Source organism: Cryptomeria japonica, chromosome 1 (genome assembly GCF_030272615.1).
Source record: "Cryptomeria japonica chromosome 1, Sugi_1.0, whole genome shotgun sequence".
Taxonomy (NCBI): domain Eukaryota; kingdom Viridiplantae; phylum Streptophyta; class Pinopsida; order Cupressales; family Cupressaceae; genus Cryptomeria; species Cryptomeria japonica.
In genome coordinates this window covers 369,476,864-369,548,952 of record NC_081405.1, presented here as the reverse complement: position 1 = coordinate 369,548,952, position 72,089 = coordinate 369,476,864, and positions in this window count along the sequence as shown.

The following is a 72,089-nucleotide window of genomic DNA, read 5'->3' as shown; positions in this document are numbered from 1 at the left end:
TGTTTGCCCGAAACTCAGGCACGTACAATACGTGTCTCAAACCCATCTCCTCGATGGCAGCTCTATCCTGAAAAGACAACTCAGGTCGCAACCTCTGTGTGGATGGGAATCTCTCCCGTGACTCTAGCATAGACAAATACTCCTGTAGTCAAACAAATCAATCATGTCAATCATGGTGGCATTCCCTGTTCATCAGAAAATGCTACTCGCTATCTAAATGCATATGGTTATCTATTCTAGTGACACTCACTGTTCATCACAAAGTGTTGCTATCTATCCTAGTAGTGCTCCCTGTTCATCACAAAGTACTACGTGTGTGACATTCCCTGTTCATCACAAAGTGTTACTCAAATTTTGCACTCCCTGTTCATCACAAAGTGCTGCTCATACTTTGGGTACTCCCTGTTCATCACAAAGTACTCTATCTTGGTGCTCCCTGTTCATCACAAAGTGCCTTGATCTATCCTAGTCTTCCTAGAGGACCTGCTTGAGTGTATCCTCTCAGCGGCTTATCCAATTGACAGCGTATGTTCATCACAGAACTGCTGATTTGACCTAGAAGACCAAAACCTTGCATTTTCAGACACAAACGCGTTTCTAACTCACAAACGCGCCTATAGACTGCACAAGCGTGCTTGAACAACACAGACGCACCTATTTGACATAAATGTGCCTACATTTGTCACAAACGCGACTTTGGCACACAAACGCCCCTTCAGGACGTAGACGCGCCCGCATTAGACACAAACGCGGTTCCAGACGCAGACGCGCCTGGCACCGACACAGACGCGCCTGGCGGACACAGACGCGCCTGGCACCGACGCAGATGCGGTTGCACGTTTTTGCACTTTTTTTGTGCCCTATTCCTAAGTGCATTTATTGCTAACTAGCATGCATTAATGACAAAATTAAATGCGTCAAAGTACGAGGAGGTTTGGTGGTACTTACCGGCTCTCCTGCCTCTGCTGGTCTCTGAAATCGGCGAACGCGGTCGAATCTGTGTACGAAAGCCATCGCTGCTGACTGCTGCTGCTTTTTTTCTCGCTCTACACTATGATCTCATGAAGGTGTAGATGACAATGAGGATATCTTTTGCCCGTGGTCTATCTTATAGCCTACCCTAGCCCTCGCCTTCATTTTCCAAGTCAGTCTTCATTATCCCGTGACTTTGTCACTTTATCCGGTCAGTCCATTCTAGCCTTTCTTTCTTATCAAGAGATTGTCTGCAATCTTTTTAGACTTTTTCATCCAATCTCTCGAGGGGGCATATCATTCCCATGTTGGGGGCAACTCTGTATCAGTTCATCTTATCTTCTTTGAAACAACGCGACAAGCCGCATTGTCTCAAAGAGGGGCAAAATGTAGACACCTAAAATTGTCATGTCTAATTAAATAAATATTATTTATTTAATTATCTAAGCCCAATTCTTCTATTAATTAAATAAATCTTTATTTATTTAATTAATTCATTTATCCTCTTCTAGCCTTATTTCTCATTTAAATAAATACATTTATTTATTTAAATTATCATTTTCCTAAATTAAATAAATATCTTATTTATTTAATTGATCCCACTTCTTCTATTAATTAAATAAATCTTTATTTATTTAATTAAGTCATTATCTTTTTCTACACATGACACATGTCATTCATCTCTTAACTCATACACTACCTACCCCTTTCATTATTTTACTATTTCTTCTACCTACCCTCTAATCCTAGCCGACCTCCTTTTTACACCTCTCAATCTTATCCCTCAATTTCATATTGTGTCTTCTATTTAAGGAGATGCTTCCTTCATTATCAAACGCTAATCACTCATGCTAATGAAGCATTCTAATGATCATTTTGACTACACTACGATCCTACTTGCAACCACATTCCGTTCTTTGTTGAGCTCTTGTGCATATAAAATCTGAGAGCAAATATATCAAGCAAGATCAATGGAGATAGGAAGAATGGAGATCAAAACCCTATTGGACATGTGATGGTATAATCTTTGTGATTTCATGTGATTTGCATTGTCTTGGGTAATCTTCATATGTTATGGTGGATCTTTGTTGATTGTTAGGCTAGGGTTTTGTGGTTGGATTCATTTAGCCTTTCAATATTGTTGTTATTGTTATCCATTTTCACCATACACAGATATCTATCTAGGTTATGGACCGGTATCATGCTAACGTGTACTCTACACGTTACTGATATGTTTTGGAATATTCTATGGATTTGTTATTATTGTTTTGGTCTTAAGCCGACATGGCATATCATTGTAATGTTGATTTATATTGTAATATCTTATAGGTGGCCGACCTAATTGGTTTTGGCCTTAGGGTTTGTATAAATAAGAGGTAGAAACTCTTTGTAGAGTATCATGGTTGTGGAAAAGGTCATGGTCAAGGATTGTAATGTGCGAATATTGTAATATCACTCAGGCAGAGGAGTTGGTCGATCATTGGTGATCGAATTAGATTTAGAAGAGGATTTAGTCCTCCGACATTGGGCTTAACCGAGACTGTAACCAATCATGGTAGATGCTATCTCTTGTAGTTCACTTTATTGGATTGTTGTCCATTCTTCTTGAGGTGGTTTTAACCTCTGTAGTCAGTGAGACTCTTTTGTAAAGAGCAATATGCTCTAGGTAGTGTGCCTTCCTGCAAGTGCAGGCCCCTCATTGTAACACATACTTTTTGCAGAAGTATCATTTGACTGTGGGTAGGCTTCCCACCATAGTTTATCCCTTTTTGGATTTTCCACGTACAAATCATGGTGTTATGCGGTATGGTTGTTTTGCATTGATTATTTGGTTAAGTGTTAAGTTGTCTTGTTTACCGGTATCTATTTCTACTAGCATCTCTATTTCTACTAGCATCTATATGTGCTTTACCGATACTTGATTTGTTTAAGGTTGTATTGTGGATTAAATGTTATAATCTATTAACAACTGATTCACCCCCCCCTCTCAGTTGTTCACCGGTTATCCTAACAATCTTGTTACTTGCAGGGAAAATAAATAATGAGTTTATTTAAAAAAGAATTAAATACCGATATTAGATGGGGGAAAAATATATATTCTTGAATTATTTTAATAATTTTTTTTTTTTAATTTTAAAAAAAATACTATGAAAACATCTTTGGTGGAACTTATATTTAAATCTTTTAAATAAAAGATTTAAATACATTGCAAAAGGAAATCAAAGTTTCTTTTTTTTTTTGGTCGAAGAAAGACCTTTTGCGGAATGTATTTTTAAATTATTTTTAATAAATGATTTAAAACTTTATAAGAAGGAAGTGAACAAGATTTCACAAAGGAAAAGGATATCATTTCTAGTGAAAGCAAGGATGAAAGAGCTTCAGGGTTTTCCTTTGGAAGTTTACCACATACAAAATCTAATTCAATGGGAAATAACAGTTTGAAAATTCAAAATATGGTGAAGGAAGGTTGGAGGATTATTGGGTGTGAAGATTTGAAATACCCCACAATGATTTTGTCCCCGCGCGTGATAAATTGAGACATTTAAGCATGCATAATATATCTTGATGAACTTGGGATCCAGTTAAGAAAGAGCTAGGTTGAGCTATGAAAGAAATCTTGTGGGAATTAAAATTAGCTCATAAAGATTAGTTGAATATAACAAACAACAACAACAAAAAATTCATTCACGTTTTTGCAATTCGAGCCATCTTTTGGAGCTGGATATGAGTGATTATTGATGTTTTTAGTCTTAAAATGATTGCCTCGACCATATATCTCACCTTGGAGGGCATTTTTATGATATTTTTATTGTTTTCAAAGTGCTGGTGAGCCCATTAATAACCCAGATTTGAAAGTGACGGCCTTAACAGGTGGAAATTCCAGCAATATCACAAAGAATTTTGAAAATAATCAACCTCCTATTTTTTTTCATTCTTGCCGCTATGCTGCCAAAAGGGGCATTAGTGGAAGTCAAATCAGTAAATTGAAAGTGGCATTCACAAAAGCATCAGAACTATATGGATTTTCCAAAGAGCCAACATTGTTAAAAAATGATACTACTTTGGAATCGCCTGTAACAAGTTTCATCCCAGTTTTAGTTGATGGAAGCAATTTATTAAATTACTTTTTCGTCACCCTATCGAGAGATCGACAAGACATAAAATGTGTTACCCCGATGGAGGCATTTGTATTTTAGTTCTTTTTCATTGGGAGATCGGCGCAAAAAAAAGAATGCTTCCCTGATGACATATATCACTCCTATGACAATCCACTATGAAGGTGAGTTTCTCATCGGGTATCGGCATAACTCAAAATGCACTACCTCGATGAGTAGAGTTACCTCGATCAGATTTGCATAAGGGAAAAATGTCATCGGGCATCGACACAACTTAAAATGTACTTCCCCGACAATGCATAGCTACACCGATGAGCTTAAGGATACTATAACAAAGAATTATATTTCTTAAGTTTGCATATATAGGAAGTATCTTTTACCTAAGACGTTTAATAGAATATTATATTTTCATAATGATTTTTATCATTCATGTAAATACCATAGAAAAGGGAAAAGTAATTATTTTTCACATTTAAAGTTATTATGATCCTTTAATTATCTTTTGAAAATGAAATATTTTGTCATAAGGAGGAATTACATTTTTAAATGCCTTTTGACAATAATAAATAACATTTGATTATCAAATGGTTGATATTTTCTTTCGTCAAATATATTTACCCTAAGTAAATAAATTGAACATATGCATTAGGGTAAATCATTTATATCACATGGATAATGGTTTGATTGGTTTTTTGCAAGTATATATTTCATATGATAAAATATTTCCAAAAGAATTGAAGTTGCCTAAAAGGTGAAAATATATTCTTATCGCGTTATTGGAATATTTGTCCATGGATATCATTTTCAAAAGGGAATTCTTTTATGAATCATATTAGATATGATATCTTTTACCTTATGTTATTATTTGAAAATCTATACTAGGGTAAATTAATATATTCCTAAAGGGTTGAAATACTTTGATTACTCTAACCAAGTATTTACATGCAAGAAAAGGTTATTCATTTTTCGAAGGCAAACCCTAATCAAGGGTAGAATATGATTAATTCTTAAATCTAAGAATTTGATTGTCTTATCTTATGTGTAGGAGATCTTGGGGTGATAATGAATATTTAAAGATTTGCATGGTCAAGCCGATGAACTTTATCAAGGTGGAAAATAAAAGAACATTATTAAAGCATTTATTTAGTGTGTATTTTAGGGTTTTCATTTGTAATTATTTCTCAAACCAAAGGGTGTGTCATTTGGGAATGAAACTATCTACAACTATCTCTTATGTTTATAAAAGGGAAGTCACATAGAACAAAGGGAGGAGGACAATTTTTTTCATCTTTCAGAGACCCTGCTTGTTGGGATTGCTAGTGTTATGTAAAGGCAAGTCTGTGGGAATGAGAAGTTATTTTTGTGCAGGCAAGAACATCATGAAGTACCTGTGAGTCTGTAGCTTTTGTATATCTTTTTGTTCCAAAATTAATATATAAGATTAGCTGTCTTTATCTTCAGATCATTTTATGTTACATGGTGTTGATGAATCAAGTTCTTTGGATAAATCTAATTAGGATTTGCTGCAGTGTGCCATCGCATTCTATTGTGTAGGAAACAAAATTGTTTTTGTTATTCTTGCAACACATAATGAAACCATTGCAATGATAGTCTTGCATATTTGTGAGTTTTTCAAATTGTCTCCAAAGTTGATTACAAATATTTGTCCACTAAGTAACATATAAATTGTCAGATAAGGCACTGGTCTATTGTTAGTTTTTTGTGTGTAAATTTGCTGTACATAAGGTCCTCATCAGGGAAACATACTTTTTATTCCTACCAGTATTGTTCTTTCATAATTACTTAAGGTTCCAACAACATTCTTTTATAAGCATTCAATCACTATTAATTACATTCATGTTTTTAGATTAAAGCAAGTTAAAAGCACATAATAAAGCACAGTTGCAGGAAACATTTTGCCATCCTTGCAATTGCTAGTTTACAAAGTTTAAATTCACTATAAATAAGTCTCTTTGTGCTTTGGAGTCTAAGGTATACCTGCCTAGGTCTAGTGGAGCTTGAAGTGTAGAGGAATTTGGTTTTTGACCATTCCTGATCGTTGGCCAAGGCTGATTGGATCAGTTGGGGATTTGGCAAGTTCCTTTGATTTCCAATCCATGGTTTTGGGAACCAACATGATTAACATGTGGAAATCATGTTTGGGTACGAATTTTGCGATCACCTCCTCATGATGGTCTGGAAGGTTGATGAAATATCTGGATGCTGGCCTTGCTGGATTGTTCTTAAGGCTATTCATATGCAAATTCCATGTGCGACTAGTATCATTAATAAAACTAGCTTCGATTACTTGATAATTTCCTACGTGCGTAAGGTCATGTCTTTGTTATGATTAATGAATCTCACAAGTTCCCTATTTCCAAGGTCATTAATGGCAATAATTCTGCTTTTTGATGCCTTGTTAGTCACCTCAGGCTTAATTTATCTGACCCCTGTGTAATTGTTAATTATATTTTCTCTAAAAGCTGCATCCTTAAAATTCTCTGCATGGCTTTTCTTATGTCCTTTGCTAAGTAAGAGCTCTCGGACTTGGGCACAGGGGGTGACAGAGTGCGTTACGAATCTGATAATCCTGATGATTTTAAGAAGGATTCCCTAGTCTGGAATTACTGTGTGGAAGGTGGGATTGCTGATTTCATGGAGTTCCTTGCTAGCCACTATGAGCAACTCTCAGTCTAGTTTGTGACCTCTTGGTCTGGCAGAAGGGTCATGATTGGGGGTGTCTCTTTTGAGGTTTCAGAGGATTATATTGCTCAAGCAATGGGTCTCTCGCCAGAAGGGAGAAAATGGAAGAGGACCAGCCATTTGTCTAATAGTGAAGGTCTGAAACGCTTCTTCAGAAACAAGGAGCCGGTAAAATTGCAGGGTGGTTTTGCCTGTGAAGAGCTGAAGCACCCTTGGAACCAAATCTACCTATTAATCATGAAATACTTTACATTGGAAGATCGTTTGAAGGTATTTTATTACTACCACATCCCTTTTCTCAATCACTTTCACAATAATGACCTACTTTGTTTACCTTTTTTCTTATTGTATTCTCTTGAAGCTTCTATTAAAGAAGCACTGGACCCCAAGAATGGGGACAACCTGCCGATTTCGCTTCAGCAAGGCCTTATTTACAGGCTCTATGATTACCATAGGTCTCTCTGCCCTCCTAGGAACTTAATGTTGGTTCATCCCTCTGCTTCGACTTCAAACCCTTTCACAACCTTCTCTTCTGGCCTAGATTTTCATAGGTTTCTCCAATTTGCACAGAATGCCCTTGCGGCCGCCCAATTTCCCCCCTCTGTTTCTATCAATGAAATTACCCACTCTCTGCCCTCTCCCTCCACTGGCAAGGAGAAGTTTCTTACCCCCCCAAAGGGAAAAGGGAAATCTCTAGTGAAGCACAAAAGAATTGTCATTGATGACGACTCTTCATCGGATGATGCGGAGGAGGAAAACCCTTCTCTAAACATGGAAGGACGGGGGAGATCCCACAAACTTGCATCTAAGGGTATCCTTGGTGAAAAAAGTGAAAAAACAACATGTCTATGATGCTAAAGAGGATTATATTGATGACAAGGAGGGGGTATATCTTAAGGATGTGGACACTTCTAGGCTCCCTATGGATTTTGGATATGATAAGCTAGAAGGGGAACCTGTGGCCCCTATCAACCTGGTGGACCCGAAGGAGGTCATGAAAATGGTGGGCCTGGAGGATACGGGAACCCAGGTAGTTAGTGCCCCTGCTGAGGATTTGCTGAAGATGGTCAAAATTACCAAGGAGGACAAAGTGGACCTGAAAGCAGAGACGAGGCACAATCTGGAGTAGAACAGGGAGGGTAGTGCTACTGATACTGAATTCCCACAAGGGATCCCTACCATGAAGAAAATCCAGAGTATCAACATGGAGGACAAGATGATCTTGAACAAGATTGAAATCCTAACACCACCCCTCGATGTGAAGGCCATCATTGATGAGGTTAAAGAGATGAAACAAAGGATGGACGTCTGTGATACTCAAATTATCAATGTTAACAAATTTTGCCTGCAGGTTCTTCACAACTCAGCTCTGACTCTCTCCCTCCTGAGAGAGTGTATTGTGGATAATGATGCTGATAAGGAGGAGGCTAGGGAACTATATAAGTTCCTCTTCAATGAGTAGAATGGGGTTGTAGATATGTCAGGGGTTCGCAAGTCGACCCCTTAGGTCTTTTTCTGTTGGTTTTGGTTGGGTTTGGTGTTCCTTCTTTTGTTGGTTCGAACTCTTGGTATTTTTTGGTCCTAAAAGACTTTGGCTTTTAACTATTTTTGTGTTGTTATAGTGTTTTAAGGGTGTTGTTGATAGTTCATGCTATGTAAAGGGTCAGTGCCCTAGTCCTCACTGCTATTTTAATAAAAAACAAGCTTCCATTAAATTATTAATCTACAATTAGGAGTAAACATTTACAATAATTACACGCAACACAGGTTGTTGCTTTTCCTCCTTTTTACAAACTTTTTTATCTTTTCCTTCTTTGATGAATTAAGACTTTCACAAACTATCTTATTTGTTTGATAGGATGAGGCCCATAGTGACAAACTTCAATTTCAGCCAACTATGATTTCGAAGAACTTCCATTTTGACAAAAATTATTTTTGGCGATCTCCATCTTCAACAAGCCAAGGAGCTCTCAAACTTAAGAATTAATTGAAACCATATGTATTTTGAAGATTTGGCCTTTTGGTGAACCAAGAAGTTTTTGAACTAAATGGTTCAGTTAAATTAGAGGTTCACTAGCCAATAATATTGTTGAAAGATTTCCTACTTATTTAAATCTATCTTGTTTTTGACGATTTAGTGAGGTGACAATCATGAAGTTTGAAAATAGGATAAAAATAGAGAAGAATTAGCCTTTTATTTAGAATGAGAGGTTTGTGAACCTCTATCTTTTTCCAAAATGTTCTATAGATTTGAACTATAGATTAAATATAGAAATAATTACTATATTAGATGATTAAGATTGGAGGTCAATTATGCTAGTTTTGGGAAAGCATTGTTTACAAGATTTCATTATTTTCAAACGTTGGAGATATTGGATTAATATCAATTAATATAGTTATAAAAGTGAATATTATGAATCCACACCTACAACTTCCTAATATTTTATAATAATCACTTGCCTATCAATTTCAAGTCAATACATGTCTATTTATTTCAAAGTTCACTCGATAAGGGTTTTTTTTTTTTTTTTATAATTAATTTTCAAGAATTGGTTATGAAATAAAGAAAGGTTTTAAATTCAATAATTTCCAATGTAAATAGATATTTTTCTAGTTTCTTCAAAGAGAGCTTTAGAGGAGTGTAATTTCATTTTTTGTAGGTCTATAACAACAATGGGCTACCTCATCAACAAAACCATTGCACGAGGACTTTTGAGAAACTTCATTTTCCCATTTTATCAAATAATTAGAGGAAGATTTTAGAACTTTGTGTCTACTTTATTCCCTTGCTTATTGCAAGTTTTCTTGCGTTAATTTTTTTTTATCTTTGTTTGGGACTTCTCTAGCATATTTGGCTACATCTGAATTCAATATAGAAACTTTGTGTTCTAAGTTGTTTGCACATTTTTCTTATGTTCAATGTGTAACCTATTTATATGTTGTGAAATAATAGCTTTTGTATCTTATTCATTTTTATATTGGGTATGAACTATCAAACTTTATGTCATTGTTTGTTCTCATTCAAATTATCTTTTACACTCATCCTTTAAAATTCTAAGTGAATTGCACATGTCTTTCATCTATGGTTTCTTTCTTTTCCTTCTCTATAGCTTCCTTTTCTACTTTTTGGTCAAATTCATATCCTAAAAATCCTAAATTAAATTGTATGAGGGTGCCACTCCTCTCAAATGTAGAGGAAGATCATTGTTTCATTCATTATCTCTCTAACTGTTGTAGGTAGCTTTTTTCACCCCTCCTCGGGACAGTCATGGTTTTCTTATCTACTTTAAAGTGAAAAATATATCTACTAATAAACATTTGTTTGTTTAAATTTGAAATTATAAGAAGTTACATATAAAATAAATCTAATTGAGGATAATTTAGTGACATGAGAGAATATTTTAACAAAATCAACTCCATCTCTTTAGGATTAACCCTTGGTCACTAGGAAGGCCTTGTAATTTTCCAATGAACCATTAGCTTTGAATTTTCTTCTTATATACCTATTTGCAACCAATGGATTTCCTTCCTTTGAGAAAACAAACAAGATTTTAGGTGCCATAAAAATCTAAGGGATTTATCTACTCTTGCATGACTTGTTGTCAAGATTCATTATCATTTGAAAGATAAGATTCCTTGTAGGATCTAGCTACATGATCAATACTTAACAAATAATATAAATAGTAAAAATATAGTGGGCTATACCTATCAAGTAGATTATATTGTCTTGTGAATGTTTCCAAAGGAGGACTATGGGACACCTGCTCAACCTCTTTAGGGTCTTCTTGCTTAGAACTCCCACTTGAATCATGTTCTTCCTCTCCATCCTCAAATCTATTATGTTGTTCCTTCTCCTGTGATATTCTTTATTTAATATAAAATGCATTGTCTTTTTGTCTTCTTTCTCTTTTTATTAGTAGAAATAAAAATATCTCTATTGTCCCTAAAATTTGCATCTCTGGAATAAACAAATTTCAAGGTTAAATAATTACAAAGTTTCTAACCCTCAACATTCCTACCATATCCAATGAATTTGTATATCTGTAATTTTGAATCCAATTTAGAATTCTTTTATTTAGGAACATGAATAAAATTATCAAATAGAAAACCCTTAAATTTGAAGTATAAGATTTATCGTCCACACTTCATAAGTAGTAAAATCAAGAGTCTGATAAGGATATCTATTTATTATGTAACAAGCAATACTCACTAGCTCTTCCCAGAAGGATTTATCCAACTGTGTACCACTTAACATAATTTTGGATCTTTCCATCAAGGTTTAGTTTACCTTTTCTACCACCTCATTTGGTTGAGCTGTGTATGGAGTAGCCTCTTATTTAATAGTACTTGCATGCTTTCAAAACTCATCAAAAACTCATTTAAAATAATATTCCCCATCATTGTCAGATCTTAGAACCTTAAACTTATTATTTGGCTATTTTTCTAAGGACTTAAATTCTTTAAAGTTAGTAAAAAATCTATATTTATGTCTTATAAGGGAAATCTAGGTGAATCTTGATGCATCATCAATGAAGGTTATAAAATATCGATATTTTTCAATTGAATCAAAATACACAACACTGGATACATCCATATGATTGATTTCTAATTTACCCTTTACTTTAACTTTTTTGAAGAAATGATGATCTATTTTTTTTTATAGAAAATACACAACTCTCAAAAAAATGAAAATACTAATTAGAATAGAAGAAACCATTGTTACGAATATGCTATTTAGATTATCACTGATGTAAAATCTTCAGTTTGAAAGTAGTCTGGTTGGGTACACAATGATCTAGTTGATTATAAATAGTGTATATATGACCCAGATGTTGTGAGGATGGTCAGAGTCTATTTGAAGATGTTTAGGATGGAAAATAACATTAATATGATGCGTTTCTAGAGTATATGTGAATTCTGTTTAGTTTGGTTAGTATAATGTTTTGTTCAGATGGATAAGTGTAGAGTCTATGCAGTTTTGGGATGTTGTGGAGGAATGCATTGCATTCCTTGTCTTGCTAGTAATCTAAGGATGTTATGGATCATTGAATCTATAATGGTGAAAATCTTAGAGTTTCCACCATGAGATGTATGAAAACCACTAATTTTTCTTGGGGACCATTACATTAGGGAAAGATAGGAATTTGATAGATCTAAACCTAATAGATCTAGATGCTAATCAACTTGGATAGGCCTCTTCTTTCCCTTGAGTTGAACTAATTTGTTGAAGATGCTAAAATTAGGGTAAATGTGCTAGAAATTGATGTAAAAATACATAAATAGTGAGCTATAGTCGTTGTATTGATCGACAAAATTGGATATGAGGATTATAGGAGGATTTGGATCTATCCCTAGAAGGGGCTCCTAATTTGTTGGGACTAGTGTGATGGTTGCTCTGGTCCTCCACACTTTTCACACTCCAATGGGGGATTGATTCATCACTGTACATAAATCTTATTCTAAAGATCGCAACTCTATACCTGCTTCCTACACATAGAAAGAAGGGGATATAGGTTGGAAATAGGGTTTGCCTAAGCCAAACCCTGGTTTAGGAATTAACCTTGAATGAAATATTAAAAATACTAAAATAAATAATGGAAAGGTATACCTTAGATCTGCAATGGCTGATAAAGATGCTTTGCTTCTTGAATGTAATCACATATGTTGTATGAAATAGCATGAACATGACAAAACCCTAATTACACACACATACTTTAATATTAATATTGTAACTTGCTCCACAATGATTGAATGAACAATATGCAACCTTGAAGACCTTTGGAAATGCTTGATGATAAATAATTCAATTATTGAATTCTTGATTGCTTAAATGTGAAGACTTATATTTCTTAGGATTGATTAATGTCTTTATATATGAGGATCTAGGTCAATTTACTGATTAGGCCGACCTCCAATAGTCATATTGAGCCACCAATTTATTTTACCTTCGGAGAAGTAGGTCTCACCCCCTCCTTAAAAATTGGGCCCCAAAGAGGGGGACCAGGGTGCTAGCACACTAGTCCTCCTTAATTAGGGACCAAATTTTGGGTCAAGGGAGGAGGACACCTCTCTGGGGAATCACTTGGTAGGTGTATCAGGCATAAAAATTGAATTTAAGGCATTGAGCGGACCTAGATAGGAGATGAGATAAAGTAGGGTCACAAAAATGAGGTGTAAATTGGTCTGATGATAATTTATGATGCTACAAAATCATGTTCCTAGAATGTCTTAACTTCTTTTGTGGTGGTCTTCTCATTTAAGGTTTTGGTCAAAATTAAGAGTTTGTGTACAATATCTTAAGAATATGTTTTATGTATGTAGGAATTCAATAATGGGTAGATAATTGGGCATGACACCTCAACTTAGAGACCAAATGTATTGAATAAGTAGCCATCAATCCCATTACTAAAGCTCATTTATCTATCCACCCAACAATGTAAAGCTTTGGTGGCAATTGACACTCATCCGGTTTAGTTGTGTTGTCATTGATGAAAACATCATTTTGGGTTGGTCACTTAACCGGTACTCACCGGTATTCATTTTTTGGCAATTGACATTCAAGTCAATCGACATCGACACCAACACTGGTAGACAAGGGAAACTGACAAACTAGGAATCAGTATATGAGGCCAACATGGGAGATTGAAACGATAGGTCTACATGACAATGATCAAAGGCATCAGTCTCGAAGTTCAATGAATTTATTTTTGTTTAGGCCGACATGTAAATAAATTGTAATATCATTGTAAGCCGAAATAAGACATTTGTGCTTGTGTTTGGGAAGGGTATTTAAGTAAGTCTGGTTAGGATATTTTGTGTATAAAATGGAATATAGTGAAGTGATATTGTGCGAGCGATCTTGATCGACAAAATGTGAATGTAATATTCTGTAGTTGGTCTTGTATATTATGTTGGCATTCTGGTGCATTTTTGTATGACTAATGAATGATATAGTTGTCATTATTGGCAACATCATCTCCCAAGTCTTCACAGTCTATTGGAAGTAAGTAGACCGGTATACTAAGGTTAACTAGATAAGCAATGAGTAAACAGGGTAAGAAGGGAGTAGACCAACACACAGAAGATCAATCGGCAAGCGGTGAGTAGACAAGTGCACAGAAGAGGTCAACTGGCTAAGCAGAGAACATAGCGGTATACAGGAGGAAATCATCTAGGTAGATTCTGATCCGTACATAGGTAAAGTCTGTAACTGACAGACTGGTAACGTTCATTTAGCATTCAGTTAACCGACAATCTTCTTCATTCAACCAACAGTCTTATCAGCATGATCGACTGTCTTGGCAGAGATTCCTGCAATGATTTCAAGAGAGTGATTTAAGGTATGGTAACAAAATTTTGAATAGGATGTTTTGGAGGGAAAGTTTGTGATAGGTTGATAGGATAATAAATTCACATAATTCATTCTCGAGAAGGTTTTTGTTCATGCAAAGAGTGATAATGTGTAAGTGAACACATGGGGAGTATAACAAAGTGTAGAGTCGAGTGCCAGATGACCGACAGAGTGTAGAGCCAAAGGTGAGAGAGCCGACAGAGTGCAGAGCTGAATGTATAAGCAGGAAACCGGTGTTGTACAAAGAAGACACAACCAGTGTAGATAGAGTTTGTTTTTAGTGTGATCTGATCAAGTTATTGGTAGTTACTCCAATAGATCATCCTTTTGTTGCTTTCTAACCATTGGAACTAAAATCCCTTATTAGGGTGGATTTTAAAAGGTCCCATTGTATAAATCCCTTAACAGGGTGTCATCTTAATTGATGATCTTAAGACCTTTGACAAGGCTACCTTTAATAGGGTAAAAGGCACTAACATACCTTAGACAAAATCCCTTAACCGGGTGGCACCTAACAGGGATGTCTCCTCACTGGGCGTACTCTAGAAGAGTACAAATATTGTGAGTTCCTACTCACATCGTGGTTTTCTCCCATTTGGGTTTCCATGAGATAAATCTTGGTGTCACTGTGTATATTTTCATGCATGCTTATTCTACTGCAGTGGTTATTTATATTGATGAATGTTAAGTTAGTAAAAAACTTGAGTTAAAAGTTTTAATCGAGTAAAACCGGTAAAGTGTTGATTCACCCCTCCCCTCTCAGCACTGGTTGGGACTAACAATTAGTATCAGAGCCAAGTTACTCTAGAGTAAATCTTGAAAACTTGAGGATAAAGATCATGGAAGAATACCGGTATCAGAAGCAGATTGATGAAGCAAACAAAATTATTGCTCAGCTAAAAGAGAGACTTGGAAAATCTCTTGCAAAAAGAAAGGAATTAGCTGAACAACTAAATGAGAGTCAGGACATCATAGATCAACTCTGTGAATAGAGTGGATCCAAAGAAGCTGAATAAGTAGTCTCAGAACTCATGGAAAAGAACAAGAAGTTGATCAAAGAAGTCACACATCTCAAAAGAGAACATGAAGGTCAAGCCCTGAGAATGACCGATATACTAGAAGCTAGAAAAAGTGCTGATTAAAGAAAGAGGGAGGTAGAAGAAGATCTGTCAAAAGATGAAAGAGCCAGGAGGCTTGTTGAAGATGTCTTGAGAGAAAATGATGCAATCATGATTGAGAAAGATGAAGAAATCTGAATTCTCACTCAGGAGGATGAATATATACATAAGCATCTGCATGACAACACATAAGAACATGAGAAGATGATGAAAGAGATTGAACAACTCAAGAGTGAGTTGAAAATTGAAAATGAGAGAAATGAGAAGTTGAGGAAATTCAATGAAAGCTTTGAGAAGGTAGATAAATAGTTGAAGGCTCAAAGAAGAACAAAGGAAATAACTGGTCTTGGTTACCTCAGTTCAGGTCCTATGGAAATTGGAGAATCATCTGAATCCAAAAAGATGAAGGATAATAAAAGGAACCATTCAAGAAGTGAAAGGTATGAAGTTTTCCAAATCCTCTTGTAATAATTGTAGTAAATTAGTTCATAAGACTAATGAATGTAAAAATAAACCAATTAGTCAAAAGAAGATTTTCACCTTTGATGGTTACTGCCATAATTGTCATAAGTATGGCCACACTTCCTATGAGTGTAGATCTCAATGTAGCAGTATGTCAAATAGAAAAAGATTTAATGGATATTGCTTCACATGCAATAAGTTTGGAGACAAATCTGAAGAATGTAGGTTCAATTCAAATGGATCAAGATCACCATTCAAACTGGTCAGTCCTAACAAAAGGAGTAATTAGTTCAATGCCACCTGTTCCATGTGTGGTAATTTTGGTCATGTTGCAAAAAATTGCAGAATGAGAATGAGCTAGAGAAATAATTCAGGACCATGGAGGACAACTGGTATGGCAGGTTTCAACTTCCATAAGATCAGTCACTTAGCCAGAGAGTGCAGGAACTGATCCTACAACTGGTCTGAAGACAAGAACTGATTTAGCAAGAAGAAAGAGAAAAATGACCTGAAAGGAAAGAAGACAATTGAAGAAGTAAGAAATAAAATGGAAAAAAACATGGATCAAGAAGGAAGAAGGAAAATAAGGATAAGGTCATTCTAAAACCAAGTCATCATCCATCGGCGATGACAGTTCCTCTTCTAACTAGGCATACCGATGCCCAGAGGGAGCATATATGGTAAGATTACTTTTGAATCCCCTTAACAAATATAAGGATATGTCTATTTGCATAGTTGTGATGCATAAAAGCTAGTCTAAAAGTTCTTGGTTGAAGAATGTCTTGTGAGTTAGTTGTTTGTGTATCGATATCGGTAACAAAAAATAGGTAAAGTCAAATTGGTGTACTTTCAGTTACAAGTTTCAAAACTAACCGTTGTATTATAACACTAATAAATCTCAATGGATAAAGAAGGAAATGTCAACACATTTTCATTTATCCTATTTTCTTGTGAAATCTCTCAAGCTCTTGTGTAATCAAAGGCGATTGGAATCTTGCTAAGTAATATTTGTGTGATAAGTTGAAGTAGAGTGATAGTGGTGTTTGGAATTTCTAAGGAGAAGGTATTCAACTTTGTCTGAGAAAAGCTTGTTTGAAGGACATCATGGCAACACCGATATCGACTCCTTTGTTGGTTCAAGCTATCAAATAACCCCAACCCAAGTTCAAGCTGCATTTGATGAAAGCCGGTGAGATCGACATGACTAGTGCTTTATCATCTATGCCCTCTGGTGTATTGTTGGTAGAAGACATTCACTCCTACATTCATTGCAAGCTCAAAGAACTTGGAGACAAGTTCATTTGAAATGAGTTTAAAGGGTTCCGTGTTAATGATCAATTGAAGGCATAATTTCTATCTTTGAAGACCAAGGGTTTGACTAATGTTGTTGATTTTCCTGATCAGTTTCATGACAACTAGGTTAGGTGTGTACTAAGTAGGGTTCATGATCAATTTTTGTGGCTAGAAGCTCAAGCACCAATCAAGATTATAAAGGAGGTGATTCTAAGAGTGACAGGGTTTAGTGCAATTGGTGAAGCATTAACCCTAAGAATGATTTCATCATCTGAAGTCATCTAGTTAACCAAATCCTGATGTGATAGTAGAGAAATGAAAATCACCCATATTGAGGATGCTGAAGTAAGATTTGCCTCTGCAGTGCTAGGTTACAGGGTTTATCAATCAAGCCAGATGAATAGTGTGTCGAGCAGTGCCATACATGTTGGCTATAGAATTATCAGGGAGGATGCAACCTATGATATTTTTGAGATGATTAAAAGTCAATTTATGGTAAACATGGAAAGAATTAAGAAGGACAAGAAACAATCCTTCAAAAATGGCTCACTTCTTATATGTATATTTTTCTATGCGCAAAACTTTCTCCCTGGTAAGGGTAAGGTAGTATGGTTTGAAGAGAAACCTATCATGGTCTAGATAGGTGAAATGTCTAGGGATCTAGGAGATAAGTTTGGTGAAACAATGTGAGGATACTTTAAGGAATTCCAAATTAGGATGCACAAGAGGGAAATAATTCCAACCAGAATAGTAAAGAAATACAAAGACAACATTTGTTTTCTTGTAGACATAAATTATTATATCATTCAAGCAATTCAACCCAGAACCTTTTGGGTTCCACCTATGGGCTATGAGGTTGCAGCAGATATTGTTAAAATTCATGTCAATATGCTATTGTCCAAACTGGTAGACTCAAAGGCAAAGAGATTTGGAACCTGTGAGGAGGCAAGATCCAAAATAAAATGGGATCTTCAAGTGCCAATTATGAAAAGAAAAGTAAGAAGAATGATTGATACTCTTGATAAGAAATATGGAGGTGAAGCATCTGATGCCACTACCTCCATCAGTGCTAGTGTATAATCTGGGGTCAATCCTAATAGAGATGAAGGATTAATAGGTGAAAATAAGAAAGTGACAAAGACAAAACTCAAGGGGACTGTAGCAACCAATCCTACAATGTATACAAAAGAAAAGGATTTAGGTACTCCTGTATCTTCCCCAAGTAAAGATAGACTAGTAGGAGTGACATATTCCAGAAAGAAGAAGAGTGAAGGAAAGATTGATACAAAGTTTAAAAAGGATGAAAAAGAGGGTGACATCTCTGAAACCCAATCACATGTTGAAATCAAGGAGGTTAGAAGAAGTGGAAGGAACAAAGCCCCAATAGTTGATGAATTGGTGCATGGGATCAAAGAATTTGGAGGTCTATCTGGTGTTGGGAGAATATATTCCCTCAGTAATGAAGAAGACAAAAGGAAAATTGAAGAAGCCCAGATCTGGAACTTGCACAAGTTTTCTAGGACTCCTAGTGAACTATATGACATAATCCCATGAGATTTGCAAGATAAAATTGAAGGGAGATGGAGAACAACTCTAGCTACTGAAAAGGAACTCAGAATAAAAGCACTCATGGAAGTGCAACATGAATTAAACCTTGACCAAGCTTCACTAGTGACTGAAGCATGAATTTAACATTTCAAAATAAGGAATAGAACTGGGAGAGTGGGAGTAGGTGAAGTTGGAGAAGTGCACGCTGAAGGTGTTTCCTTGTGGAAGAAAATTATGGATCAACAAAAGGAAGCTGAAGAAGAAATAGAAAAGGAAACAAAACAAAACCAAGGTGCAGTTATCCTTGAAAAAGAAAAAGGTAAGGAAAAAGACTCTTCTAAAGGTTTTGATGTCTTCTCAATTAATGAGAATATAGGAAATGTTGTGTGAGACAGTCCCAGTCTGACAAAGGATTTCGAACAACTGGTTCACACTTCACCGGTGAAGGAAGCTGATCAAACTAAGCTTCTCAGTCTAGATGAAGTGGTAGTTGAAAACATTCCTTATGAGGATACACCTCACAAGACTTCATTGGCACAAAATCCTATTTTGTTTGAAGAAGGAAAAGAGGAAGAGAAGAAAATAGAGGAAGGAAAAGAGGAAGAGAAGAAAGCAAAGGATAAGAAAGAAATGATGGATACTCCTCTAGAAAAGAGGAAGTTAGATTTAGAAAATGAGAGTGAGAAGAAGAAGGTAAGAATCATCATAGCAACTAGTTCAAAAGTTGAGATTGTAGAAAAGGAAGATGAAACAGAGGAGGAAGAAGAGGGAGAATTAGTCATTGATATAAAGAAAATGACTCCCAATCAATTGATGAAGGTCTCAGAAAATTCAAAAAATGCAAGCTGAAAAGGATAAGTTGAGAGCAAGGAAAATGAAGGCAAGAATTCTCAATTCTGCAAAAATAGTTCTTTCTGACCTAATTCTTGACATTGATGTTGATAATACTGCCCCCATCATTGATCAGTTAAATACTCTTGTTACAACAATTGGTTCAGAAGCAACCAATCTAGAGAAGGTTGTAGTAAGACAATATGAATCAAAGAGAGGAGATAATTTAATGGAACAAATATCACTTGGAAAGGTTTCCCTCTCTACCCTAACAGAAGAAGTCAAAAATATAATTTAGGAAGTTGGTCAATTACTGGTCAAATATTCAAGTTTTACCAATTTCATTAGAGATCTAGAGGACAAAAGAAATCAGACTCAAAAAGAAATTCAAGATCTGATAAGTTCTTTTGATCCTCTCACCAGTTCAACATCAACTTTCACTGGCAAGGTCAAACAACTCAATCATGAAATCAAAAGGTTGAAAGAAGAAGAGGACAAACAAGGTCTTAGCTTGTTAGAGCTATAGTGCTACCTTGCACCAGTTATTGACTTCATGCAAATGAATATTAAAGAATCCGACTACCTCATAAGTGAACCTGACTGCAAAACAGTTGATGATATGGAGGTTTTTATTGCAGTAATGCATGGGTACTTCACAACCATGAAATAAGTAAAATCTTCATGGAAATCCTCATTAAAAGTTTCTCAAGAAAATTTCAAGGACCTTTTTACTTTACTTTGAAAAATTATTTTGTATAGTCTTTGCTATTGATGGAAAAAGGGGGAATTTTGGAGACTTGTATAGTGTGAGTTATAGGGGTTAGAAATAGAGGCCAAAACTGGCACTGTTTTTGTAATTTTTTTAGTGTTTGCCACCAATGCCAAAGGGGGAGTTTGTTGGCATTCTGGTGCATTTTTGTATGACCACTAAATGATATGGTTGTCATTGTTGGCAATATCATCTCCCAAGTCTTCATAGTCTATCGGAAGTAAGTAGGCCGATATATAGAGGTTAACTGGCTACACAATGAATAAAAAGGGTAAGAAGGGAGTAGACCGGCACATAGAAGATCAATCGACAACTGGTGAATATACTGGTGCACAAAAGAGGTCAATCGGCTAAGTAGAGAACAGATCAGTATATAGGAGGAAATCGGCTAGGTAGATTCTGATCGGTACACAGGTAAAGTCTGTAACCGACAAACTGGTAACGTTCAGTTAGCATTTAGTTAACCGATAGTCTTCTTCAGTCAACTGACAGACTTATCGACATGATCGACTGTCTTGATAGAGATTACTGCAATGATTTCAAGAGAGTGATTTAAGGCATGGTAACATAATTTTGAATAGGATGTTTTGGAGGGAAAGTTTGTGATAGATTGATAGGATAATAAATTCACATAATTCATTGTTGAGAAGGTTTTTATTCATGCAAAGAGTGATAATGTGAAAGTGAACACATGGGGAGTATAACAGAGTGTAGAGACGAGTGACAGATGATCAATAGAGTGCAGAGTAGAAGGTCAGAGAACAAACAAAGTGCAGAGCTGAATGTATAAGCAGGAAACCAATATTGTACAAAGAAGATACAACTAGTGCAGATAGAGTTTGTTTTTAGTGTGATCTGATCAAGGTATTGGTAGCTACTCCAGCAGATCATCCTTCTATTGCTTTCTAACTATTGCAACTAGAATCCCTTATTAGGGTGGAATTTAACAGGTCCTAATGTATAAATCCCTTAACAGGGTGTCATCTTAATTGATGATCTTAAGACCTTTGACAAGGCTACCTTTAACAGGGTAAAAGGAACTAATAATCCTTAGACAAAATCCCTTAACCGGGTGGCACCTAACGATGTACTTGTAATCTTCTAACAAGGATGGCTCCTCATTGGGCGTACTCCAAAAGAGTACAACTTTTATGAGTTCCTACTCACACCGTGGTTTTCTCCCATTTGGGTTTACACGAGATAAATCTTGGTGTCATTGTGCATGTTTTCATGCATGCTTATTCTACTATAGTGGTTATTTATATTGATGAATGTTAAGTTAGTAAAAAACTTGAGTTAAAAGTTTTAATCGAGTAGAACCGGTAAAGTGCTGATTCACCCCTCCCCTCTCAGCATCGGTTGGGACTAACATATTAGTTTAGAGGTTTGGGAAGTGAAGCAAGATACTGGTAAGGGAGGACATAGTGAAAACTGATACAAACTATGCTCTAACCGAAAGTCATCCAGCATAGAAAATGCACCTTCAGAGTTCAGAATTTTTTTTGTAACTCCATATTTGGCATTTCTAGTTAGTGGGGCTCCTTTTGTGATGAGCAGTGTGCTCTAGGTTGTTGACATTCCTACAATTGTAGGCCCCTATTGTAATATTTATTTATTTGGCCAATGGATAGATATTGTGGGTCACCAATCCCACCGTGGTTTTTCCTCTTTGAGGTTTTCCACGTATAAATCTCTATGTTATGGTGTATTCTCTTATGGTTTCTTCATTTCTATTTGCTATTATATTCTTTAGTGGTTACCGGTTACTAAATTGCATTGTTAATAAGGTTAAAATTAATTATACTGGCAAAACACTGATTCACCCCCCCTCTTAGTGTTCGTAGATTCCAACAATTGATATCAAAGCCTGGTGCCTTGGAGTAAGTCTAATAGCTTAAGGAAGATCTTGAATCTGGAATCCATGGAGATGAGTCTACAAAAGGAACTTGAAGTAGCACTTGAAGACTATGATGCTAAAAGGATGAAGAACTTGAAGTTGTAAGGTGAATTGAACTCTGAAAATGAATTCATTCTTACCCTGTAGGAGAAGCTATTATCTGTTGAAGCTAAAAGGAAGGAACTTTTACAGAATTCAGATGATGAAGAGAAGGATGCCCTTAAGGAACAATTTCAGAAGCTGAGTTAGGAGAATGGTGTCATAAAGAATGAAATGCAAGCCATGACTATGAGGATGTCCAAGGAGATTGAAGACCAAAAGAAGAATGAAGAAAATCTTGGCAGATCTCTAAAAGACAAATCTAAGGAATGCATTAGGTTGGCACATTAGAATGATGTGTTGAGAACTAAGTTGGTGCAATCACAAAATAATGAGCAAGAGTTGGAAAGAATGATGTCAATCCTAAGAAGTGATCTGGATGCTATAATTGAATACAAAGAAAATTTCAGGGTCAGTTCTGCAAGGCTTGATGAATTATTGAAGGATCAAAGAGACACTTGAGACACTAGAGGTCTTGGATTTGAGCATGAAGAAAGCTTCGGTATTGCAAATCAGGGAAATCCACCAGACAACTGGAATAAAAAATCACTAGTAAGGCAACCCAATGCACATAAATTTAATGGTAGATGATTTGTTTGGTCATAGAGAAAGTCAATGCAAAAATAGAGCAAATCAAAATCACAATCCAATTCCCGGTTAGTGTTCAAATTGTAAGAAGTATGGTCATAGGATAAAAGATTGTAGAATGAATGTAAAATGTCAGGCATGTGGAAGGTTTGGACATATGGATAATCAATGCAAGTCAAGAAATGATCAAGGATACAGTAAGGCAATTCAGAAAAATAATGTCAATTGCTATGCATGCAACGAAATAGGACATATTGCTAAATTCTGCAGAAGCAAGAGCAGTCTGGTAGGAAATGATGAGAATGAAAAAAACAAGTTTGAAGATATCTGGAAGGAGCATAAGAAGAAATGGGTCAGGAAATCTGAAGATCAACCGACAAAGACAATCAACTTGGTTACTCAACCGTCAAAACAAAATATTCCAGCACTGGTAGGAAACTCATTCGGTAATTAAGGCATTAGCCTTAGGGGGAGGCAAATTAATGATGAATCTTGCATTACCCCTGGTAGAGGTTTGAAAGATTATTTCAGATCTTGGTAAAGTTAGTTTGAAGATTTTCTGATGCTGAGATAATGGATCTTGAATTTGGTATGATATGCTGACATGCATTAATGTCAATAAAAAATTAGGGTTTTCACAGAATAAAAGAGAAATGCTAGTTTATTTTCGATCACACTGCATTGAGAGAAAAATAGAGAGAGATCAAGGAGATTCAAGGCAATCAAAATCATTTCAAGCGAATTCCAGTGCATTCACAAGCGAATATTCAAGAGCTTTCACCGACGAAGGGTGTGAGATATTTTATCAGTTTTTGAGCTATCTTTTGTTCACAATGGCTTCTAGATCATCTTTTGCTCTGGTAGGTGTGGCTACCCCTATTTTTGTTGATATCAAGGACCGTCCATGCCCAATTTTCAAGCAATACCCTCAGATTATGAAGGTCAATGATTTAGTTGGCACATTTTCTAGGGGTCTTGAAGGAGTTTTGTATGTCGAAGATGTTTGTGCATATATTCACTGCACTTTGGAGGATCTGGGTTCTGTTGAGATCAAGAACATGTATATTGGCACCTTGCTAAACCAGGATGGGTCGATGAAACAAAAATTTCAAATTCTGAAGGATCAGGGTTTTACTGACATTTTGGAGATGCCAAAATTTGAAGAGGAATTGATCCAGTATGCACTAAGCTGAGTCCATGGAAAATTCATATGGCTAGACCAACCCCAAAAGATCACCAAGGAGGCTATTCGTACGATCATTGGTTTACCCTAGACTGGTCAAATCCCTGGAAGGAAGAAGATATCTAACAATGAGGTGGAGAAGTTAACTAGTGTAACATCTGACAACTGATCAATGAGGATTAGCACTATCAGAGACAAAGCAGTTCAATTTGCAAGCATGATCATCGGTTACAAGGTAACCCAATCAAACCAGTTGAACTCTATTTCTAGTTCATGCATTTACTTTGCTCACAAAATGATTAAGGAGAATGAAAAGCTAGATCTATGTCAATGGATGTGTGATGAATTGATAATAAACCTAGGGAAGATTAAGGGTGAGAAGAAAGGTATTTTTCGGTATGGAAACCTTGTTGTTTGTTTAATGCTTTTCTTTCTAAATGAGTTACCTAGAACCAATAGAAAAATAAATCAAAGATGCTATAAGGAATATGGGATAGGACAGGGAATCCATTCTTTGGGGTTATTTCAAATCATTCCAGAAAGCAATGAAGAAGAGAGAAAGGGTTCCAAAGAACATTATAGATAAATATTCAACTAAAATATGTTTTATGGTAAAGAAGGATGAAACATTGATGGAGGTAGTGCAACCAAGGAAGATATGGATAACTAAGATGGGCTATGAAGTAGATCTTGGACTTGTATTCCAAGACTCTTATTGATGCCTCAGTTGATGAAACAGAGAAAGCCTTTGGGACTACAAAGCAAAAAGAAATTGAAGTTGAAATTGGATTAAGTAAAAAGAAAAGAGAAGGAAAAATCAAGAAGGTTGGGGAAGTTGTACATAAGATGTCCAATGAGATAAAGTAGATCATTGGATTGGCTGAAGGATCTTCTCCGACAATAGTTTAGGTCTCACCGACAACATAAATTTGTAAGGGTGTAGTAAAGAAGAAGAAACCAGAGACTTATATTGCCCTTGTTACATCTAGTTCTGATACTGATGTTGTGCCCTCACTAATTCCCAAGACTTACATCAGGATACCAAGGAAGAAGTCTGAGGATGTAAAGATGCAGAGAGTGAAGGATACCCCTTCAACAATGCCTAAGAAAATTTTGAAGGAGAGGAAGCCCATAGAGAAGAGGAAACCAATTAAGGAGTCTACATCTACTCTTGACAAGAAGAAGAAATTGGGTGTAGATATAACTCTTGAATCTGGTAAGAGTATTGAAGCAATTCCCCCTCTTTCAGTTGCTGAGTTGATTGATTAAATCATTAAAGATGGAATTTTGAGTAATAACTAGCATTATTATATACATATGGATGATAAGGAGCAAATGGAAATAAAGGAAGCAATTTTATTGTATTTAGACATTTATAAGATAACACTTTTAGAGATTTAAAAATAGATACTGAAATATTTGTATAATAAACTAGATGCTAGAAGGTTATCTGCAATTGAAGAGGATAAACACATAAAGGTACATGAATTGTTAACGGTTTGTGGAGTCATAACTAATGAAGAGATGCAACAATGTTTAGAGTTTGCAAATAAAACAATTTTTAGGAGTAAACATCAGCATGTGAGTCTTATGGTAGGTAGAGTAAATGAGATAGTTAATGAGTCACATGAGTCTTCGGTAAAATTATTTGTAAATAAACCTGGATTCTTTACAACACCGAAAGTCCCTTAAAAGTCTAACACTCTAGACATCCTGGTAGATGATAAGGGGAAAGGTATATTGGACATGGATACATCAGTTTTGGATCAGAAAATATCAAAGGATATTCCTCTGATAGAACCACTTGTACCTAATATAGAGATATCGATAGATAATATTAAAACTATACAGGATAAGCAAGATACACCGAAACATATCATTTCGGATATAGAGGTCATTGATGTGGATATAGGAAATAAACAGGCTAAGGATTTTGAACCTCTAGCACCAAATGTACATACTAAAGAGGTTAAGGTTGAACAGGCTACTGCACCAAGTGGCGAAGCCACTGGTGCAAGTCATAAGGTTGAATCCTCTAGGAAGATTTTGGATAGTGATTCATTGTTGGCACTTGAATCATCCAATCAAGTTGATTTCCACAGAAGAATATAGAGTAGCTGAGTAGTTTTGAATTGATGTATATTGCAGCTCGGAAGTTAAGGAAGGAAGGGACTGAAGACAAGTAGGTTATTGAGCAATTCATTCCGGTTTTAGCAACTTGCACTAGAATATAAGGTTGATTAGATTGGAAGCCCATCTGACAAACTGAAAGGATTGACTGAGCATATTTCCAAAGAGTTTAAAACTCTTCAACAGATTTCAAATCAACAACTAGTAGTGAGGTATAATACCACACGGAAGGTGACTTGTGACAACATGATTTTATCAGACAAGGCTAAGATGACGGTGGAAATAAAAAAGATTGATAAGGCTCTAAATGAGTGTAGCATTATATATAGGTCCTTTACTAACATCGACAAACTAACAATGGATCTTGAGGTGAAATTGTAGGCAGCAAATGCTCAGTTTGAGCATTTGGCTAATAGTTTTGATGGTACTCAGACACTGACCAGTACCATTGATGGTCAGATTTTGATAACAAAGTCTAAGATTTCTGCATTAGAGAAGGACATGGATAGGCTAATCTGGTGTGCAAGGGAATTAAGAGGTTTGGTGAGTCCTCGGTTGAATACTTTGTTACTTCACAAGAGGGAAAGCATAGAGTTAATGAATAAACCTACTTCGATAGACCTAACAGAAGTAGAGCTTCATGCATATATTCTTAATGGTTTTGTATCCATTTTGAGTACATTGAAGACAAGTTGGGATATGTAATATTTTTGAAGGGTGCTTACCCGGATATTTTCAAGTATATCTAGATCCAGTAATCATATTTTGGTTTGTACAAAATTTCATTTCTTATTCTTTTTTTGCCCCGGCTTTGTCATTGATGTCAAAGGGGGAGAGGTTGATGTGAAAAATGGTTGGGACATAAGAAGTAATGTATAGCTCAGGGGGAGCAGTCTTCCAATAGTTTTTGAGATCAGTTTTGGAGTTTTTGGCAGGGAACCGGAACAACACTTCAGTGATCCATTTTTCACATGAGTGTTGCCATCAATGCCAAAGGGGAAGATTGCTAGAAATTGACACTCATCCAGTTAAGTTGTGTTGTCATTGATGGCAACACACACCATTTTGGGTTGGTCACTTAACTGGTACTCACCAGTATTCATTGTTTGGAAACTGACATTCAAGTCAACCGGTATTGACAGACAAGGGAAATCGGCAAACTAGGAATCGATATATGAGGCCGACATGGGAGATTGATCGGACAGGTCTACACGGCAACGATCAAAAGCATCGATCTCAAAGTTCAATGAATTTGTTTTTGTTTATGTTGACATGTAAATAAATTATAATATCATTGTAAGCTGACATAAGGCATTAGTGTTTGTGTTTGGGAAGGGTATTTAAGTAAGTCCGGTTAGGATATTTTGTGTATGAAATGGAATGTAATGGAATATATTGAACTGATATTATGAGAGTGATCTTGATCGACAGAATGCGAATGTAATATTCTATAGTCGGTCTTGGATATTGGTTTAGAGGTTTGGAAAGCGAAGCAAGATATCGGTAAAGGGAGGACACAGTGAAAACCGGTACAGACTATGCTATAACTGAAACTCATCCAGCATAGGAGATGCACCTTCAGAGTTCAGAATTTTATTTGTAACTCTATATTTGGTGTTTGTAGTCAGTGAGGCTCCTTTTGTAATGAGCAGTGTGCTCTAGGCTATTGGCCTTCCTGTATGTGTAGGTCCCTATTGTAATATTTATTCATTTGGCCAGTGGATAGATATTGTGGGTCACCAATCCCACCATGGTTTTTCCTCTTTGAGGCTTTCCACGTATAAATCTCTGTGTTATGGTGTATGCCCTTGTGGTTGCTTCATTTCTATTTGCTATTATATTCTTTAGTGGTTACCAGTTACTAAATTGGATTGTTAATAAGGTTAAAATTGATTATACCCGCAGAACACTGATTCACCCGCCCCTCTTAGTGTTCTTGGATTCCAACAAGCTTGAAATGGGACAACACTATTTGTGCACTAAGAGATTCTCGGATTATTCTATCCTAATCCTAATGATAGGAGATGCTAAAACAAATAACTAGAAAGGAAATAACAAAAATAAAATAAACTTGGTAACCATTAAATTCTTTCTAATGAGGTAAATTTTGATGAAACATGCTCAAGAATAATAAAACTCTAACCAGTAAAAGAAACTATTCTATTCTGACTTGGATGTAGGAACTGTCATAGAATAGAGTTTCCAAGGATGCAAGAACAATCAATTATTTAAAGCTATTATATGAATGAAATCGGAAGCAACTGATAACTGAATAAATGGAATAATCACCAATTGAGCCCCGTTGTATGATTCTTTTGAGAATCTAACTTGAAACTCAGATACTATGCATTCATAATTTCACCATTCCCTAGTACATATAACATAGATAATAGAGGCTTATTATTTATTTCTAATACGTAGTTCAACAAAAAAAAAATGTATCTTCCCAACTAGCCTTCTTGAGAATAGGCTTGGTAAATTTATAAGAGAAAAGCTATGATTAACTAACTACTTCAGCCACTCCACTCCTTAAAATTAGGAGGATGACTTTTATTGAAAGCGTGAAAACTAGAACAAAAAGGTTGAAGTAGTGTAGGACTCTGCTCATGGTGATTAATCTTCATTATATCCTTCTCCTATATCTACTCTACTAGCAAAAATGGTGAGTAAATGAAAGGATAATTGTTCTTCAACTAAATCAAAGAGTCCTCAATTTCCATAACAACTGGCTAGTTGTTTGTAACTATTTTGACTCCTAGGTTTTGTCATGCCCAAAATTTAGGGCAAAAACGGAACAAATTTTTTTTTTTTAAAGATACTAAATTTAATTAACAAGCACACTCTTGCGACAAGCGTTAACGAAAATTTCATTAATAAATTCGAGCTCATTCTGGAACGAACAAAGCATCGACAATCTGCCATAATTTAATTGCGGAAAAACCTACTGGTTTAAATTCTATCTCCAAAAGATATTTAATTAATAGTTTTATTAAATTATTCATACTAAAAGTATTAGGAGAGATATTTTAATTTATCCTCCAATATGACTTTACAGTCTTTTTAATTCTTTTATATTTCTCTTTATAATTTAACCAAAGTTAAAATCGGAATTAATTAAATATATACATATATACATAATTGATTATGCATATATTTATATATTTAAAATTTAATTACTTATACAAAAATGCACAAATTCATACATTTACATACATATATATAATTTCCATATGTATTTATGGAAAACATATATATATGTATATTTACTAAACTGGTAATTATTTTAATAATTATTTTAATTAACTGCCCTAACCTCCACTCGGTTAGGGTTTTAAACCCTATAAATTATTATATTTCTCTTTTAACTGTTAAACATCTTAGCTGGGCCGAAGCCCTTGGCGGCCATGAATCCATCTATTTTTTAGCAGGTCGCGGGGGTTTAATGGCATGCTGGGCCGCGCACGCGCCACTGTGTGAGCGCACAGTGGGCGCTGCGGCACCACTGTGTGCCCACACAGTGGGCGCCGCTGGCGGCACCACTGTGTGGCCACACAGTGGCGGCCGTGGCCGTCCACTGTGTGCCCACACAGTGGGAGCCGCAAGCGGCTCCACTGTGTGTGCACACAGTGGGCGCCGCGCGGTCGTCCACTGTGCGTACACACAGTGGAGCCCGCGGGGTTCCCATCTTAATTTTTTTTTAATTTTTTTTTTAAAATTACAATAACATTTAATAATATATGTATATATATATATTTATATATATATATATATATAAATATATATATATATACATATTTATATATAAGTATATATATATATATGTGGTATATTCATAAATTAAAAAGCATAGATAAAAGATAAATTTAAATTCTAAATAAAATCTATATATATTTTAAAAGAGAATTATTACATGCAAAATTCTAAGCTAATATAATAAAGGAAAAGATTACCTTAAGTTAAATCAAGAATTTAATTATTATATATATATATATATTTATTAATTTAAATGCATCTTTAAGACAAGCTTCTAAAATCAATGTTTAACAAAAACAAATACAATTTAAAGTATTTTATAAAGCTACATTATACTTCTTCTGGAAATAAAGAAATCCATTTATAAATTCTTTTTTTTAAAATAGAATATTCACTTAAAACAACCCTCTTTTTTTTTTTTAAAAAAAAATACATAGAAATCTTTCAACAACAATAATCTTTTATTTGCCACAAGTGAAATATAATTAAAGTCAAAATGAAAAAACAAATCTTTTATTTCTTTCCATAATACAAGAAGCTTTTTGCATGCAACACAATTTAAACCCCTTTTTTTTTATAAACCAGAAGTAGAAATAACAAGCTTTTCTTCTTTTTATACATCTCTAAAATATTCTACCAAATTTACAGAATGATTTCTCTGATCAGTCACAACATTAAGATTTCAAGTCTACTACTACAAATTTCAACTTGCTTCTCCTTTCTCTTGAATTTGAGGCATTCATTTACAACAACTTTAAACATACATCTGCAACTGAATTCAAATATCTTCAAATACAATCTTCTGAATATCTTTCATGAATCCTATCCTCTTTCTTCCGAATTTCCTGCATAATAGAAAACACAAAACTGACCACGGAGTGCTCACCTCCCAGCCTAGGCTAACTGGTAGCCACCCCCGAGCTCGGAGAACCAATTCCTAGACGGGTACAAACAGGCAAACACAAAGAAACACAAAGCATACAAATATTCCAGACACATTCCCAACCTGGCTTTCACAGCACCACACTCTGGTGGTGAACATTTTCAAAGGGTGGTAGTGGACCAAATACCCTGAGGAGAATCTGCAAGTATGTAATAACAAGAAAGCCACCTCATGGCACAAATAAAATATCAAATCTCAACCCCATAATCCTTATGCCCCCCAAAGGCATTCTAGCCTTATAACCCTCCTTATGACCCCCATTGCACAAACAGGCCATGCAGCAAGGGTCACACAAAGATCCCTTGTGATCGCTCTCTAAAGAGAGTCTCTCACTCAAGGGCTGTCACTGCTACCACCCTCAAGATCCTCTTCTCTCCCAAGAGAAAGAGAGATCTTGAGAAAACTCCCAAAACACATTCATTCATAAAACAAAACCAAAAGATTTTCAAACATTCGTTTTCAAGAATACAGATTTTCTTATTCAACAACTTTCAGAAATAAACAAAAACAAGTCATTAAAAGTAAAAATGAAACCAACCTTAATCTGCCCAAAGGTTATAATGATATCTGAAGAAGAGCTGCCCAATCCACAATCCTTTATTTTCCTTAATCAATTTCTTTATCCCATAACATTATTTTCCAAATTTTCTTCTGTCTCCAAAAATGGAGAGTGGGTGATTAACCAGCTATTCCCAAAAATCTTCCTTAAGAAGCTCACTCTCTGAGTTCTCACAGGATTCTAAAAAAAATCAACAAAAAGAAGGAAGAAAGCAAAAATGCAAAAAGACTTTCCTTCCAAGAGGGAAAAATCTTGATTTGATTTCACTTCCATTTTCCATTTTCGCTCAACTCAAAAAAGCCAATTTTTAAAGCGTTAAAAAGATCATAATAAAGTAGAAACTTGCCTAAAATTACCCCTAACCCCTAGGTATACCTTATGGGCTTCAGGAAACCCTAATAAACTACCCCTAGGTGTTCATTTAACCCATTTTAAACCCCTCTGAAGTTTATTTTCGGGTCAAACATAAGTTGACCACACCAAATATTATATTCTCAAAATATCTTTTTGACAACACATTATTTTATTTAAAATTAATAATAATTAACACTTTCCCATCAAGAGACAAGATAAAATATTAAAATTTAAATCCTCACATGTGTCAAGTGACACTAATAAAATACTTTTACAAAAATACACATGAAATTGTCTCTTGAGGTTTTTACACAATAAATTTAAATAACACATAACACACATGCAGCATATACTGATACGAATAAAATACAACACAAACGGGGTGTTGTCTCTCCAAATAGACAAACCCTGGCTTTACGAACATACATAAGTCTAGGTTTGATTCTCCGTAATTTTCCATGGTCACATGGTAAATTTCCTGCGCATCTCAATGTACACATTAGTACTCCCAAATATTCATATAAAATATAATTCAATAATATAACAATGCACATCATTACTTGCATACAATTTTCATCTGCACAGATTGAATACATCTTTTGTCAAGCAAATTCACATAAGCAATTTTCATCCCAATTCACATAAACTAAACATACATCATAGTTCTATATTCAAAGTAAGGTCCTGCAAATTCATTAACGACATCTATCATTGCAATATCATTCTATCTAATAATCATGTAGTGTTCTATCTCATAAAGCATGTAAGTAAAACATCAATTCATAGCAATGTTATCCAATATCCTGAAAACATAAAAGTTCTAAATCTCAAAAATGCATCAAAACAAAGTATCCATAGTAGTCTAAAATATAAAATCCACTGAATGTCAAACTGAGTCGAGGTGAGGCCTCACATCCTCCCCCTCTAGGCATGAACTTCCTCCTGGAGTTCATCAAAGAGGTGAGGGTACTCTGATCTCATACGTGCTGCGTCCTCCCATGAAGCCGTAACCTCATCATAACAATCCCACTGGACCCTAACCTGGTCCAGCTCTCGACCTCGAAGGGCCAATGTCCGGCGTGCCAAAATGCGAATGGGCTCCAAAGCTAGCTGCCCATCTGACTCCACCTGCAAGGCATCCCAATCTAAAATATGAGACTCATCATAGATATATTTTCTCAAAACTGAAACATGAAACACATCGTGGATGCGTGACAGGCTAGGTGGCAAAGCTAAACGGTAGGCAACTGGGCCTATCCTCTCCAGAATCTCAAAAGGTCCTACAAAGCGAGGTGCGAGCTTAGAACCCTTTCCGTAACGGATCGGACTCTTATGCGGTCGCACTCTCAAGAAAACTCTGTCTCCAACCAAGTAACTACGATCAATCCTCTTTGCATCGGCATACTTCTTCTGTCTATCCTGAGCCTCTCTGAGACGCTGCCTAATCAAATCCACCTGCTGTTCCATATCCCGAACTAACTCAGGACCAATAGCAACTCTATCCTCTATGCGATCCCAACTCAAGGGTGTCCTGCAAGGCCTGCCGTATAATGCCTGGTAGGGTGGCATTCCCAAAGAAGTGTGATGCCCATTGTTATAGGCAAACTCCACTAAGGGAAGATACTCCTCCCACCGGGTCTGATGATCCATGACGTACATACGAAGCATATCCTCTAACACCTGATTGACTCTCTCTGTCTGACCATCTGTCTCCGGGTGATACGCTGTACTGAAATTGAGCTTTGTGCCCATAGCTGCCTGTAATGACTTCCAAAAGGTAGAAGTGAAAAGAGAATCCCTGTCAGAAATAATCTTGCGGGGTACGCCATGTAGTCTAACAATGTCTCGCAAGAACACCTGTGCTACTGCTGGAGCTGTGAATGTAGTACGAACTGGTGAAAAGTGAGCTACTTTGGTCAGCTTGTCAACTGTCACCAAGATAGCATCATGGCGACGAGAAGACATAGGGAGACCAATGATGAAATCCATGGATATAGTATCCCACTTCCACTCTGGTATAGCATGAGACTGAAGCAACCCACCTGGATGGCGGTGCTCTGCCTTTACCCTCTGACACTCGAGACACCGAGCTACTATCTCAGCAATGAGCTGCCGCATTCCCGGCCAATGATACAACTGCCTCAAGTCTGCATGCAACTTCTTAACCCCGGGATGCGCTGCATAAGGAGCTCTATGAGCTTCCGAGACAATGAACTCTCGCAACCCTCCGGAGGAAGGTACATAAATGTGCCCTCTGTGGCGTAATAGTCCATCGGACTCCAAAGAATAATCCACATATTTCCCCTCTAGTGTGACCGGAGAACGTAACACTTGACAAACCTCTGCATACCATCCATCCTCTGACAAATGCCGAAGTATGCGGTCCCTCAAGTCTGTGCCCATGGATATGGTGTAAACCTCATGACGTCTCCTACTCAAGGCATCTGCAACTACATTTTCCTTTCCCTTGATGTAGTGAACGTCAAAATCATATTCGCACAAAAACTCCATCCATCTCCTCTGACGTGCATTAAGGTTCGGCTGAGTGAAGATATACTGAAGACTCTGGTGATCTGAATGCAACTCAAAGTGATGTCCTAAAAGGAAGTGTCTCCACCTCACAAGTGCATGCACTACTGCTGCAAGCTCAAGGTCGTGAGTGGGATAATTAAGTTCATGAGTCTTAAGTTTCCTAGACTCGAAAGCTATGGCCCTACCACCTTGCATAAGAACTGCCCCTAAACCCTCTAAGGAAGCATCGGTACAAACCATGAAATCAGCTGAAGGATCTGGTACAACAAGGATAGGAGCGCTAGTAAGTGCCTTCTTGAGTTCCTGAAAGGCCTTCTCGCACTTCTCTGTCCACTCAAATTTCTTCCCTTTACGCTGAAGAGAGGTAATAGGGTGTGCGACTCTGGAGAAACCTTCGACAAAACGTCGGTAATATCCTGCTAAACCCATGAAACTCCTGACCTCTATCACACTGGTAGGCGCTGGCCAATCCATAATAGCCCTAATCTTTGATGGGTCCACTGAGATCCCATCACCGGAAATAACATGTCCAAGGTACTTGACCTCAGATCGAAAGAAAGCACACTTCGATAGGCTGCCAAACAACTGGTTATCTCGCAAACACTGCAATACCTGTTTCAGGTGCTCCTCATGCTCCTTCTCATTCCGAGAATATATCAATATATCATCGAGGAACACAATAACAAAACGGTCTAGAAAGGTACGGAACACCCCATTCATGAGACTCATAAAAACTGCTGGGGCATTCGTAAGTCCAAAGGGGACTACGGTGAACTCATAGTGACCATATCTAGTGCGAAAAGCGGTCTTGTGGATATCACTTTCCACTATTCTCAACTGATGGTATCCTGACTTCAGATCTATTTTGGAAAAGACTTTGGCACCCTGAAGCTGGTCAAATAAATCATCAATTCTAGGCAAAGGATATCGGTTCTTGATGGTTACTTTATTTAGCTGCCGATAATCCATACACAATCGGAGAGATCCATCCTTCTTCTTAACGAAGATAACTGGTGCACCCCACGGGGATACGCTAGGACGGATATGACCCTTCTCAAGAAGTTCCTCAAGCTGAATTTTAAGTTCATTAAGCTCATTTGTGGTCATTCTATAAGGTGCTCTGGAAACTGGCTCGGCTCCTGGTACTAGGTCTATATGAAAATCAATCTCTCTGCGGGGAGGCATTCCCGGTAACTCTGAAGGAAATACATCTGAATATCCCTGAAGGATAGGATGGTCATCGAGCGATGTTTCCTTTTCCTCCTCTTCTCCTCTGTCACTGATAGTGATAGCAAAAAGCTGACATCCCTTCCGCATGCTCCGCTTGAGCTGCATTGCGGAGATCATCCGAAGAGACACGGGCCTCTGAATCCCGGTGATAACTATGGGCGAACCATGATCATCCTCACACTCGATCTTTTTCAGGCGGCAATCCATCTTGGCTCTGTGGGCATAAAGCCAATCCATGCCAAGTACGATTCCATAAGATCCAAGTGGAGTCACTCTAAGGTCTACTACAGTGGTGGTCTTGCCAATCTGCAACTGACATGCCCTAACTTCTGATTCCACTGACACTCTAGCCCCTGAAGCTAATTCCACTTCCCAACTGACACCCTGCCTAGTTGCCACTAGCCCGCAACGCTCCACAACCAATGGAGATATAAAGGAGTCAGTAGCTCCTGAATCAAACAAAATAGATACATTGTTACCTCTGATTATACCTGAAGATTCGATAACCGTGGCTTGATGATCGGCCTGGCGGTTGTCAACCGCTGCAAATACTCTATGGGACCTGCCCATATCACCAACTGTCGGCTCTGAAGCGGCCATCCGCTGACTCCCTGCTACCTGTCCCTAAGGGCAATCCCTCGCCAAGTGCCCCATGGCTCCACAAGTAAAGCAAGCACCCCGTGCCTGGAACTGGGCACCCTGAGGCCTAGAAAATCCCTGACCTCCTGTCCTACTGGATCCGCTGTACCCACCCCTGGAGGACTGCTGAGTCCCCGCCGGCTGTGTGTACTGCCCCTGTGCTCTCTGATCACGTTTCTGTCCCTGAGTCTGCCATTGCTTGGGCTTGGAGCCCTGCGGATACTGTGGAGGCTTCTGCCTCTGGTTCTGTGGTGTCTGTTGTGGAGGAGGGGGTTTGGAGAACCCCTGAGAATTTCGGTTGTTCCCCTTCCAATGTGGTTTCTGGAATCCATAAGTCTGAGGTGCGGGATTTCGGTTCTGATACCGATCCCTATTGTCCTGTGGTCTAACCTGAATTTCCTCGGCAATCAGTGCCTTCTCTACAGCAACCCGAAGGCTCTCTGGAGCGGACATCCTAACAGGCCCGGCTATACCGGCATTCAATCCCCTAATGAAGCGGTTTACAAGAAGTTTCTCATCCTTTAGATAATCTACATATGGCAACAACTCAAAGAATTTACTCTCATACTGGGTTACTGACAAGCCTTTTTGTTGGAGATCATGAAATTCGTCTATACGACGCTGCCTGAAGTGCTCTGATAGGTACCTCTCACGGAACCTCTCGGTGAATATCTCCCAAGTGAGTGTATCAGGTACTAATCCGCATTTGTACTCTTCCTGTCTCCACCAGGTGGAGGCTGTCCCTCTCAGAAGATGAACTGCAACACGTGCTTTCAGGTTGCTCTCATAAGAACGCAACGCAAAGCACCTCTCAAGACTCAGAAGCCATGCCTCGGCCTCTACTCCATCTGTAGAACCTCCGAAGGATGGTGGTTGGAGGCGCATGACCTCCCTGATGAGATCCCCTGGATCTCGACGACCTCTCTCAAAAAAGACTGGTTCCACTGCAGGAGGTGGTCCTGGCATATGCACTGACTCTGGCTCATTACCACCCTGTCTCTCTACAGGAATCGGAGCTGGGCTCCTGCTCCGTTCTCTATCAACAGATCTATGACTCCCAGAGTCATGACTCCTAGCCGGAGGGTTCTCTGCAGGAATCCTTTCCTGAACAATGCCAATAAGATTCTGAATGGCTGCTAGAAGGTCACGGTTAGGTTCATTTGGCTGTTCGGGAGGTGCTCCTGGGTTCTCCTCTGGAACCGATGCCTCCCTCTCTTCCTCATCGCGAGCTAGGCGCTCACGTCTAGGACCCCGTCCGCGCTGGCGAGCTTGTCGCGTCAACGGAGGCATCCTAAGAGGAAATAAGACAAAACAATTAATTTATTTCTTTTAGAATTAAATTTATTTAAATTCAGAATTCCATTAACAAAATACTTTAAAATATTCTAAGGCGAAACGTAAATGAGTAAGGCTCCTAGTGTGGAAACCCTGCTCTGATACCAAAACGTCATGCCCAAAATTTAGGGCAAAAACGGAACAATTTTTTTTTTTTTTAAAGATACTAAATTTAATTAACAAGCACACTCTTGCGACAAGCGTTAACGAAAATTTCATTAATAAATTCGAGCTCATTCTGGAACGAACGAAGCATCGACAATCTGCCATAATTTAATTGCGGAAAAACCTACTGGTTTAAATTCTATCTCCAAAAGATATTTAATTAATAGTTTTATTAAATTATTCATACTAAAAGTATTAGGAGAGATATTTTAATTTATCCTCCAATATGACTTTACAGTCTTTTTAATTCTTTTATATTTCTCTTTATAATTTAACCAAAGTTAAAATCGGAATTAATTAAATATATACATATATATATAATTGATTATGCATATATTTATATATTTAAAATTTAATTACTTATACAAAAATGCACAAATTCATACATTTACATACATATATATAATTTCCATATGTATTTATGGAAAACATATATATATGTATATTTACTAAACTGGTAATTATTTTAATAATTATTTTAATTAACTGCCCTAACCTCCACTCGGTTAGGGTTTTAAACCCTATAAATTATTATATTTCTCTTTTAACTGTTAAACATCTTAGCTGGGCCGAAGCCCTTGGCGGCCATGAATCCATCTATTTTTTAGCAGGTCGCGGGGGTTTAATGGCATGCTGGGCCGCGCGCGCGCCACTGTGTGAGCGCACAGTGGGCGCCGCGGCACCACTGTGTGCCCACACAGTGGGCGCCGCTGGCGGCACCACTGTGTGGCCACACAGTGGCGGCCGTGGCCGTCCACTGTGTGCCCACACAGTGGGAGCCGCAAGCGGCTCCACTGTGTGTGCACACAGTGGGCGCCGCGCGGTCGTCCACTGTGCGTACACACAGTGGAGCCCGCGGGGTTCCCATCTTAATTTTTTTTTAATTTTTTTTTTAAAATTACAATAACATTTAATAATATATGTATATATATATATTTATATATATATATATATATATAAATATATATATATACATATTTATATATAAGTATATATATATATGTGGTATATTCATAAATTAAAAAGCATAGATAAAAGATAAATTTAAATTCTAAATAAAATCTATATATATTTTAAAAGAGAATTATTACATGCAAAATTCTAAGCTAATATAATAAAGGAAAAGATTACCTTAAGTTAAATCAAGAATTTAATTATTATATATATATATATATATATATATTTATTAATTTAAATGCATCTTTAAGACAAGCTTCTAAAATCAATGTTTAACAAAAACAAATACAATTTAAAGTATTTTATAAAGCTACATTATACTTCTTCTGGAAATAAAGAAATCCATTTATAAATTCTTTTTTTTAAAATAGAATATTCACTTAAAACAACCCTCTTTTTTTTTTTTAAAAAAAAATACATAGAAATCTTTCAACAACAATAATCTTTTATTTGCCACAAGTGAAATATAATTAAAGTCAAAATGAAAAAACAAATCTTTTATTTCTTTCCATAATACAAGAAGCTTTTTGCATGCAACACAATTTAAACCCCTTTTTTTTTATAAACCAGAAGTAGAAATAACAAGCTTTTCTTCTTTTTATACATCTCTAAAATATTCTACCAAATTTACAGAATGATTTCTCTGATCAGTCACAACATTAAGATTTCAAGTCTACTACTACAAATTTCAACTTGCTTCTCCTTTCTCTTGAATTTGAGGCATTCATTTACAACAACTTTAAACATACATCTGCAACTGAATTCAAATATCTTCAAATACAATCTTCTGAATATCTTTCATGAATCCTATCCTCTTTCTTCCGAATTTCCTGCATAATAGAAAACACAAAACTGACCACGGAGTGCTCACCTCCCAGCCTAGGCTAACTGGTAGCCACCCCCGAGCTCGGAGAACCAATTCCTAGACGGGTACAAACAGGCAAACACAAAGAAACACAAAGCATACAAATATTCCAGACACATTCCCAACCTGGCTTTCACAGCACCACACTCTGGTGGTGAACATTTTCAAAGGGTGGTAGTGGACCAAATACCCTGAGGAGAATCTGCAAGTATGTAATAACAAGAAAGCCACCTCATGGCACAAATAAAATATCAAATCTCAACCCCATAATCCTTATGCCCCCCAAAGGCATTCTAGCCTTATAACCCTCCTTATGACCCCCATTGCACAAACAGGCCATGCAGCAAGGGTCACACAAAGATCCCTTGTGATCGCTCTCTAAAGAGAGTCTCTCACTCAAGGGCTGTCACTGCTACCACCCTCAAGATCCTCTTCTCTCCCAAGAGAAAGAGAGATCTTGAGAAAACTCCCAAAACACATTCATTCATAAAACAAAACCAAAAGATTTTCAAACATTCGTTTTCAAGAATACAGATTTTCTTATTCAACAACTTTCAGAAATAAACAAAAACAAGTCATTAAAAGTAAAAATGAAACCAACCTTAATCTGCCCAAAGGTTATAATGATATCTGAAGAAGAGCTGCCCAATCCACAATCCTTTATTTTCCTTAATCAATTTCTTTATCCCATAACATTATTTTCCAAATTTTCTTCTGTCTCCAAAAATGGAGAGTGGGTGATTAACCAGCTATTCCCAAAAATCTTCCTTAAGAAGCTCACTCTCTGAGTTCTCACAGGATTCTAAAAAAAATCAACAAAAAGAAGGAAGAAAGCAAAAATGCAAAAAGACTTTCCTTCCAAGAGGGAAAAATCTTGATTTGATTTCACTTCCATTTTCCATTTTCGCTCAACTCAAAAAAGCCAATTTTTAAAGCGTTAAAAAGATCATAATAAAGTAGAAACTTGCCTAAAATTACCCCTAACCCCTAGGTATACCTTATGGGCTTCAGGAAACCCTAATAAACTACCCCTAGGTGTTCATTTAACCCATTTTAAACCCCTCTGAAGTTTATTTTCGGGTCAAACATAAGTTGACCACACCAAATATTATATTCTCAAAATATCTTTTTGACAACACATTATTTTATTTAAAATTAATAATAATTAACACTTTCCCATCAAGAGACAAGATAAAATATTAAAATTTAAATCCTCACATGTGTCAAGTGACACTAATAAAATACTTTTACAAAAATACACATGAAATTGTCTCTTGAGGTTTTTACACAATAAATTTAAATAACACATAACACACATGCAGCATATACTGATACGAATAAAATACAACACAAACGGGGTGTTGTCTCTCCAAATAGACAAACCCTGGCTTTACGAACATACATAAGTCTAGGTTTGATTCTCCGTAATTTTCCATGGTCACATGGTAAATTTCCTGCGCATCTCAATGTACACATTAGTACTCCCAAATATTCATATAAAATATAATTCAATAATATAACAATGCACATCATTACTTGCATACAATTTTCATCTGCACAGATTGAATACATCTTTTGTCAAGCAAATTCACATAAGCAATTTTCATCCCAATTCACATAAACTAAACATACATCATAGTTCTATATTCAAAGTAAGGTCCTGCAAATTCATTAACGACATCTATCATTGCAATATCATTCTATCTAATAATCATGTAGTGTTCTATCTCATAAAGCATGTAAGTAAAACATCAATTCATAGCAATGTTATCCAATATCCTGAAAACATAAAAATTCTAAATCTCAAAAATGCATCAAAACAAAGTATCCATAGTAGTCTAAAATATAAAATCCACTGAATGTCAAACTGAGTCGAGGTGAGGCCTCACAGGTTTGTTGTCTTTGATCTCTTCAAGGCTTTGCTGTGACTTGGCAACTACATTTACTACTTCCTCAAAAACTTGAGACATCTTCATAATAGTTGCATTCAAGGGGTTAAGGTGCAAAAATCATCATTCATTCAAAATCACTTAAAATATAACATTTATCATATTTCATAACCAAACCTCATTCATTTAGAATTTTTGGCATTCATTCAAAAAGGCTTCAAGACATCAATGGTTTGCTTAAAGTCATGGTTTAAAATAGACACAAGTCATATAATTCCATGTGTTTTAAAAACATAAAGGAGTCTCAAACAACATTAAAGGTTTTAATAAAACATAAAAAATGGAGGTCATCACTACCCTCGACTTAATCTTCTATTGGTCCACCAACAGGAGGATTATAATTCTACTACTAGGTTAAAAGTATAAAGTTTCCAATAGCATTTTCTCTTGTAATTTTTTGAATGGGGCTCCAATAAAATCCATGATCTTTGGCCAAACTTTCCCACCTTGATCTTTCTTGATTAACATAACAAGACTTAAGATCCTCCAAATATGGAATGGGCCACCAAAGCATGATGGTTGAAAGATCAATGGTATCCATATTTCCTCTAGTGACCTGCCCATAAGTATGTATGTGGCTGCCTTTTGGAGTGCTGCATGATAGTTCAGTAGAGAGTGAGGCTCTACTCATTTCAATTCATCTGGCAAGAAATTCCACCTCCGAGATAGGTGGTCAAAAATTGTTCTAGCTAAAGTATCCACCATTGCTTCATATTCCTGGTGAGCCTCTTCCCTGAGAGTCATGACTCTACTCTTCTCTTTAGGATTATAGATGATTCAATTTCATTTATATAATATCTTGTTGGGGTCATCTACTCCATCCATGGGGGCTTCACTAGCTAGGTAATAGTATATCACGTGCATTCATATTGGGGGGTTTAATATCCCAAAAAAATGAGGGTGCAATATATTTCCAATTGGTGAAAATAGGTGGGTTTTTAATTTAGGCTATGAAAAAAATACAATATTTGGTGAAAACAGGGAGCCTTTTTATTCAGGGTGTGTATTGGGAGGGGGTGATAAAAAAGGATTTTAGGGAATTGTTTTTTGAAAATATGGGGATTCTTTAGTATGCCATAAATGCATGTGCTATAACCTAGGTTCACTAGGTGAAGCCCCCGTGGCTCCAACTTGCAAAGGTAGTGGACATTTTTTTTCCATCTCCTGATAATATTTAAATTACATGCCTCTATTATTCTCATTGTGAATGTAGGACATAAATTCCCTTAGATGTATGTCCCCTATAGTAAATAGTGGGTTCTATTGTGAATCATATGAGACAACATAATTGTTCAAATAAAATTCACAAAGCTAGTTTCTAAGCTCAAGAGTGGAGGTTCTATATGCGAAGAGGAAATCATCAAGACTGATGAGAGATGAATTTAAACCTAAGAGCTCCCTAGACCATTTGTAGGAGAAGTATAAATCCCTTGGATACAAGGTATAGACCCTAGGTGGTGGTCTACATTGAACATGTTGTGGGACAAGAGCAATTACCTTTTTCATTCTAGTTTTCAAAACTGTTTTGTGAAGATTTTGTAAACTCGGGGAGGCTTACAAAATGTGGATTTTCACCACAACCTGTGAGACAATATCTCTTAGAAGGCAAGATATGGTATCTCCTACTTATAAGATAAGGCTCCCCCTTTCTACAACAATCTATATATACTCTTAATCTACCGGCTAAGTTTACACTAATTTCAAGATGATATAATAACTTAGTTCTCTTTTTTCAGAACAAGTATTTATCCAATTCCCTATCTAGAATGGATTTAATCTTTTCACAACAAAACAATTCTACTTTGCAGTAACTTAAAAACTTATTCTAATTGGAAGAAAAGTGTCTATGAAAGTACATAGCCTTCCATTGCTTCCTTTTTTCTGAACATGACTTAAGGGACGAGTTTTTTGTATATAAATAACTCAAAGTTTCCTTAAAATACTCAAATCCTATCAACCACTGTAACCCAAATAATGATTATTACTAACTGTAATGCCCACCAAAATACCCTAGAGAAATGCACTAACTAACATGCAAATAGATATTTTTTTTTTAAACATCAACTAATCAACCATTACTATCACTAATAAAATGCAATAACCATCCATTAATCAAATAACATCTAACCATCATAATCAATTCACATAAGAACATAATTCAAGCATAAATAAACACAACATATCATAGCATCCTCTAGGGCATCTCAAAGTCATCACTTAAACTACCTATAACCAACCCATATTACGTTCATTTTAAAACACCAATACCAAATGTTACTACTCCCAATTATTTATGCATTTCTACCATCATATCTAATCATCAGATAATCTATCATATTTCCAACATCAGATAAGACTATAAGCATATCATAATTCAATTTTGATTAATGAGCCAATATCACAAGTTACATCATCAATTCTCCTAACATACTATTATAACATAAATGAATACAATATCCTTCACAACAAGGATCATAGCTATATTTATATTTGAATTACATCATGAATCATTACATACATTGTCATATAATCATTTACATCAATCTGCTACAAGAATCCATCCAAAGCTGAGAAGACAAGATATCCACATCCACGCAGTAGCATCCAACGAATAACATCCCAATGGTTGAAAAGTACCAACCACTCGACCATGTGGAACCAAAGGAACCACCCCCTGTGCTAGGAGATGAAACAAGATCCCACTCATACTCTAGATCTAGGATGACACCTAACAACCAAAGGAAGACCAACACAACAAATGCAATAAACAAGGATTCAAAATAATAAGATCCAATAAGAAATCCAACATAGACCTGCAGAGGCAACACACCAAAAAGGTTCAAGGCACTATGACCTACATGTAGGGAAAATAGTGTCATCACATGCAACATGTGGGTACTTTGACATTGGTCCCGGTTCTTCCAAAGCACATGTGGAGCCATCTCCCTTTATGGAGTGAGGAAGATTAGCTTACCTGGGTTGCCAAGGCCTTCCTAGTCCTATCCCGGACCTCTACTGCAGGGCAAGGAAAAGGGGCCAACATATTTTATTATCTTATTAAGATTAACTAATCTACCCAACCCAGATATTTTAATTAGGTTATCACTTGTTTACAAGTAAAACTTCCTGTGAGATACCCAATGATCTAGACCCCGGGTACACCTGGCAACCCACTCCATGTGATCCCATTCACTCACTAAGAATTCCACTCCCCCCCTTGCATTCACCTAGACCTTAGGATGATAAAAAACACAAAAAATACAAGGCTATCATAAATCCATCAAAATCCATCATGAAATAATCAAATAATCCATAGTAAGGCCTATCTACTTGCTGGCTCACAAATCTCAACTATCACCTCTCTAACAAGGTGCATCCAAATGAAAGAGAATCTATTGATACCATAAGCAAAAATGATATCAAAACACAATAGGAAACCATAAGAGGACTTCAAAATCAATTCATCAACACAGGACAACATCAAACATTCCCTCAAATTGCCTCTGGTTCAATCCCAAATCAGACAGACTTTAGACAGACCTCCAATCAGATCAAAACCCTAAAAAATATAGTATGACACATTAATCCATTGAAGTGGCACATTTGTACCATATTTAGGTGCATTTGTAACATTCTATGGCACATATGTCCACTATTGTGGCGCATATGTGCTAGAACCCAAATTTACATAAAAATTGCTGTACGGAAACCCATTTGCCAAAAACATAAAAGGAGATAAATGATTAAACCAAGGTCAGTCAAGATGCACTAAAATGAGCTCCAAGAAGGTACTAAATACTCCAAGCAACAAAAATTAACCAAAGAGATCGGAAAAAAATCATATCTCAGACTTAGAGGCAAAACACCTCCAAAAACTCTAAAAAAAAAGACATCTCTCTACAAACTTGCATCCAAACTTCACAAAGGTAAACATACTTTCATACACATTCAAGGAAGAAATATTAAATACACAGATTAAGATTCAAATAATATCATTTCATAAGAATACAATAAGAAGATCAAAGGAAAACAATATATATTCACATACTGGGCATTCACGACAATGTACACACAACCATACCCCAAAATCCAAAACCCATAAATTCCTAAATCAAAGACATGATAAGAGATTATAAATGATCTTACCATCTCTAAAAAAAAATTAGACATGGTGTATACAATCTTTACAAATTTGAAACTAAGAAATCAAGGAACAAGGGCTCCAACTTGCACCCTGCGTTATGGAATGAAACGAATGAAGAACCAAAACTTCCAACAAATCCTTAGAAAACCAAAAGACTCCCAAATCCAAGCCAAGAAAAAAATCTCCAAGAATCCAAGCCAAAAATCCAATGTTGGAGAAGGATGCCCGAAGATGCTAACCTAACAAAATACTCAGGAAGCCAATAAATAGAAAATCAAAGCATAACTATAGAAAATATCCACCAATCAGAATATTGCAAAATAATACATTTCTTATGAAACATTGCAAAACCCAAGGTAAGAATAATAAAATACTATTTAATTAACTTACCTAATAAAATAACCAATGAAATAATAGGGTAGGTAGAAAGAATCTAGCAATCAACTCAAAAGTGTAACCAGAGAATAATAATATAAACAACTCATAAAATTGTGGGCACAAATAATTATAAAAGCCCAATTAATTAAATAATCAAGAGGTATAAATAAATACCACCAATAATTAATAAAGAATAATCAATAATCAATAATAAATAATAGTTGTAGTCTCAAATACCAATTAATAATCCTTGATAAACCAAGGTGATATTAAATCATTAATTAAATATAAAACGAGGGAATCCATAATAATAATATTAATTTAACCATACTTTATTATGAAATATTATACCAAATATTTAATTATGGCTTCGACCAACTTTAGCCCAGCAATTGATGCTAGTGCTAGAGTTGCTGCGATGGATCCTCATGGCACCTCAAAATAAAAACCCTCGCAAATTTGTTCTGAAAGTGTTTCATGAGGTATATCCTTGCCTGATGTTGTGCTTCCTATTCAAGATTTTGATAATGCCCGTGAGTGGCTTGAAAAATGCACTTTGATAGGTTAATTTGTGGGTAGAATCCCTCCTGAAAGCATGCTTCGTTATTGGGTCACCAAAGCCTGGTCTCCTCATGGAGTCTAGCTTGATGGTGTCAAAAGCCTCACCAAGGGTTTCTTTTTGTTTCACTTCTCGAACACTTCCCATGTTGAGGCTATCCTCTCTCATGGGCCATGGACTGTTCAGTCTTCCAAACTGGTTTTCTAGCATTGGTCTTCAGACTTTTCTATCTCAAATGATAAAAAGTTGAGAGTCTCAGTCTAGGTTGAGTTCCCCGGTCTTCATTTTCCTTGTTGGCCTTTCATACAAACTATTGCTCAGTATATTGGCAAAGTTATTTGTCTTGAACCAAACTAGTTTTTTAATGCTCGCCCTCAAAAGGGGGTTTGCGTTGAGGTTGACCTTTCCCACGACCTGAAAGAAACATTGACATTCAAGTGGGTGGCAATACCTTCACCCAGAAGGTGCTTTATTTGAACCTTCCCAACACTTGCTATCGGTGCCAGTCGGTGGAGCACAAAATCAAGGATTGTCCTTTTTTTGTACCGAAAATGAAACCCCCTGTTAAGGAGACCAGTTCTCAACCCGTGGAGGGAGCTAAGAAGGATGAATGGACCACTGTGGTTTGCAAAGGCAAGAACTCTGTGGCTTCTACCCAAAATCCACTTGTCGGATCAATTTCTCAGCCGACGAAAGAGTCTCCTGCGCAGGCACTGTATGCCCAGGTGGTCTCTACGCCATCCACTTTAGTTTCAAACTGAAGGATTCTTCTGAGGGTGCCACTCGACCCCCTTGGGTTCACACTTCTCAGGCTACATCTATAATTTCTTCTCCTGAGATGGCAAATAGTGGTTCAAAGAAAAGAAGAGTTATTTCTGGTGGGGACTCTCTTCCCCGTCTCAGTTTAGATTTTTTGCGCAATAGATTCTCCTCTCTTGGGGATGAGGATGATATGCAAGATTTTTCATGAATTACATCTCATGGAATGTTCAAGGTCTCACAGACCTCACTAGAAAGTATTCTGTTAGAGATGTTCATCAACGTGTTTTGGCCTGGATGTTCTCTGCCTCTAGGAAGTTAAAATTGTTGGTTTCATGCTTACTGCTGCATGTCATGTTATTTGGCTAGATAGCCTAGTTTTTTCTTCCTAGCATGAGGCTAGTTGAGGTGGAGTTGCCACTCTCCTTTCACCTTGTTGGCTTTCTACAGTTATTTCTCACGGTTTTGATCCCATGTAGCGCACTGTATGGATTTTGTTGTCAATCAATAATCATTCCGTTGGGATTGCTAATGTTTATACTCCCAATGACGCGGTTGATAGATCACACTTATGGCGTTGGATTGCTAATACTCTGCCACCTACAACTTGGGTCATGTGTGGTGACTTTAATATGGTTGAGGTGGAGATCGATAAGGACAAGATTTTGCCTTTTGTATGGACAACTGGCGAGAGGGAAGCCTGGTACTATATGCATAATAATTTGGGTCTTTTCGACCCCAAAACCAACTGCTGCTGCCTAGATGGGGTCTGGCACACTTGGTCTAATTTCAGAGCTGACTCAGATATAATTTTTAAAAGGCTTGATCATGCTATGATAACTGCGCAATATTTTTTTTCTTTTTCTGAAGATCAAGATCTGTTCCTGTCTCCTCTCATTGATGTGATGTTGTCCGATCACTTCCCCATAAAGTTTAGCATTGAATGATAGCCAACTTGGTTGCATCCTTCCAAGACATAGATCTACCTCAACACATATCTCTTGCATCATTGGGTCACAATGACCCAAATTCAAAGGGTTTTGAATTTAGAACCAAGGCCTCATCATCACAGTGGTTGGATTGCATGGTGGAATGATGCCATTACCCACTCTACAAGGTTTCTGCGCATTTATGGTAGAGAACTTGCCATGTACCACAGGCACTTGTATGATGTGACCACCAAACATCTCTGTGCTACTATATAGGCTCTAGCCTTGAATCCTTTGATTCTAACTTGAAACTTTGGTTAGTGTAGATCTGTCATTAGAAACAAGTTGCAGATAATTACTCTACCAAAGGAGCTCAAATTAAAGCTAGGTTACACTGGCTTAAGGTGGGTGGCAAGGCCTCCAAATAATTTTTATTGGCTTTGCATGCCTATCATACCTCTGTAGGGATTAAGAAAATCAAAGAGGGGCATGCTGTTCTCACCGAGTTGCCTGATGTTTTGTAAGCTTTTGTCCATCATCATGAGAAGGTGTTCACAACATAGGGAAACTCTTCGGCTAGAGCCCAAGCTTTGCAAGATTTTTTAGTTCTTGTTCTACATCAACACTATTTTTTCTATGGTGGATGATAAAGCCCTAGAGTGTGATGGTTTCCCTTGCGAGTTCTGCAAAGCCCTTTGGCCTTGTGTTGGTCCTGACCTACATAAGGTCTACCTTGAAGCTTTTCATTTTGTGTCCCTGGGAAAGATGATTAACCAAGGTAACATCAAGTTTATCCCTAAGGATGGGGATCGAAAGGAAATTTTCAATTGGAGGCCTATTACCTTGCTCAATGTCTCGTATAAGATCATTGCCAAGTCCTTGGCTCTCAAGATTCGTCATCTCCTGCCTTTCATTGTTCGTTTGGAGCAGACTGGATTTATCAAGTCCAAGTTTATTCTTGATAATATTATTGATGTCTGGGAAGGGATGGAATAGGCTCGACACTCCAAACAATGAGCAATCTTCCTTAAGATTGACTTTGCTAAGGCATATGATTGCATTGAGTGGCCATTTATTTTGGCTATGCTCAAAGCTCTTGGCTTCGACCCTAGTTTCATTCAGTCTGTCCTGATGTTATTTAGAGATGCCTCGGCCTGCATCACCATCAATGGCCATCAATCTGAGGCTTTTGGTCTTTTTAGAGCCATTCACCAGGGCTATCCTCTGGCCTTTGCCTTATATGTTCTTGCAGCAGAGGGTTTTGGGTACTTGCTTGCTAACACCATTTCTGTTGGACGTGTCCATGGAATCTCCTTGCCTTAGTCACCTTCTCAACTTGTCAATGGGCATTTTATGGATGACTCCTTTCTCACTCTCATTGAGGAAGAAGATAATGTTTAGGCTGCTCTTCAATGCCTGGACACTTTTTTCTTGGCTTCCGGCTCGACCATTCAATGACACAAGAGGCAATGTTATAGGAAGTCTTTTCTTCCCACCCTGCCTTGGATACTTCATTATGGCTGGAAATGGCTTCATCATGATTTTTTTTTTTTTTGCTTTCTAGGCATTCCTTTTGCCTTTCAAGCTTTGCCTGTGGATCTTTGGAATGTTGTTTTAGCCAAGATTGAGCAAAAATTAGCCTATTGGATAACTAAGCCTCTCTCTTTGGCGAGAAAATTTCAAATTTGTTTGAAGGTATTGGCTGCCACTCATGTCTATTACTCTTCATGTTGGGCTCCTTCCAAGGCATCTTACATGAAATTGGAAATACTTTTGTGGGATTTTCTTTGGGTCTCTGGTTCTGACCACCAAGGTTTTCACAGAGTCGCTTGGGAGTATTGTTGCCTTCCCAAGGAGTACAGAGGTCTTAGTCTTATTTCTACCCAGAAACAAGGGCTTGCTTTATGTGCTAAATCGATCATCAGAGCCTTATCTAGCGATGAGGCTTGGAAAATCCTTCTTCGACATTGCATTTCTTTGGGTTTTCCTTCCAATAGGCCGGCTTGGAAGGGGATTGGTTTTCAAACCCTTCTCATTATGAAAGGCCCAATTCAAATCCAGGGTACTTTTGTTGTTAAAAGCATCTGGTGTGCTTGGGAAGCTATTAAGCCTTGTCTTCGGTGGGCAGGTGATGGTTTTTGTGATGGGATCTCCATGAATCAACACAACCTCTGGTGGTCACCTCTTTTTCAGGTGCAAGGGTTACCGCTGGCCAAAATCTAGGGTGTTAGTGCTTTGCATTTTCACAAACGTGACATTCAAATAGCTAAGGACCTATTTTCTAGATTTTCTATGAGTTTTTGGTCATGGGATGACCTCCAGGTCCAGTTTCATCTGTCTCGACCTGATCGACATACTTATGACCTTCTAGTTTCGACCTTACCCTCACATATGTTATATAAGCTTGACATTTAGTTTGTTAGACCTTGGTGGAAGGATTGAAAGTGGTATCCTTGGACTCCTTTCACCAGCAATAAACCCAAAATGGGTTATCTCTGGTTGGTTCCCCATTTGCCTATGGTCCATATTCTTAACCAACGTTGGCATTTGCAGTCTTCTCAGAAATCCTCAAGACTCAGGTTTCTTTCTATTTGGTTTGCCACCACTGAACCCAAGATTTCACACTTTGCTTAGTGTGTTATTTTTCAAGGGTTGCCTTTAGTTTCCAAACTTAAACATTTGGGGGTCCCTGATCCTCGGTGCCCTTTTTGTGGGCATCCATAAATTTTTATGCACATTTTTTGGTTTTGTAGAAGAGCTCAATAGTGTTGGAGCTAGATCCATGATTTCCTTTAGTCTGAGCCCTTTTCTTGGCATATGGTTGTTCTGGGTGATTCTCCTAGAATCCCCTTCAATTTTCCTAGATATGACATGCTTTCAAAATGGAGATCCTATTTACTCTTTGGAAAGATAGAAATGTTGTTCTTTTCACTCATAGCTCTTTGGATACTAATTTCACGCTCTATGCTAAAGCTTGCATTTGTAATAATGTATTAATGCAGATTTAGGTACATGGTTGTTCTTGGCATATGGTTGTTTTGGGTGATTCTCCTAGAATCCCCTTCAATTTTTCCCAGATATGGCATGCTTTCAGAATGGAGATCCTATTTACTCTTTGGAAAGATAGAAATGTTGTTCTTTTCACTCATAGCTCTTTGGATACTATTGTCACGCTCTATGCTAAAGCTTGCATTTGTAATAATGTATTAATGCAGATTCAGGTACAAGCCGATAAAGTTTCTCTTGAGGTGGGCCACTTACAAGAGCTCCTTCAGCATTGGGGCAATGCCCCTTGTGTGGTTGCCAGAGTGTCATTAGATTTTGTTTCTACTGACCGCACTTTGCCCCGTGGCCACCATCATGGCCAAAGCTCCTCTGCCCGACACTCTCAGACCCCATAGTCTCAGGTTTCTCGCCGCTCCTCTGGTGGGGGAGACGATGTGTGGAGGCGCCGCTTGACTTCTCCTCTGCGTTGTGGCTCTACCTCGGGGTGGCCTTTTGTTGCTCCTGTTACTTTGGCTCCTACTATCGGTGATGGTTCTGGGTGGCCTGCTGCCACTACCTCTAAATTTCCTCACCTAGCTCTAGCTATTTTTCCTCCCAGGAGGGAAGAAGGAGAAGAAGAAAAAGACCTAGAAGATGGATGGTCCATGCTGGACCTGACTCTTGGCCCTACTGATGTATGGGGAAAGAAAGATGATCAAGATCCTTCCCCCTCAACCACCATTGCTTTGGTTGCTTGAGGAAGTTTTTTTTTGATGAATAGCTTTGTTTTTTGGCTCCGGCTTCTTTCCGTTTGACTCTCATGGGGTGATCTTGTATCCCCTAGCCTTTTTTTGTGAATATGTACTTTAATATTATTTTCTAATAGAGAAGGCCTATTCATCAAAAAAAATATTTATTTAAATTATTATTATAAACTATCTTAATCTATTATTATAATTTAACATTATTAAACTATATAAATCAATTTAGTCAATTAATTAATTAATAATTAACCAATTAAATAATTACCATACTATACAAAGAAAGCCACCAAAGAAGAATCCAATAAATCATTACACACTAACCATGACTTGCGCCAAGACTCTAAATTGACAAGGGTAATCAACTTAAACCTAGAGTATAGGATGGGTTCTCATGTCAACTCCAATCAACTTGCCATTAGGATAAGACACGCTCAGACTTGTGAAGCCAGGTGGAGTCGATGTCTGGTACCTACAAACCTGTCACCACCAATACGTATATAATGATATATACAATAATATATGAAACATGAAATAAATAGACAAGTGATAGAGAATCGTGATGACATATCATGCTCGCAATGAGTGATATGAAATCATCTCTACTCATGTAGACAGTCACATAATATATCATCAAGACATCACATGGAATCATAATAATGAAATAGGGTTCGTATATCATAAGATATCATCAAATAAGCGCAGAACAAACATGATACATACATACACATCGATCATCATAGAATAATCCATGTTCTCAATAGTCTAGAAATATCATCATCCACAAGTAATCATAATGTCAAGAACAATATAATATGTCTAATATTCATAGAGAAAGCATCTAAAACATAGATAAATCCATAAGCATCTAATCAAAGCATCATAAAAATAGTCTAAGCTATGCATATATACTCTAATGATGCACAAAAGGAAAGACGAATTAGGAAGAGGCACTACACTAACACTAAAATAAGATTCATTATATATTGTAAGCACAAAGTCTTTGCCTTATTATTCACTTAATACAATTTTTTAGTAAGATATAATAACACAAAGTCTATAATATTTTATTTTATCTCTTTCAAGTCAAATACTTTTCACAAAGAAATATTTAATGTCAAAGAAATTAGAAAAGAATGACATAAGAACATTCCCTCACACAATAAAGCACTCCTGAGACAAAGATTGGATGCAAATTCTTTTCTTCTTTGATTAAAATTATTGAATACACTACAATCTCAAAGTCTTAGATAGCTTTTCAATTCTCTAGAGTTTTGACCTATTAGCCAAAAGATAAATATTACAAAAGATCCCTCATATATATAGAAAAGGGACAATGCACAAAAATAGGGAGAAGTTACAACTAATTGTGACCAAGTCAAAAGTTGAAACCTATTTGATTGAGGACACGTGCAGTCGTATATGTGTACTAGTGGATATATGGAATGAAAACTGATGTGTCAACAACTTATTACAAAATGATACTAAGAAAACATAAAATAATCTAAGTATGCACATCTTCACATTGGTGTTGTTTTTGAAATTCTTAAAACTTTTGTATCTAGAAATTTTCATTTGGGATTCATCTGGTCCTTGAGTATGACTGGTGATGAAATTGACCCGTGTAATGCAATCTCCCAAATCAATGCAACATTTCTTATGTTTCTTTAAGAGAGAATCCAAAAAATCCAGAATGAATTGAAGATCTGCCAATATGTCAATAGAGGATAAAGAGAAATCCTCTTTCTCAATTTCAATGGTTAGAAACAAACTAAACTCTTTGATGATCAGATCGTCATCAAGAGATTTTTGTTTTTCATCGAAGAATGTGCAAGAAATTTCTGATAATTTATCTATAAATTATTTCCTTTTATCCATGCACTCCTTTTAATCCTTTCTCATGTCCTTGATAAGCCACTCCAAAGTATTCATTTGATTCTCTAATTCTTCCCGCTATTCAACATACATATCCCAAGAAGGAATAGCTCCATTATCTACAAGAACATTTAAGTCTAAATCTTCAAGTTCTAACCAAGTATCAACATTCTTCTCTTGTGTTTCCAATTCTCGAGAGAAGAGCTCTATAGTATTATCCACCTCAGTCTTCACAACTGCAAGATTCCTGACTATAGTGATAGCTAAACTTGGTAGTCATGTTCCTTGACTAAGAATATTTTCCATCCATTCACCCAATGCCCTGCTCCGTGAAGCTGCTTGCTCAACTCGCTTCATGACAAGTTCATCTAGTGACAAAGTCACTGGTTCAGTTACCTCTGAGGACTTAGTCACCTTTATTAGAACAATAGTAAGCTATTCGACCTATGTTTTAATCTTATCTTTCTTGATTTTGTACTCATCATATCTAGTAATGAGAGCATATATAGCCATTTGAGAATCTCCTTTGGTACTGTCATGAGATTGTTTGCCTAAATAAATTTTGTTAATAATATAATCTATGTCCTGAATTTGATCAATGTCCTTGTCAGTAGGAGGATCAACAATTTCTACATACTTGTTCTTAGCTTTGAATCCTTGAAAAGGTCTTATCTTTTTTGGTGATCTTGGGCATAGTAGAGATAAGTTGATTGAAATTAAAGTCATCTGGGGAGACAACTTATTTCTTCCTCTTAGGAGCATTAGAAAACAACCATGGTGGCAAGGAAGAATCATCATCAGCACTTGCAACTAAGGCTTGAGATGAATTTTCTTTTCCTTGAGTAGTAGAAGCCATGATAGGTGAAGTTGTAGCAACAACAACATGAATATTTTCGAGAGATGATTCATTAGGTCTTGGACTAGTTTCTGTCATGAATTTATCAAAGACATCTAACATAGTGGTTGACACTTTGGATAAATTTGGAAAAGTAGAGAAAACATTCTCAATGTTATCATGAGGGGTATCTAAAGTAGATTCATTGGTACTAATGGAAGGAACATGAACAATTGTACTAGGAGTAATAAAGGTGACAATAGATCTAAAAGGTTCTGACTCAATAGTTGAAACATGAACATGGACCATGGTTGAAAAAGAATGAGATACTTGTGGATGAGACTCATGGGACTTATCTGACTAAGAAGTCTTGGAGGATTCTAGTAATCCCTCTTCATCATATTCATCATCATGTTCTTCATTATCTTCCTCCTCACCTTCAAGTTGATCCACATAAATAGGCTCCAGATTAGGAGGTTAATAATCCCAATGCTCACCTTGTACCTCAAGCTCTTTTGCCTCTTGAGAATTTGAAATGGATGACTTTCCTTGGGATTTTCCTTTATTAACCCCAATTGTAAATTTTAACTTTGGATATTTTTAAGGAGTAGCAAGATCTTTTTTTTTCTTTGTCCTAATATTTGACCCTTTCCCAACAGGTCCAACAATATCATCTTCAAAACCAGTGGAAAAAGGTTTCAACTAGATTCCTTTTTTAGTAAGCCAAACATTAGTTGTAGTGCCCCTGTCTGGCTCATCCTTTATGAGAGAATGTGATAAACACTTTTAACTTTGTGATCTAATAGTCTCTTTGATATTAGTGGATTCATTATGATTTATGTGGATGAAGTTATGTCATGGACTAATATGTTGATCAGGCTTATGCACTCACTATTCATGTATGGATTATATTGCTCATGAGGTTGTGATGTTATCTTGATTATGCTAACCCTATTCCATAATTGTGATGATGATTGAGTTGATGATTGTGACAATCTTCTAGTGTCTTCATGATAGGGATGATGTCATAACACTCATTACGAGTATGATATGGCGTTGCGATTCTCTATTAGTTGTCTGCTCATTTATGATGTATATATATTGTAAACATGTTGTATTGTGTTTTAGTGGTGGATGCAGGATTGCAGGTACCAAACATCGACTCCACCTGGTCTCACAGGTCTGAGCGTGTCTTATCCCAATGGCAAGTTGTCAGAGATGGCATGTGTTTCCCTCTCATACTTTAGGCTTAAGATGATACCTTTGTCAATTAGTGTCTTAGCTTGAGTCGTTGGTCTGCATCATGTGGTATGTTGTTCAACCTTATGCCGGGTTGCCTTGTGAATTTGCGATTATTTATTAATTAATAATTAATCAATTTATATAGTTTATTTAGTATTAAATTAAATTAATGGATGAAATTAATCTTTGATATTAATGTGTGGATTATTTTATTAGAGATTTATTATTTATTGATGTTTATTTCACGAATTTGTATTTACTTGATGATTTTATATTATTATTATTTTATGATCTAATGTTTAATTGAACATTTATTATATGAGCTCTTGAATTATTGAATTATTATTTATTTATTTATTAATTATTGGCTGAGTATTTATGCCTGTCTGTACATTTATTTATTTATTGTTTAATTACTAGATGAGTATTTATGCTTGTCTATACAACTACTTATTTATTATTCATTTTGCTTATTTGTTTAATTTTAAATTTTTTTTTATTGTTTATTTATTTATTGTTCGGTTATTTTTTATTTATCTAATTATTTATTGTTTTGATTATTTATTTATTTTCCTTGTTGTTTTATTTATTGGTTATTTATTTGTTATTATTTATGTAACTACACCTTGTTATGATTTGGCCTCTTGGGAGTTCTGATTGTGAGGATATTATTATTTAATTGTTGTTTATTTATTTATATTATTTGTGGTTTATATTTAATTGGAAAATTTATTTATAATGCCTTTGATTTATTTTATTGGGCTTTAATTTATTATTATTGTTTATTATATTACATTATCTTATTACTTATATTGAGTAATTAAATATTATGTTTATACCTACCCTATTATTTTATTGGTTGAGATTTGAGGGTAAGTAAATAATATTATTTTATATTCTTACCTCAATTTTTTGAAGGGGGTTGGTATAGAGTATATTTTATTGGAATATTTTGATTGGCAGATATTCTTCTGTAGTTTTGAATGAGATCTTATTTATTGGCTTGGTGAACATTTTTGTGGTGGAGCTTCTAGATATCTTTCTGCAACTTTTAGATTTTCAAATTGCTTGGAGTTGGAATTGCTTGCTTGGATCAGATTTTGGAAATCTTGCTGGTTTGGATTTTTTCTCTTCTACGATTGCATTACCATCACTCTACTTCCAGGTTGGAGATCTTTTCCATTCTTGCATTTTGATCTTTGAAAAGAGTTGTTTTCTTCGTGTCTGCTAAAAGATTATTTTGGGGAAATTTTTTGTGGGAGTGATTTCAGTTATTTATTATTGGTTTGATTGAAAAGAAATAAATTAGAAAATATTACATTTGAATCTAGAATTCTGATTTTGTGTAGTGAAGGAAATGGGTGTTTTGATATGTGAATTTTATGGCTATGTTCTTCCTATTAATGTTCTATGTAATTTTTTTTGAGTTGTGGAGACTTGTATTGTCCTTGTTAATCCTATTTCAGGACCTCTTATTATCTGGTGATCTTTTGTTGTGTTTTGGTTTGATATGTTTGTCTCTGTGACACTTTCTTGTGCAAGCATTCATCGGTTGAAGTCAAATTCTTGGATACATGACCTTATTGGGCTTGTGTATTCCCTATTCTAATTTTATGTTGATTGTTGATATGTTCTGGGTCAGTTTAAGACCTTGGTTAAGCCCTTGCCCAAATCTAGGCAAGATTGATTACTTGTTTTCCCCGGTTTTCAAAAGTTGCAACCCACGTACAAAAGCACTAAAATACAGTGCAATAGTGCCACTCTGGGAGTCAATAGTGCTAGAGTAGGACAAAAGAACTAAAACACTATCAACACATTTTAGGTTAGGGGTTTGACCTCCCAATTGACTTTTATTGATGGATTTGGACTCTAGAGGCTCTTAACTATTATATTTGATGTTTTTGGGCATTGTGCTATTCCTTTTTGATGCAATTGAATCCTACTTGGGCATTGATATAGAAATGATGTATGTATGTTATAATATATCATCAAGTGATTAATTGAAGTTCTAACATTTGTTTCTATTATAACTCGGTAAAAGTGATCATTTTATAGATAGAATATCTTGAACATTAATCATGTATGAGTGTATTCCTTGTGTGTGTATGAAACACTTTATTTCCTCCATGCACATGTTATCTTTCATGAAGGATATTTGTCTAGATTATTATAAAGGATTTTATTGCATTAAAATGAATATAGATAAATAAACTTATGGTTTAAATGTTTGGCACACACTCTCTAACACATTTAGGGTGTTGTACCCTTGGATGTTGTGTAGTGGTTACTCCCTTTTGGTGTGATTGATATTGGTCACCTCATGATGTAGCTTTGGATGAGTTGGTTATTTTGCCTAGAGTTATTTTGTGAAGTATCGTTGGAGTTAATTTGATTTTCGGATTTCTTTACTCTAGGACTGACCACTAATTTCTTCTTTCATTTATTTTTGTTCTTTGTGGTGGCACTTGTCACACTTTATTTCTTGATTGATTTCGCCAACAAATTTTCTTTCTTTTTCATGATTTTATGTTGGATTTAATGATCTTTCCTTTGAATTTCTTTCTTTTGTTGTCCATAGTGGTCATTCTGAATGTTGAAGTATTGTGGGCCCTCGTTATGAGTCAAGTGTTGTTTCTATCATGTTAATTTTGAACCTCTGATTGATAGTTCAGATACTTAATATAAGTACAGATCCAATACCCAACAAGATGAGAGGGGGGGTGAATCATACAAACTTAATCATCCATAAAAACATCAGATTCAACCTCGGTAACACATATATCAGTTATATAACCAAAAAATGTCAAACATGCAAACTCAAAAGCATATGAACAATATAAACCTCATAACACCAGATTTAACATGGAAACCCAAATAGGGAAAAACCACTGTGGGATTTCAGACCCACTAAGAAATATACTCTTCTTGAGTATGCTCGGTTAAAAGCAAATCCTGTTAAAGATTACAAACACATTGCTAGATGTGTCCCGGTTAAGGTATCTCCCTCAGATCTGTTAGGATCTTCACTTTGTTAGAAGTGACCTTGTCAAAGGATTTCAAACACTCAATCAGAATATCACCTTGCTAGAGGATTTACATATAAGACTGTTAAGTCCACTCGGTTAAGAGATTTCCTGTCACTTTCATAAAATAACAGTTGTAGTCACATAAATCTATCCACTTAATTAAATGAATATTTAATATTTATTTGATTATTTAACCATCAATTAATAATTAATTAAATTAATATATTTAATTAATTCATCTTAACCCTCTTCTCCTATTAATTAAATAAATTATTCAATTTATTTGATTTAATTCACTTAACCAAATTCAGACCATTAATTAAATAAATAAATCATATTTATTTAATTAAAATATTCTCTCACATTTAAATAAATTAATATTTATTTAAATCCCCCAAAATCCCACCTCTCACATTTAAATAAATTAACATTTATTTAAATCACCTTTATCCTCTACCCACTTGTATTTTCCTACAAAAGCAAGTTGCACAATTATTTTAAATAAATAATTTATTTAAATCACCTTTATCCTCCACCCACTTGTATTTTCCTACAAAAGCAAGTTGCACAACTATTTTAAATAAATTATTTATTTAAAATCCTATTTATCCTCACCCACTTGAAACCTTTAATGGTTTCCCTTAAAGTATTCAAACTTGATGGCTTTAAAGTCTTCAAACTTGATGGCTTCCTTCTATAGTCTTCTTAAAGACTTTAATGGTTTTCCTTAAAGTCTTCAAGCTTTTAATGGTTTCCCTCAAAGTCTTCAAGCATTTTAAATGCTTTATCTTCTTTTTCTCATTTAAATAAATTAATATTTATTTAAATATTTATCCAAATTCAACTTACACCATTTAATTGAAATAAATGATTTTATTTTAATTGAAAATACCAAAATTTCTCCCACTTGCATTTTCCTACAAAATCCACTTGTATGCCTAAACCCCTTCTAGATTCTTCTAAACCCTTCCTAATTAGCCTAATCCATCCCCTAAATATTGTCACATTCCTAAGCAAATTGGAGTCACTTCTCAAAGACTCCAAAGTCTTTGAAAAGCAATTAATGCTTTGTGTGTTCAACAAATTAACCCTCAAAGTCTTTGATAACCATTGAAGGCTTTCAACCTTCAACCACTTAATCCCCAAAGTCTCCAATAACCATTAATGGTTAATTCAACCCTCCCACATGGTTAAAACATTTGTTTTGACTCAACCTCTACCCAACCCAAAGGTCTCATCAGGCCATTAATGCTTTGACCATGATTATCTCTTAAACATTTGCACAAAGGTTTATCCTTGGATTAACTCTTAATCCAATGGGTAATCTTAATTTAGACTTGACCCTTACCTTCTAGATAACCATGAGGTCTTCTCAGGCCTTTAATGCCTCCAACCTCTTCTCTCAACCCAATCCTATGTTGACACTTGTCACCATTTTATTGGTGCCAATTGTGCACATGGATCCCCAACTTTCAAACTTGGCCCTTGATTAAACCATTCAATCTTAACCCTTCATTTCCCCATTTCTTCTATAAATAGAACCCTTCTCCTCAAGCAAAAAAAAGCATTTTAGAGTATTGTTGTTATACTGGCATTAGCATAGAGCTTTTTCATAGCATCACTATCTACTCTTGCATAGTATTTGCTTATCATATTCAACCATCTTGAATCTCCATATGGCATCCATGGCTAGTGCTAAAAGCTGAGAGCTACAGTCATTTGGGACTTGGAGAGGAGAGAAACAAGGGAGAAGCATCAAAAGGCATCATGGAAGCATCTTAGGGAGGCTCTTCTCCTTTCTTTTATTTTGTTAAACTTCTTTCATGCTTTTTGAAATCTCTCTTGATATGTTTGGAATGGTTTTTAGTTCTTTGTTTTGTTTTTATGGTTGAAACTAACTTATTAACATTGAACTTTGTTGTTGCCTTGTCCCCATTTCCATGACATCATTTGGTGAACCCGACGTGAATCAAAGAGCAATCATTTTAAAGACTACTAACTTTTGAATGTTTTAATTGACACACAGGTCATTCTCTTGCATTTTTCTTCTCAATTTAGCACCTTCGCAAATTGATACTTTAACGCTATTGTCTATAATGTTGCTCTTTCATGTTAAATAGCACTTCTGTTTTCACACAGAGTAGAGCTATTGTAACAAAGAGTTGTAAGAAAATTCCTTGTAACCGAAAACCAAAAATTTTAGACTTGTAGAAGCCCACCAAAACATGCAGATTTTTCTAACTAATTATCTTTTGTGCAGGTTTTAACTAACCCCTACAATAGCATTATTTTTAGCAATTTTAGCTTAGGAAATAAATTTGTTCATATTGCTAACTTTGTCTTTCAAGTTAGGATAAAATAAATTCATTTTCCTTTTGGGTTAAAATCAACTACACTTTCATTTGGAGTTTTAAAAAGAACCATATCTTTCATTTGGAGCTCTAAAAAAGAATCACACTTGTTCAAAGTTAAAAAGAATCACAAAAACAAACACGTAAATTTTTTTGTTGCAAAGTTAGGAACAAATTCTTTTGGTGCTTAAAATCAACAAGGCAAATTTTATTTCTTGCATCAAGATAAAACTTACAATCCACACTTCCATTTTTGGTGCAAATAAAATTCACAATCAACTTGTCTCATTTTTAAAGCAATTTTACTTCATGCAAACGTGTTTTTCATTAAGTTGACCAGGATTTTCAAATTCTAGTTTACTCCAACAATTGCCTTTGAAAATTAAAAAGAACACCATGATTGTTGGAGCAACATCTCCAAATAGATAGAAAATCATTGCGATGACAAATTAAAAGGAACAAGTGAATTTTGTGTTTGGCACACTTGTGCAAAAGAGTTGGTCGAGTGGTCCTACCTCTAACACACACTATCCTCTCCCTTCGCTCTCGTGGTCCTAGGTGCAAGAGAAAAGTGTTAGTAACACTCAAATTTTATCTTTTTAAGAGAGGCCTGCCAAGGGATCAATACTCTTGGGAATGACCTCGAGCGGTAAATCCTTCGAGCCGCTATAGAAATTAGGTGAGAGCGAAAGCTGTAGCCTTGGGTATAGCTGTTCCTACAGTGTAACTGGCCGAAAGGAAAAATGGGCCCCACCACCAGTTACAAGGCTCTTAAGTGAGTCACTGCAGAATGAACTTATGTCCAAAGCCATCAAACATGACTAAACACCTTTAAGTAGTAGCCCACCTGTTCTATTGATTGAGGATATTTGAGGTATAATTTAGTGCAAGAGCATAGAAGGTTTTGCTCCCAAGATACTCACCATACATATTTCCTTGAGTAGAAACATAGCTTTTTGAAAAGTCACTTGTGGCTTGATAAAAGTGGTGACTCCCCCATCATAGGGATCATCTATTTGTTATGCTCGTGCAAGACTTAGTATATCACATCCTTACCTGCCACGACGGGATTCATAAGGTATGTAGTACCAAAGTCGAAGAAATATCAAGATGTGGGCTAAATTTATCACAACTGGCCATTTGACCTTAGGGATAAAAAGTGTTTGAAGTGTGTTCGTTTTACAGACCTAGTGCGAATTGAGCTGACTTCAGGCTTTGGAAATACACCTTAAAATACATCTAAAGGAAGGGTCAAAAACAAGTCCAAGAATTGGGTTGATCTAGACCCATACTCATTTGTGCCTTTGAGGCTACAATCTTGTGTTTGTGTGCTTGCTTTGTTTTCTTGTCAAAGAAAAAATCAGAAAATCAATCCCAAAAACAAAGTATTCATCCAACATCTGTCAACACAACCAAAAATACCAAAAACAAAGTGCAAACAAACAAAGAGTCAAAAATTTATGACCATTCTTCACATCTTGCGAAAGAAGAAGTGTCATCAGAGTATCACCTTGAAAAGGAGACCACTAAGCTCAAAGGCTTTAATCAAAAGGAGGAAATTCTTCTATATCAATCGACAAATCTTTGTCTCCCATAGAGTCTTTCTACATCGCATGCGTCTATACCTTCAAGGTAAAACAAACGAGTTTGATTTAGAATCATTGAACCGCAGAGCTTTTATGCAATATAGAGCTCTGAGTTATCACAAAAATCAAGGAGGAAAGATTAATCCCAATTTCTTCCCAAACATCTGTATCACCTACAACACAGCTCGAGAAGTGCCACCAACGTCTGAAAGGGAAGAAGAAGAGTTTGTCCCATTTGTGACACAAAGTTTTTATTGAAAGTTGAAAACATTTTCATCCATCATCCCACTCATACATCATCACTTCATCATCAATTCATCCCAAAACTCTCAAAACATTAAGAGGTTCTTGTCCCAAGTTCTCTTTTAGATATTGCTTGAATCAAACACATCACATCACTTTTTAGATTGTTTCTACATCTAGGATAAGCTCATCCTAAGAGACACATCTACGCAGGTTAAAACTAGTTCATGAGTGAATCCTCTCATTGCTAGGTAGTCTAAATCTGTAACACATCTCAGATTTCTCTACACCTTATCACATCCAAAATCTATCAAAACAAGCAAGCAATTCAAAGAAGGAATTTCGGTTACATCTATCTCAAAGTGCTAGAGATCTACATACAAACACAAATCACCAACCATCAATCTTTCATTTCATCAACAACTCATCATCATCTTCAATCAACTTCAAAACCAAACTTGTAAACAAAATGGCTCAAACCCGATCCCGATCAAGGCAAGGAGAAATAGAAATTGAGGAAGAAGAGGACAACCTCAATGAATTTCAAGAAGCACTTGGAGGAAATGTGAATGACGAAAACCCAAGTACTCCCACTCCTGCAACAATAGAGAGGGCCCAGCATAACCCTCTCTTTAACAGACTATTTGACGAAATACTCAGGAGTAATGCGGATGCTCACTTCTTAAAACTCGCTCAAGAAGGAGCCAAACTCCCCTCCGACTTTGATCTTGCCCAATTAAGACATGCATCAGAAAGACAAAGTCGCCATGAGGAGGAAAGAGGTAGAGATCACATCAGATATAACATTCCTCGAGGTAACCCACCACCTCCTCCTCCAAATGAAATGGAGATGTTGCGGCAACAAGTCGAGAATCTCGCCCAACAACTTCATAGTGGTGTTAAGACCAATCAATTCTCACTTAACGACATCTGTCCCTATCCGTTTGATAGGAATCTTTATATGCCACCCTTTCCACGCGGGTTCGAAACACCAAAATTCGAAAAATATAGAGGAAAGGGAGATCCCCGCGATCATGTCCGAGAATTTCATTCCGCTTGTCTCGAAGTCGCTTATGAGGACACATACCTAATGCGCCTTTTTCCCCAAAGCTTGGGAGGAACAACCACATCATGGTTTTCCCGACTACCAGGTGGCATAAGAACATTTGAGGAACTCATCCAGAAGTTCCTATCTCATTACTCTTATAATATTGAACGCGACATCACCATGGCTGATCTGTGCAACACCAAACAAAAACCAGGTGAATTATTCTCAGTATTCCTGCAACGATGGCGCCAAATTTCTAGCAGACGTTCTCTTCAGTTACCTGAACGAGAACTAGTGGAAATTTTCATTTCCAACTTAAACGAAGAAATGGAATTTCACCTGGATGTCAAAGACACAGACTCTTTTAACGATATGATCACCAAGGGTTTAAAATGTGAAAGGGCACTCATCAAGAAAGGACTCATCAAAATCTTTAATGAACCAAAAGATGGTCCTCGCCCGCGCTTCAATAGCGATAAACCAAACTTCTGGAACAAGAATAAAAATATCGTCAACGATGGGGTTGTGGATGCTCGAACTATCCAAAATGCACAACCTGTGGTTCGATTTGCAGGACAAAATCCTCCACCTCAAAATAACACAAATGTTCCTCCTAATCAAGGTCGCATCACATCTCAAGATGAACCAAGACCTCGTCAGCAAAAACAAAAACGCACATATACTCCCTTAGGGGAACCCATTGAAATAGTGATGCGACAACTCATTTCTCAGAATTTGATCACTCTACCTAAGCTATCCAACTATGAACCTCAGGTCAAACCGGCATGGTGGAGAGATACTGAATACTGTGAGTTCCATCAAGGAAGAGGACACAAGACAAGTAATTGTCACCGATTGAAAGATCTCATTCAGGATCTCATTGATCGAGGAGAAATTGAGATTGAAGGACATGACCCAAAAATGACCAATAATGATCATCTGATGTTCAAGAATCCACTTCCATCACAAGATCAAAGGGGTCCTTCCACTTCCCGGTGAGGCACTGATACCACTGATTATACACAGGCTGCGTATAATTATACTATAAATCACCTGTATGATGCCAGTGAACAAATTGCAACCATAACCTTCAAAAATCCCACCTCAAATTGCAATGTTGTTACACGTCGCGGCAAAGTCACCATCAAGGCAGCTCCACAAGGCACCACCTCCGCCCCAAAGCAATATAACCTTGTGGAACAATTAGATAAAACCCCTGCGCTCATATCCATTTTAGAGCTATTACGCCTATCACCATCTCATAAAACTATCTTGGATCAAGCACTCCAAGAGGTGTCAGTCCCTGCAAACCTGAATACGGACCAGTTTCAAGCCATGGTTGGAAATCTAAAGTCATCACCTTGTCTCACTTTTTCCGAAAGTGACAACTCTTCTTTCCAACAACCTCATAATGCTTCCCTACACATTGAAGGCTTTATCAACCAACACAGGATCAAGCGAGTCTTGATAGATAATGGAGCAGGCCTAAACATTTGTACACTGCAATTGGTCATAGCATTGGGATATGCAATAGAATCAGTGGATCCTCGCAAGAAGATCACCATCAAAGCCTATGATGATGCAGAGCGTTCATCTAAAGGAGCTGTGGTCCTACCAATCCGAGTGGGCCCTGTGGTAAAGCACATAATTTGTCAGGTTCTGGACCTTCCTCTGCCATATAATCTATTATTAGGGAGACCTTGGATACATGCCATGCAAGCCGTTCCATCTACCTACCATCAATGTATCAAGTTCCCACATAATGGTGCAGAGATCACAATCCTGGGCGATGCCAATCCCTTCGCATTTTGCCATAATATCAGCCATCAACCGGAGATTACTGTTCCTAATAATAGGGAAGCTATTTCTTCCACATCATATGTAAATCCCGCCTCTCTTGCCAGTTCAAACACTCCTATACCCAAGCAAGAAAAGCTTAAGATGAAGATCGCAGAGGAAGGTCCTGGGGAATACAACTTGAGTCAACTCTTTTGTGTGGGACAAATGCCCACTTCTCCTAGAACTCATGGTAAACCATAGCAGTTACTCCAGCAACCACTAAACATACCAGCATGTGCTTTGACACCTTTCGTTCTTGGAAAGAGTCAAGAGGAAGAAACACAAGATGAGGACTTGGCGGAATGGATCTATAAAGATCCCATCACCACTGACATACCGCGAGTTACACTTCCTACGGATCAGTATGGCAAAGGCCTTCTCATTATGCAAAGAATAGGATATGATGGTCAGAGTGCTTTGGGATACTGCAAACAAGGACGACACGAATCTCTGCTACCAGAATTCAAGCCCAAAGGTAATACAGGCCTTGGCTTTGAAAAAGAGATCCTTCCTAAACTCAGATTCAAAGGAAAACCCAGCAAACCATTTTGCCCACCTACTGCAAAGAGGACACCTTTCATAATCAAAGCACCATCAAGCACTATCCCCACTGTCCCATTGAGGCTCACAACCCCACCGCAACCATCACCAATGTCATTCATTCCATCAAACAAACTAGTAATCCCATCAGCAACACCATTTGTAGCAACAACTGTATTGAAACCCACAGCAGCATCTATGGCACCAGCCATTCCAATAGAAGCCACTAAGTCAACACTGTCGATACTTCTAGTAACAAATCCTTTAATCCCCATCAAAATTCCTGTAGCACCGATCACTACAAAGGTACATCAACCCATCACGCCTGCAGTATTTAACTCAAAAGACATCCCGGTATGGTATAACAATCGAATGCTGGAAAGTGATTCAGAGACCGACTCACATGAGTGGGAATTTGATTATGTATAGCTTAATACTTCAGACGAGGAAGACACATCACCACCTCCACCACGCAAAGACATCCCTGTTTACGGAGAAGCACAGATAAAGACCACTTGGGTTCCTGAGCTAGAAACATCTTCCATAGACCCTACGTCTCATCCTACGCCTGATTCTGACAGGGAAAGTACCATCAACGACCTTCGCCACACTGTCTTAACCCTCACTGATACCTCTAATGAACTTAACTTAATCGATGAGGTAATGCCCATTATCCACCCTGAACTCATCGAATGGAATCAACCAAATCCCCCATGTCTTGACCTCTTCCAAAACGATGAGGCTATCATTGACTTTTTGGAATTAAGGGATAATCTACCAAGCGGGGATCACAAAGCTGGATTCACCATTGAACTTAATAGCGCAGCATACTTCGGGGCGGATGCCAAACCCTTCAGCTGCAAAAATATAACATTAAAACATGGATCTTCCAGTGAAAACCACACTGTGGCACTGTTTGATCCAACAAAAGTAAAAAGAAAGAGCGTATCCAATGGTGAAAACCTCTCTGAGGCGCCTGAGGATGAAGGGTTTGACATTCTCCCTGCTAATACACAATAGGAACGATCAACGATCCTCATTGAGGAGACCAAAGAATACAATGTGGGGACTCCTGAAAACCCTCATATCATACATCTGGCATCTCTTCTCACTCCAGAGGAACAGCCTCAATTTATCGAGTTCTTCCAGCAGCGCCAGATCAACTTTGCATGGTCATATGCAGACATGCCTGGGCTTGATCCAGATTTAGTCATGCATCATCTCACAGTAGCAAAAGGAGCCAAACCTGTCAAGCAGAAGCTTCGTAAGATGCATCCTCAGATTGCCATGCTAGTCAAAACAGAACTCAAGAAACTCCTAGATGTTGGTTTCATTAGACCAATTGATTACGCAGAATGGATCTCCAATATTGTGCCAGTCGGCAAACCAAAAGGGGGCATCCGCATTTATACAGACTTCAGAGATCTGAATAAGGCATGTCCTAAGGATGACTTTCCCCTACCAAATATCGACATCATAGTGGATTTGACAGCAGGACATGCCATGCTTTCACTCATGGATGGCTTTTCAGAATACAATCAAATAAAGATCGCACCAGAGGACCAACATAAGACAACCTTCACATGTCCATGGGGCACATACTGCTGGAATGTAATGCCTTTTGGTCTAAAGAATGCAGGAGCGACCTATCAAAGAGCAATGACCACCATCTTCCATGACATGATGCATACTATGATGGAAGATTATGTGGATGACTTACTAGCAAAATCACTCACTAGAGAAGGACATCTTCACATCTTAGATAAAATCTTTGATAGACTGGAACAATACCATGTTCGACTCAACCCAAAGAAATGTGTCTTCGGAGTGACCTCCGGGAAGCTTCTAGGATACATTGTCTCAAGCAAAGGTATTGAGGTCGATCCAGCAAAGGTTAAGGCAATCATGGACATGCCACCTCCAAAGAATATCAGTCAGCTAAGGACACTACAAGGATGGCTTCAATCTATCCGCAGATTCATTGCACAATTGGCTGATAAGTGTCACCCATTCACACACCTGCTACACAAGAACATCCACTTTCAGTGGGATGACAGATGCCAGCAAGCATTTCAGGCGCTTAAAGACTATCTCATGAATCCACCATTGCTGATGCCACCAGATCCAAGTAGACCATTATTGCTCTATATCTCAGCAACAAGTACAGCATTGGGTGTACTACTGGCACAACATAATGCAGAAGGAAAAGAGTGTGCTATTTACTACATCTCTCGCACACTGGTGGGCTATGAACTCAATTACACACCTATTGAGCGAGCTTGCCTAGCAGTAATCTTGGCAGCCACTAAACTGAGGCACTATCTGTTAACACACAAGGTGCAACTCATTGCAAAGATTGATCCACTCAAGTATTTACTTAGCAAAGCAGCATTGACAGGTCGCTTAGCCAAATGGGTGATGATTCTAAGTGAATTTGATATTGAGTATGTGGACCGTAAAGCTATCAAAGGTCAGGTTATTGCAGATCAGTTGGCCGATGCACCTCTCATAGGTGATCATCCTCTCATTTCCAATTTTCCAGATGAAGAGATATTCATGATTACAGAAGCACAGTCATGGAAATTATACTTTGATGGTTCATACACTAGGCACGGCTCGGGGGCAGGCATTCTGTTTATCACACCTCAAGGTGATAGCATCCCGAAGTCTTACAGGCTCACATTTCCATGCACCAACAACATAGCAGAGTATGAGGCCTTGATCATAGGACTCAGGTTAGCCGTACAATGGAAATTAAAAGAACTGCAAGTATATGGCGATTCCCAACTAGTCATTCGACAAGCAACAGATGAGTATCAGACCAAAGATGATAAACTCATGCCATACAAGCAAATGGTGGACAATCTAAAGACATCATTTACTACTATCACTTTTGAGCAGATACCAAGAGATCAGAATCAAGCTGCTGACGCTATGGCTACCATCGCATCTCTACTAGATCTTCCACAGAATTCAACACGCTACGAGTTCTTGGTAGAACAACTTTGGATCCCCGCTTATGATATCCCCGAATCTGAAATGATATGTCACCTTGTCGGTTCTGAATCCCCATGGTATGGTGAGTTCTACACCTATCTCCGCGATCACACCCTTCCTCCCAACCAATCAAATAACCAACGAAAAACCTTCATTCGCCAAACTGCTCGATATACCATTATTGCCGAAACCCTATACTGACATAGTCTTGATGGTACTCTCCTTCGATGTCTGGAACAAGGTGAGATAACAAAGGCTTTGGAAGAGGTACATGAAGGAATTTGCGGGACTCATTCAAGTGGTCCATCACTAGCCAAAAAAATCATGCGAGCTGGATACTATTGGCCATCTATGGAAAAGGATTCCTACTACTTTGTTAGAAAATGCAAGAAATGTCAAGTTCACGGCGACCTGATACATGCACCAGCATAGGAACTGCAACCAATCACAACACCATGGCCTTTTTGTTAATGGGGCCTTGACCTTGTGGGTAAGATTCATCCATCTTCATCCAATGGCCATAAATTCATTATTACCGCTACCGAATATTTCACAAAGTGGATCGAAGCTGTTCCACTTACCCATGTCACTGGCAAGCAGATCGCCTCATTCATCCTCAACTACATCATCTGCCGATATGGTGTACCCATGTCCATCATCACAGATAACGGTCTTCCTTTCAAAAATCAGGATGTCCGTGAGCTTTGTGAGAAATTTCATATCCAACACCGCTTTTCCACTCCCTATTACCCACAAGGCAATGGTCAGGCCGAAGCATCCAATAAAAACATATTGAGGATCCTAAAGAAGACAGTCAATGATGCCGACCGTGATTGGAATGTTCAATTGAATCCAGCGCTATGGGCATATCGAACTAGCATTCGGACCCCTACAGGTGCAACTCCTTATTCATTGGTCTATGGTGCTGAAGCTATCTTACCTATTGAGGTCAAGATACCACCCCTACAGGTTTCCTTGCATAATCTCATCGATGATGAAGCATACAGAGTCTCACGTCTTCAGGACTTAGAGTTACTTGATGAGAAGCGACAAGTTGCATACAATCACCTCAAAGCCTATCAGCAGCGCATGAGTAGAAGCTACAATCATCGAGTTAGATCTCGTACATTTGAGGTAGGTGATCTTGTTCTTCGAGAGAATCCTTGCAACCAACCAAACAGAGAACATCAAGGCAAGTTTGAATCAAACTGGTTGGGCCCATATGTTGTCACTGCTGTATTCGGGTCCGGGGCATATCAGTTGGCTACATCAGACGGAGAACCGCTCGCAGATCCAATCAATAGCATGCACCTCAAATGGTTTTATACCTAAGGTGTACAAGGCATCAGGCTCCCCTGCATATCAGAAAATACCAAAAACATTCAGAAAAATGTCCTAAAGAAAATACCAAAAACATTCAGAAAAATGTCCTAAAGAAAATACAAAAACATTCAAAAAAGTAAAGAAAAATCATGCATCCAAACGGTGAACAACCACTCCAGTGGCACCTTGGGTAAGTACGATGGCGAAAACCTGGCAAACAGGCGCCACTCGTAAAGGCAATGGCTCCAGTATCTTTCAGGCTCATTGCGATCACATTCATACATACACACATCCATCCATCTAACCATGGCTTGTTATTTGATCTGTCATCCAAGAAAGTACTTCATGCATCTAGCATCCCGCTTTTTCATAAATCATGTCCAACTTGGGGGCAATGCCCTTACAATCTAGATGATGGAAGTGGATTCTACATTACTGATGATTCATTGGCAAAAACATTCAAAAATGTCTCGCAAAATACAAAAACATTCAAAAATGTCTCGCAAAATACAAAAACATTCAAAAATGTCTCGCAAAATCCAAAAACATTCAAAAATGACTCACAAAATCCAAAAACATTCAAAAACTATTACACAAAATCCAAAAACATCGAAAAACCCATCGAAAATCACACAAAAACATGGCAACACCTTGTACATATTCATTCGAGCAGATGCAAAACCAACATTAACACAGTACTCACACAATGACCATTTACCAATCAACCACACAATCAACATCAACAATCAAACTGTCTTCAATAAGGATGCATCCTTCCTTACCAAAACAAAGACAAAAGTGACATTTTCTTTGACAACAAAATTATGTTAAGCTATCAAATGCTTGGTTGATTCATGAGTAATTCATTTGTTTATCTGTATCGGGATCTTTCAGCATTGTTTTGTATCGTTTACGCATTATTTCCGATGAAGTTCTGGGGCATGTACTAATGGTGTCTACGTGGGAAGTTCACCAAGCTACGTGATCATAGGCAAAAATGCAGTCCTAGATCATTACGGCTTGCTGACTACAGTGTATACCTCGACCATATGGGCATGAACCATTACCAAGGATCCATATTCTTTTATTCTTTATGTATATACTATTTGTTTACAGGTACAATGCTCATTCTTTGGTTCCTCCTCATCCAATTTGGATAAAGGTTTTTATTTCTTAGTACGGTATGCACTTGTCTCAGGATATGATCAGCCTAAGATCAAGGAGGACGTTCCAAGTCATGCATGAAAGGAGATAATCCTTATCTATTCCGCAAGCAATACTCAGGTCAACTTGATCCATTATATCAAGTTGCTTGTATTAACTTGCTA